Genomic DNA, 60,968 nt, shown 5'->3' with positions numbered 1-60,968 from the left:
CATTTTTTTATGAAAAAATTGGCGAACGAATGTAGATCTATGTAAAAATGCTTTAGAAAAACACATTTGAATGTTAATTTGATTAAAATATGAAATGAATGGACTATCATTAATATGTTCATGTGTTTAATTATAAAACTATCTTTGCGAAGAGAAGTTCTATCATCTTAGAGGTGAATTAGAGTTTTAGAACTAGTTTAAGTAGTCTTATTAAAGTTGGCGGCCCCTATTCCCAACCAGCTGAGAATAGGCAAAAACCCTATTCCCAGTCAACTGTGTATAGGCTGTAACCCTATTACCAGTCAACTGTGTATAGGCTGTAACCCTTATTCCCAGTCAACTGTGTGCAGGTCAAATCAGGTCAAAACCTTATTCCCAGTTTTCATTGTAAAGAATTGTAAAGTCATTACTGTCTTACAAAATGAAATGTTTTAATTTTATAATAATTAATTTAAAGTACGATAACAGAAAATAGCTTTTTAAGGAATAAAATAAAATTGGTTTGTTATTGATAAATCTTTACAATTTATTATCCTACTATGTTTTTCTTTCCTAATGTATTAAAAGGGAACAAACTACTATATTATAGAATTTTTATGTACCATTTTTTGTTACATCATTTTGGCGAATATATGTAATAGCTATAAAATATGTAAATTGGTAACACCTGCATAGCCATAGTCATTTAAATAAATTGATAGGATTCCTTTGTTACCACAATGCTATCATTTCTTTCCTGGTCACTTCATCTCATATTAAATATTTTTTAAACTTGGCTTTGACTTTAAGCACTCAATTCAACTTACATAATTTTTTTTATAGGCCTACATACTGCTGGTTGATATTTTCTGACAAGTGTTTATAATGTTCCCTCTCCCATCTTCACTCTAAATTTTAACGCATTGAGGATGGCTATAAAAAAATAAGGGGAACTATCAAAACTAGGCAGAGAAAGAAATATAGTTGGGGGTTAATGTTTGTTGCAAGGACATAACATGTGTAGATTTGAGGACAAATGTAACCATATGTGTAAAATCAAAGTGAAATGCTATGTATAATGTAAAGCTGGGGTGTTTCTTCATCCTTTATGTTGACTCCATTTAATGTGGGGCGGGGGGGGGATATCAACGTTTACTCCTCTCGTTACGGTGCAGTGAAGTAGGGGGGGGGGCAGTTTATTATTATTATGATAGCTTTTATATAGCGCTACTTTCAGGCTTATAGCCTGCTCAGAGCGCTTTTGGTCCAATCTCATTTGTGGACGGGGGAGGGAGGAGGTATCTAGAAGTGGGTTTTCCGTGCGCTGAGTAAACACAACTCTGCCCGAGTCGGGTGTCGAACCTCGAGGTAGCCAAGCCAAGCCAAATTCAAGCGTACTCAGCCTCTCGACCACGCTTCACACGTAGGTTATACCCTTATAATCTAAGGCCAAGTTGTGGTGGGATTGAGAGATTGTACAGCAATAGGAATCAATTGATCGTGTTCTGTAACTATGATCATTATCATTACTTTTGTTCATTTCCATTTCGCTATGTCATGAATGTTTTTTTTTATATCAATAAAATGTAATGCTTAAAAAATATTCTTACAGTCTCTCCATCCACCATTTTGTTTCTTTACTGTAAGTACATGCAAAATGAGACATGTATGTCATGTTATGCTATAGTAACCGTCCTCCAAGCATAAAGGGTCAATATCATTTCACTTTTCTCATTAAAACAATGCTTAACTTTTTAAATTTTTTATGTTATAATAATATTTCAGAAAAATTACAAAGATGATTAAAAACCAAAAATAAAAGTTTAAAATATTAAATTAAAAAATCAGTGGTTAAGCCTAATAATAGTATTCTTCTGTAATAATATAGCGAATTTCAGACACAGAAAGCGCACACCTTTAAATCTCCTACATGAATAGCACAACACAATCAACAGAGACTTTTTTTTTTTTTTGTCTTATGTATGACATTCATTTATTAAAGCAAATAATAGATGAAATGTTATGCCAATTACCGGTACAACATTACATTTAACTGTTATTGCTAGAAATATATTACATATGACAGTAACAAAAATGAAGTAAGTATTAAATCCGTAGACTAACAATACCTCAGGAGTGTAAAGAATATGGCTTAACTATTAGCACGAAGAAAACAAATGTTAGAGGACCACTTGCTACAGCACCACCCTCCATCCTCATAGACGATAACAAGCTGGACGCCGTAAATGAATTCTGCTAACTGGGATCCACAATTCAAGATGACCTGTCTCTAGAAGAGGAGATAAATGCATAGGGAAGGCTGCCTCGATCTTTGCTAGACTCAGGTCAAGAGTTCGGGAAAACCAGAAGCTCACTACAGTGACCAAAAATGGAAGTGTACACGGCATGCGTTATGAGTACGCTGCTGTATGGTAGTGAATCATGGGCACCACCTACGCAAAGCAAGGGAGAAAACTAAACTCATTTCATTTGAGATATCTCCAAAGGATCTTGAAAATCACATGGAAAGAAAGAGTGTGCAATACTGAGATCCTTGCGCGATCAGGTGTTCCCAGCATCTTTACAGCCCTCAGACAACGCCGCCTGCGCTGGCTTGGACATGTTCGCCGGATGGAGGACAATAGCATCCCGAAAGTCATCCTCTACGGACAACTCGCGACTGGCTCAAGAAAAACTGGTCGCCCTCACCTCGTTACATGGATGTGATAAAACGGGACCCCAATTCAGCATCGATACTGACCATTAGTAAGACATACCTCAATACCGCACTCGATGGAGAGAAAGCTATGGACAGCAAAGAAACATGGGTATCAGCTCTGGAAGAAAAACGTACCATGCGAAAAATGGCCAGCTACTCTACCATCTAAGCGAAAGCCACCTTAACCTAGGATATTTGTGGACGGGAGTGTCATCTCATCTGTATACACTAGTATAGTCTGTAAATAATACATTAAAAAATAAAATAATTGAATTGACACACACGTTTTTAATGAACCAATAGATATATTAGAAATCAAAATGGGCATAGTGGCTGAGGGATAAAGACGTTGACTCCCAAACCAAAGAGTTTTGAGTTTGAATCTCGGTGATGACTATCATTTTAAGCTTCAGCTCTTTTGAGACCGCCAGTAGAAACATATAAGCTTTACATCATCTGCCTCTCAGACGATATATGTTTGAGCGCCAACAATGTCTTCATGTCACAATGAGATTGCCTTGACCAGACAGTACACTTTAGATGTTATAATTTCGTATACAACTCTTCATTTTTACGATGTCTGAATGGACCTCATTCACCAATCGTAAACAAACAACATTTAGTCACGTGATCTTATTGATAAAACAACGGAAAAAAAACTGTCACGTGACAACCATCGTGAATTAAACATGAGATCGTAAATTATATAGAAGAGATAGAGCACCACGTGGCTAAATGTTGTTTGTTTGCGATTGGTGAATGAGGTCCATTCTCAAAATTTATTGTGATGCAGGAGATACTACTCAGATATAAACTCAAAACTGAATTTTAAAAAAAATATATAAACAAAGCTTTAATTGTGGAACTAGGAATCAATTTAGTAATATACACACTATACACACACACACTACCCCACGTTCTTTAATACTAACTTATGCATTTTTCAAGAAGCGTCCAAACTATTTTTAGAGCGTACAAAAAAAACCGACAGCTTTAAAAAAAAAACAAATAGAATATGTCATTAACATATAACAATGACCTTGCGCTAAAGAAATACAATCTAAAAATAAACTTAACACTAGTCTCACGTTACGGGACAGCCTCATCGGGGCATCTATTAGAAATGTCTGAAATCAATATAGACATATTAAAATTGAAGATAGATAATTGTAAGGAGTCAACTTTTTTTTTTTTTAATCTATGACCGAATGATCTGTTGGAGGATTCTCGTGGTGTAGTATTGCCTTTATGATAACTTATTGGTAGCCAGCATAGTCAGAATGCTTTATCACACTGCTTGAATCTTTGCAAGGCATTTTTCAATGACCTATAAAAAAAAAGTTAATATTTTTTATAGTATAAAATAAATGTTCAAACAATGTTGTGATCAGGGGTGGACTGGGTGTCAAATTCGGCCAGGGCATTTCTATTCAATCTGGCCCATAAATTGCATATCATTAGTGATGGGCAAAAGTTAACTAAAAAGTTGCTAACTTTTAGTTTAACTAAAAAAATTTAGTTAAGGCCAAAGTTTAATTAAAAAAAAAAGTTTAGTTAAAATCCTAGTTTAATTATTTTTTTTAAGTTACAAACTAAAAAGTTTAATTACAAATTTTACAAACTTTTTTAACATACATACCAATAAATATTTAGATCTATGTAATTTAGAGAATATATATAATGTGCAATAGAGAGGAGAATAAACTAGAGGGTGCACATGTCACTAGAAAGACATTTTCACCTTTACTCTATAATGGTCACTATTCCCGCCATTTCAAGGTATTTGAAAGGCGAGAAAAATAAACGTGTTCATTATAGATCTATTTCTAGCAAGTTTCGCTGCTTGATAAATCCTGATAATTCCTTGCTTCTATAGATCTACATTTTGCTGCTTTTTATTAAACACCAGTGTGTTCCTGTATAGCTGCAGGCAAAGAATTTTGCTTTACAATAGATCTAAAAGAAATGTCGACTCTTTTTATTTTAAAACTTTTTACTAGATAGATCTAGAGTTAGATTAGAGTCTAGTGACGTCTAGTCTATTAGTATTAGTCTATTACTACTATTAGATCTATAGTCATAATAGTCTATATTTAATTATTTTAATCACTTAGTCTTAAGTAGAGTCTAACTCTTAGTAGTAAGTAGTCTTAGATCTAAATGTAAATTTAAAATTATAAGTCAATAATGTAGATCTATTAATTGAAATCTATATTACTTTACTTTATTAGACTAGATCTATTAGTTTAGAGATTCTACTATTCTAGAATTAGAGTCTAGATTAGATCTAGATATATCTAGATTACTTATTAGGCCTATTCTATACTAAGACCTATAATAAGATGCATAGATGATAGATCTATAATGACTATAATACTAACTAATAATAGTCGTCACCATACTAGATCTAATACTAAATTAACTAAATCTAGGCTAGATCTACATCTACTTCTATTATAATTATACTTATATCTACTATTGTAGTATTATCTACTAGAGTATATAGATCTAAATACCCATATCTAGTTATAATCATAATTATAATAATCTAAAATCTCTAGATCTAGAGTTACTAAGATATCTACTAACAATCTACTAGACTCTATCTAGATTTTAGATCTAGTAGTAGTATTAGTAACTAGTATTTCTTAGATTAGATTTAAAATAGATTAAAATATTAATTATTTGATCTAGGTCCAGTAGCTAGATCTAATTCTAGATCCAGATTATATTTCTGATCATTTCGTTTGTAGAAGATATTAGATCCAGAATATTCTAGAATCTAGACTCTAGAGTGCTTGAGTTAGAGAGTCAACATGCAGTTTCATCATTACTTCTAAAGGTAACTTATATTAGAACTTTGACAATTACTTCTAATTTCTTTCTATAATAGTATTATTCTAGTGATTCTATTAAGATCTACATCTATCCCATAAAGATATTTAAATCTTTTTTCATGTGCACAAATAAATGTTTATTACATTTTGCTAAAGAGATTGGTTGTGCTTTATACATTATATAAATATTTTTCATGTTTGGCTGTTTCGTCCTCAAAAAAAAGGTCAAAATAGTTAGTAAAAGTTTAACTAAAGTTTCTTAGTTTAGTTTAACTATTTTTTTCAATTTGTGATTAACTAAAAGTTTAATTACTTTTTTTTAGTTCAAACTTAGTTTTAGTTTAACTAAAAAAATTTATACATATCATATGATGGACATCAAACTAAGTGTGTAGGCCATAAAAGGATGAAGCCTACTAGTAGCGCTGTCTACGGATGTAGACTATTGCATTATTTCGGAAAATTTGTGAGATTAAATTAGCATTACACTGTAGAGAGATCTCTTTTAAGCGCGATGTTCAGAAGGCCGCTTTTACAAGTGCATATTATAAAACCTTTGACAATTTAATACATAGTGGGATCCAATCGGCCCTTTAGGTGGCCCTACCGGCCCGAGTAGGTACCAGCCCACCGGGCATTTGCCCGAATGCCCATATAGACAATCCGCCCCTGGTTGTGATTGTTGTGAACTCCTAGCCTATGACCTTTGACATGGATACATTACGTATGCAATACTTCAAGAACACCAGGGATGCGTTAGAAATAAGAAATATGTAATAAAGAAATAAGAATAAATTATAAACTGTAGACAACGCCAACAAAAGCTGAGTTCCTAAATATACATTAACTATCAGAACTGCCTTATAATGGCTGCTACTATGCTATCACAAAACTCCGGTCCCCTGTCAACAATAACACAACTTCAAGCGCTGTCACTCTGTCCCAACCAATGAACCAATGAAATAATAGTAAAATTAATAAATAAACATAGAATTCTTTACGTCTTACAACCAAGGTTCTATGGCGTACCGTTTACAATATTTTATACAAAACATAATCACCACACCACTCCACTTTGTCATTATATTGCTTTGAGAGGGAGGATGTTCCAAGTAAATCTTCAGCTGTTTCGTTCTGAAGCCACCTGCAGTCAGATGCCCTCTTCTATGTCAGTTACAAGTTACTGCCTAAGCTGGTCTTTAAAGCATTTCTGTGGGACATCTCTGTTACGCCTACAACCTTTCAGCTAAAAAAAAGACTGTCTTTTGCAAACGCTCGTCACCCTATACGGGATAGTGCTTTGTCCAGCGTAACTGTCGAATCATAAGAAGTCTCTCTATACTGTTCATACAAACAGCGATGTCCTTGCGAACGCCTGCGGTATGGACAGTATAGAGGGACTTATGGTCCGTCAGTTACGCTGGGCAGGGGACGCATCCCGTATGGGAGACGAACGTATGCCAAAGGCAGTCTTTTTTTTGGTGAGCTAAAAGGTGGGCGCCCCCACGGAAACGCTTCAAAGACCAGCTTAGGCGTCAACATAGAAGAAAGCACCTGGTTGCATGCGGCCTCAGAACGAGACAGCTGGAGGTCACTCACGAAGGCCGCGGGATACACATTTGAGACCAAAAGAAAATCCGCTGCCGAGGACAAACGCAGACGGCGAAAAGAAAATCTAAATCGACCACCTGCGGACAATTTTATGCTTGCCCTGGATGTGGCAAAATATGTAGGTCACATCTGGGGCTGCGCAGCCACGGGAAATACTGCATTCCTCACTAATCTTCGAACTCGAAGACAAGCCTTATTATACTATTCATAACGGCGTGTTTTGTATAGGGACTTAAGAGCCTTTCTTTTCTAATCGCCTTGAACATTGACATTTACAACTAAAAAAGCACGAAAGCAACTTTTCGAATTGGGAGTCTTTACCCGATCCAAAGAATTGGGCTAAATATATTTCTTCAACAAATTATTCAAACGAGCGAGGCTCGGTCACGTGGTACTGTTGTATAAAGTAGCTTGCAACATGATATGCGCGTTATTTTTGTTTTAAACACATGACCTGACAGTAGTGACGTAACTAAGGAGGGGGGAGCCTAAAGGTGTGAATGACTGTCACGCTTGATGTGCAGCTGCAACGCTGTAGAAATCCCCGACCTTGTGTCTTCACTGTTCCGTCACGTGATACGGCCATATTGGCTCGTGACTATGACGAGCAGTATGGTATCACCGTGGTCACTTATCAGTTACTTATATCATTCAAACTAATTCGAAGTAAATTGTTACTCTCCTGAGTGGAAGTTAGAAACCCCCCAGACTCCACATTGCGAGTCAGTCTGTATTCTATTCGGCCCGCAAGATCTTTCTTATATACTACAGACGTTACTTCAAAAAAAGAAGATGATTATGTCCTACGCGTCGTGAGATCTTTAATACTGTAGTAACTCCAGTGGCGGACCGAAAGGGTTAATGTTATGTGCGGCCTACTGATACACACGACTCAGGCCTATCACACAGGTCAACGGGTCAACGGCTGTAGAACTAGGGACAGTACTGCTAGTTCACGCAAATATGACCCATGTTGTGGTCATGTGACCGAAAGCCTTCCAGGAAGAGGCACAGTGTGTAACAATGGGCAGTTGAGTCCAGGACAGCAAGGCGTAAGATCTGTGACATGGTACCTTGTTAGTCCTTGTTGATGTCCAAGGGCTGAGCCGAAGGTTCTTCGAGCCCTAAGTTTGAAAAAAAAACCTGTTTGGACGCCAAACAGTAAAAAAAAAAAAAACCTGTGAGAACACAGTTCTGTTTGAGAGAGACCCGAGTCAATGCCTATGTAAAGCATTGCTGTTTCTAATGCCTTTGGCCCCCGACGCATGCTTGGCTGCACATGGCCGAAGGCCGAGGGCACCGGGAGCCTCCGCCATTTTCCTTCATTATACCAAGCTAACTATGCGGGACCCGCCATTTATGTAACGGTCCCTTTGAGGAACAGCGCATGGATGTGTGACAGGTTTGTGGGGACTTTTTTACAACCCCACCCGTGCAAGAGGTGGACTCTCGTCTACCCGTGGGAATCCCCACGGGAGTTATGTTTCGCCATTCATTTAGCCTAGCTACCCCCTCAAGTAGCCGTTTCTACCCAGGTGCCACGATGAGGCAGAACAGCGTACCCGGGTATACTTGTTAGTCCTTGAAAATGTAGCTGTACGAGTCTAGAAGTAGACAGAAAAAGACTTGTAGTGTTTAGTAGGCAGTTCTATTGTACAAGAAAGCATTTGAATTTGATGTAGTCAATTGTATTGTTGTCAAGTTGATGTTTTAGATGTGCTGTGTTGTTGGGCAGCGTTTGCAGAAGGCCTGGTAGAGAAGATCGTAACAATTCAATCAAATGAAATTGTTGAGCTTATTTTTAAAATTTATGTTCAGAAATATGTGAAGTATATAATATATATTTAAAAAAAGAAAAAAAATACAAGGGGCATAACTGAAGAATTTGTTTTGACTAGTTCAAAGCAAATTGATCTCCCTTGTTGTATTCTGTAAATTGTTTTAAATTGTGTTGTTGGGCAGTGTTTGCAGAAGGCCTGGTAGAGAAGATCGTAACAATACAATCAAATGAAATTGTTGAGCTAATTTTTTTAATTTATGTTCAGAAATATGTGAAGCATATAATATATATTTAAAAAAGAAAAAAAAAATACAAGGGGCATAACTGAAGAATTTGTTTTGACTAGTTCAAAGCAATATGATCTCCCTTGTTGTATGCTGTTTTTTTGGTGTCACCAGTTGGAGAAAGATATTACTAGTCGATGTGCACCATTTCCTCGTGTGTTCAACATTCTATTCGGAATGTACTCGTTTAGGCACGCAAATAGCGGGTACACGCAATGTTTAGCGTCATGTTTGATTAATAATGTATCGCATGTACAACTTTTTCTCATCGGTTGAGATCATTTTTTCCTTTGTGCAGGGATTCCCAAACTGTGTCCTTAACGGAACACTTCGCACTTTCTGAGTATTTACTGGAACACTTTGCTTTATTTTTTTTTATTGAGAAAAAGTTTTATTTACGGGTGGCCTACTAGTTAGTTATTCCAGTAGTTTGTGGAAAAACCTATTCAGGCCTTGAGGAATACTGGGGTTCCGCGAAACAAAGTTTGGGAAACATTGCTTTAGAGACATTATTGTGAGGAATATTTCATGGTTACATTTTTTTTTTTATTTTTTATTTCTACCATTTTAACAATTGAACTGATTTTACAGTAGACATGGTGTACTTAAGATTCATCTTTATAGTCTTGTCCAAAATCACATAAGAGAGTTCTCTCCCTCTACGATCGTGACTGACTTATTTTTATTGTCTGAAGTTTAAATGGGACTTAACCCAATATAATCAGAATCTTTTTGTAATATTTCGATTGTTGCCCTTTAAAGACCCCTTGACTAATAGGATACGTTTTCCTTATGGAACTTGGTTGTGCTTTGCATGATTTCAGGAGGTCATTACAGTCCCGCAATATTTTTCTTATGGGTACAAATACATTCCAGTTGATTACGAATATTTTTTTTAAAGCATAAAATGGTCCTGGTTTATTGTGTGTATGTGTGTGTGTAATGGGGGAGGGCGGGAGGTTGTTGTGAAGTCGGTGTAGGTTTCCATGGTGACGGTGGGAAGAATTTAGAGATTGTAAATGATGCAAGATAAACGGAATTGTCGTCAGCTGGACAGACGACTCCAGATTGCCTGACTGACAGACGTGTAATTGCGGTGTGATAGATCTTGTTCCAAATGTCATTTTATAATCTATATTGTTATTTCATTTCATCTCGAGTCACTAGAGAATCCAGAACTTTTGAGTGGGGGGAGGGGCGATTTTTTTCCAAACCCTACTCCTAACGCCCAGGAAACGTTAACCCTATGTTTAAACGCATATACACAGCATACATATTATGTAAATAAAAAGAGCAGTGTTTCTCAACCTTCGGGGGGAAAAAAAACCCAGTCATGTCGGTGGCCTTTCTGTTGACATCTACGGGGTCTTGGGGAGCGCTGTAAGCTCCCCCAGTGGGGTTCGGGCGCCAAGCGTTTCTTGCATTCTTGACTACAGAAACGCATTCTCCTGACATCTACAGCTCATTATTTATCCTATTTAAAAAAGGCAGATGAAATAAAGTAACATGGGGGCGAGGGCCGATGCTGAAGTGTGACTGACAATCGAGGCACTAGAAGCGTAAGTATTTCTTTATGAAGCGTATTTATCGTTATATTGTCTTCATGTTAAGCGAGACCCCTTGTATGTAGGAAAACGCGTTTTATGTTTTGTTTTTCGCCTAATATTGAGAATCACTGCTCTTTTTGGGTACATACTATGTATGCTGTGTGCCGGGGATATAAACAATAGGGTATAACTCTTTCATACTAAAATATCAACAAAGAAATAACACATTCACTCTCACCATACCTGCCCCTGACAGTATACAATTATAAAAGGGAACTAAATCATACATATTTAGCTATATCTGTGAATAATTAATAATTTCCCTTATCAAACAAAATAATTAATTGACTAACTTTAAAAAAAAAATGAAGTATTGTCTTCGCCGATGACTAATCCTGCAGTTTCAACTTGATCGAGATTAAGTGTCAGAAAAATAACGTGTCCAAATTTTTCACCAGACATACAGACAGAGTAGATCAAAGCTTTGTAAAATATCAATAGATCAATTCTCCAATCACATACACCGTAAAACTTTGTGCAAGTATTGAAACATCTTTGTATTAACTATACATAGAAGTAACAGGAAACACAAGCATTATCATTGGACGTCATACGTTGGAAGGTGACGTCATGGGCAAGGGGGAGACAATGCTAAACAAAATGTTGCAGATTGGAATTGAATATACCAGCAGTCTAATTAACTTTGACATCACCTGCTGGTATGGTAATACTTCACTGGTGCAAAGACTTAAGACTAAATAGACATTAAAAAAGCATCGTATATCACTCGAACACAGCTACCATCTCTTGAAGAAGTTTTTCATGAAAAATGCCTTTCCAAAACACGATTCTTAAAGACAACCTTCACCCATTAAACCACTGTTACATAAGATTTGAACTAAGAGGTCGTCTTCATTCCACTAGGACCAAAGCCGAAAGATTTAAAAACTCCTTTATCCCACTGTCGATCAGAGTGTTACAAGATCATCTGTCGTCATCGAGAAGTACACAGAAGTCAAATTCATAAAGCGCTGGTTGTGAATATGTATGTGTTTCGTGGGTGAATGTTGTCCGAAGTTTTCATCTAAATTGTTATTGTTACAGTAGTTATGCTGAGGTGGTCAATTGTAGTCAAACTGAATTTCCATTTGATTGGACCAATAACAATTATCTTTTCTTATATATGTGTATATATATATATATGTATATATATATATATTTCTCAGTTTTGGGAATATGAACTCTAGATAGAAATGTCTGTGTGTTAGTGAGAGTTGTACTCAGGGGCGGACTGGGTATCAAAATCGGCCCGGGCATTACCTGTACCATATAAATTGGCCCACAAATTAATGACATGTCATATCATGAGCGTAGCCAGGATTTTTTAGGTGGGGGTGGGGGGGGGGAGGGATTTTTGTTTACCACCCTCTAAATCTATATGTATATTTAATCAAACTTCATTACATTCTGACCTTTCATTCTTTAGGGCGTTTTTTTTTTTTTTTTTTTAAATTGTCTGCATTGAAAAAAAAAAATGTCTTTGGTCGCGACCAGACCGGCCCATTTGGTACCGGCCCACCGGACATTTGCCCATATAGCCAGTCCGCCCCTGGTTGTACTTAATTAAGTTTTTATTACTACAAATCTCCCTCGATTATTTCTTTAGGCCGACTGTGTCATAAGTATGCAAATATAACGTCATCATTTTTTGTGTCCCTTCGCACAATTTAAAATTAGTTTGAATTAAGGAAGGGGAGACAAATGTATTTTCATACACCAGCCACCTTGAAGATATAACATCAAACAAAACATAAGTATTGAGAGTTTAAACTTCCAATGCTTACAGAACAGGAACTAGTAAAGGATACAATGCTGTAAGCAAGCCTTAGGTTCAAAACCCACTGTACTAGAATTGTCAATTTTAAACTCTTGATTTTCACAGACAGAAAGTCCCTGCAACCCTCCTTGTAAAACACTTATTGAATCATATGTATTTCTGTCATTGCTCTAGACATGGCGATCTCTTCCCAAAATCTCTTTTCATAAGCCCCAACATATCGTCCCAATGATATCAGATTTCTTTGTTTTGATTACTGTCACACCTCATTGCAAAGACTCATCATTACCTTTGAACACAATAAGAAATGTTTTGATTACTGTGACACCTCATTGCAAGACCCATCATTCCCTTTGAACACAATAAGAAATGTTTTGATTACTGTCACAACTTAATGGATCTTCTGATGATCTAAATAATTTTTTTTTAAAATTGTTTTACATGTCAAATGCTCCTTCATAAATGAAGAGTATTACATTGAAGCACAAAGGTCCCGCAAGTCCCCTTCAAAAAAGTTCAATAGGGAATCAGCGCCGAGGCGCCATTATCCTGTTGATTGTTAGAAAGGCTTTTATCCAACAACCAGGCCTGGACATGGGGCTCTTCACTCCTGTCCTGTCTGAGGGCTCCCAGCGGTAGTCGGCTATAATGACTGGGCATAGAAATCGGATCGTACCACGTACACGGCGTACTAAGCCCGGTTTTGAGTCCACTCGCTATAAGTGGTCGAGAGGAGCACTTACCATGGGGAGATAGCCTCATATTTCTATACTGTTACCGCCAGCTTAATGGCTAACTGATGGCGGCCCCCTGCGTGGAACGGTAAAGCGGATTTGTTGGGCTGGGTCCCAGCCATTGTTTCCACCCCAACCTGGAGTGAAGAGAAATAAAAACTCAAGCTCACCCAGGAAAGCCCGGCAGGGCCTGGTTCCCTACTCGAACTTGGCCTATCTAGTTCCACTACTAGACGTTTCCACGGAGGCGCCACGCTGAGCCAACGAGTAGCTAGAATCACTAGGGAATGGCAGTAGGCTGGGTTCCACCTTGGAACCATCATGTCAACAGCAGAAAGGATATACCACACAACCAGGTAGCCAACCAGACTAATCAACTAATAAAACTGAATTCTTATGAGCATATCTATATTTACATAAAAACATCCCTTGAATCACCATGAACCCAAGGCAATAAAACTTAAGATCACATACATTCATTATAATACAAATTTATAATAATAACAATAACAAAAATGCATAGAATGAACTATGTACATGTATGGATGCAGGGGAAATAATTACAATGATAGTTGATATCTAACCAAAAAAACAAATGTATAGGTCAGTGATATTGAGTTAACAGGGACTTGTTTTTAAAGGCAGAATCAAACTTTCAAATTATTTATCCATTAGAAATGTGGCCTGCTAACAATATCATGACACTATTTTTCACAAGAAAACAAATCTTAGAACATGGTCTTAATGGTAATTCTTCTCATAAGGAAACATTTGTAGCTACAAGTAAAAGAAAAACTTTTAAAATACTTACAAAAAAACATATCTTCTATTAAGTGTAATTTCATCAATTAATTTGGATCAGTCATGTAATTAAATTTGTAATAGATCTAGACTAACAACAATAAATCTGTGAAATTAGAAATATTTTTACAAATTGTTCTTGTTTAGCTCAATTTCATGCTTTTAGCTTTCTCAGGGTACTATGATCCCATCACATATCTGGGTGAATGCTACCATTAATGCTTTTAAAAAAAAAATACTGAGGGGTCAAGGGGACTAATTCAATTATATCACCACATTAGTAAAGCACAAGCTCTTTCCCTTGTAAGGACACTACAAGGATAGTCTATGTAAAAGATATTTTCTAGATTAGTTAAAATGATTAAAAATATATGTTTTTCAACATTTTATTTTTTTTTAGTCATTTTTTTTCCCAGAGAGTCTTAAACCAAATGCCTGGTGTCCTAACCTTTAATAAACAACCAGAAACAGAGAGACATGAATCTAAAGTTGGTTGACCTATAAGTGTTTGAGAAGCATGGAGACCAAAACTACTAACAGACTAACTACAAAACTTGGCCGAAGAAATCCTGCACTGTCTGGATTAACACATGTGTACTGGTGGAGGTTCTCAACCTGAGCAAGAAAGGTCTCGCCCAGCCAGTCCTTGTAGTTTTGACGATCGGGTGAGATTTTCATCAAGCGTACAGCAGCGTCATTAAAAATGAGATTACTGTACCAGAAGCCCGAGTCAAACATATGGAAGTCTCCATCACTTGAAAATAAAAAAGAAACAAGAAAAACTTAAAAATACTTATTCAAAAAGACAAAAACCCCTTATACCTCTTATAGAACTAACATTTTGCTCTTAATAGCTCATGAAGTAACGTCTGTATTATATAAGACAGGATAAGATAAGAATGTTAGATTTAATAAACTCTTTAACACTTTCTCTCCTAATTAACGATTTGACCCCATTAAATTCAATTAAATTTTTTTATTTTATAAACTTTAATTTTGTGTTTTTTAAAAAGAGCATGCATTCTCCTCTAATTCTAGACCAAAAGTCACGTTTACTTATCAAACAAAGATGCTATTGAAGTTTGATCATAACATACAAATGTGAAAAAAAGAAAATTCTGTCAGAACAAGGAAAATAATTACGGAGGTAAAGAGTTAATAAATAGAGAGAACAATCAGAAATAGCCGAAGATTATAGTCTGTTCAAGATAAATATTCTCTAGCCCTCAAGACAAATGTAAATTTTATTTTTTTTATACTTTGAAAAATTATAACAGTGCTTCTGTTCCCAATATACATCAAATGTCAAATTTATAGGAAAATTGTTAGAGCTGTTTTTCAGAAACCGTGTCCAACGAGGTTTTAGGTGTAGCCCAGAAGTTTCGCCAACCCATATTGTAAAAAGAGATTTAAAAAAAAAAAAAACTAGCATGAGATGGAACTTTAACTCTTTCTCTCCGTAATTATTTAGCACATTCTGGTGGAATCAACGCTGGTATGGTCAGTTAGGAGAGAAAGAGTTAAGTTGAGTTGTACACATTTACCATGCACTTGTAGAACAAGACTCCACGCAATGCATTAAACCATTGTTTACACGTCTGTCCTACTGAATGAGAGTGAATAGGATATAAAGAAAGTAGTTAAATCTACTAGGAGATTCCATTACCTGTCCCATACACTGCCAAGTCAAAGTTTTTACATTATCTGCCTCTTAGACTACTTGGTACTTGGTTACACTTACATGTCTGATGAAAAAAACTGTTGTCCATAATTTAGAACATTCCAGATGATCTCTATTTGCTCTGAGGTCTTTGTAGCTGTAAAATAAATTGCATAAGATTGGAGCCAGAGCCAGATTTACCATAGGGCTACACTGTGCAATACACAGGGCCTCACCCTCCACATTACACAGATATAACATAAAAAAAATATACATATTAAATATAAGAAATTAAATTTACAAGCTTTCTATTTCTTAGGGGGCTCAGTAGCTGAATGGTTAAGCGCTTGGCTTCCAAACCTGGGGTCCTGAGTTTGAATATCAGTGAAAACTGGAGTTTCGAACTTCCAAGGTTTTTAGCCTGCTCTGAGTCCACTCAACTTATAATGGGTACCTGACTTTAGTAGGGGAACAAAAAAAGGTGATTGGTCATTGTGCTGGCCACATGACACCCTGCTTGTTAACCGTTGGCCAAAGAAACAGATGACCTTAACATCACCTGCCCTATAGACTACAATGTCTGAAAGCAGGACTTTATTTCTTCTCTCAATATAAATTGCTTTTAGATTCATTAACATTATTAAGTGTCATTTATATTTAAGCTTGAAGTGGGTAGGAACCTTTAAAAAATCTTTCCAGGACCTCCAGTTACTAACATCCAGCATGGTTAGATTAAATTAGAGTTGATTGGTCCTTGCACTGGATAAGAGCTAACCTGAAGTAACTATTGCATCAGCTGGAACTTCCCCCAAGTGACATTCATTAAATCTGTCCACATTAAGGCGACGCCCATCCTTGCACAACAGTTCATAGTCATCAGACCTCCGATTCCTAGCCCATGTGGCATGATTGCGCCCATCTGTGTTGTCTCGGACAGTCAAGTGGCGAACAAAGGCAATGTCACCACCGTCTGACGAGAAACATGTCATGATATAGTGAAGTAATTTATAGACTTAAACTATAATCTAATACAACCACAATATACAAACAAAACAGAGTTTAAATCTGACTATTATTTGAATGACTATGTCAGAGGCAGACAACGAAAAGAAAATCTAAATCAACCACCTGCGGACAATGGTTATGCTTGCCCTGGATGTGAAAAATATGTAGGTCACAGCTGGGGCTGCGCAGCCATGGGAAATATTGCATTCCTCACTAATCTTGAGACTCGAAGACAAGCCTTATTATGTTCTAACCAAGTCTAACTATTGAATAATAATACAATTGTTTGAGAATCTAAATCAATACTCTAGTACAGAATTCTATGACTACAGTTGAATATGATTCAGTCATTTTTTTAACATTTATATTACTATTTTACTTTAATGGACATTAATTACTACAGAAAATTATGTTTATTATATTGGTAAATTACTATTCCAAATAGCTGCTAATATGGGAAACAATCTTCTAAGTCAAATTAACTTTATTTAGCCAGTTACTTTGCATTTAATTACTTTATAGAGAATAATGTTACACTAGTCAACCATAATTATTAGTAGAATGATCAAACTATTCTTTCAGCTGTTTGATAAGTTTGAGTCCTAATTATCAGTTGAATGTCAAAGTAAAGTCAAGTCATTGGGAAAAAACAAACCTCTTTTTGGCAGCGGAGACAAACATCCATAAAAAAGCTAAAAAGATTCTAAAAATCACCCTTTAGGTCAGGATTTTGTGATTTTACCATCACAAAAGAGATACAAGACACTGATAGCAAAGACAGACGCAAAAACTCATTTGTTCCCCTGGCAATCAAATCATTAAATAAGAACAATCTGGTATAAACTTTGTCACATGTAAATTATGAGTGAGTCTGGTGTGAATGTACATTTTGTTTTTTTATAGTTATAATGTTTTGTTTGGTGTAATGCACAAATTGTAATTCCTTACAGACAGTAAAGATTATTATTATTATTATTAAAATGCTAATCAACACTATTAATACTGTAGTACACTGGTTATACTGTTATGATAGTCAGCACAATATGGGGCCTATAAAAGTCTCAATAAGTGTCAGGTAAGAGACTCACATCTCTATCATTTAGAATTCTGCTTTGTATCAATAAAGTAAAAATTTAAAGAACTTTAAAAAAATTTTATTTCAACCATTTTGGAAAGATTGTAATTTTGGAGAGATGTGTATCTTAGCTTATTCATATCAAGGTTATCTAGAAGGATCCCATGCACGCACGAGGTGACCTAATAATATGGACAGTTTACATACTACTGCTCAGCTGTTATTGTGTGCTGTCAAGCATCTTAGCTTATTCATATGTAGGTTATCTAGAAGGATCCCATGCACACACGAGATGACCTAATAATATGGACAGTTTACATACTACTGGTCAGCTGTTATTGTGTGCTGTCAAGCATGACATACACACATGCACGTGACACACATTAAAACATCTAACTTAAAAAAAATAGTATGCAGTCATGATAAGTTAAACTGTGACTTCTGATCAATCCTAGTATTTCATAAGAAAAGGGAACTTACTCTCCACCAAACATCTGAATGCACCGCTGGTGCCATAATAAAGCTCATCATTGTTACGCTGACATTTTCCATAACCATTTGATTTACACCCTTCACACAGGTTGATGGGCCGGCCACCAGGATTGTACTCCGTGTCCAGAGATCCAGGTATACAACTCCGAGAAAAGAGCTCACCTAAATACAAAAGTTTAATCAGTTCATTCTTAAAGTTTTTTATCTCAATTAAAAAGAAGCTATAAAAATGTAAAGTAGCCAACCTCCAACTTACCAATGTTTCTAAAAATAGTACAATCTTTAGGCAGAAACTGTTCAGTCTCGATGAAGATGTTGAGTGGAATCACCCAGCCATCACCTCGACCAATCCCAGGATGGCACGATCTTCTACCTGCATAACATTGATTTCATTAGAAAAAAAATATTGAAGTTATTTATACATGAAGGCTGATCCATAAATAGCAGCATTGTAGGTGTATCTGGTGTAGAGAATATGGAGTTATTGATAAGCAAAGTATTTTAATAATAATAAAATAATAATAATATAATATATAAAATAGAATTATTATAAAATAAATTGTGTGCACTTTTTTTTTAAACTGTGTAGGTGTAGTGGCTGAGTGATAAAGTGCTTTGTTTCCGAACCAGGTAGAGGGTTCAAATCCTTGTGAAGACTGGGATTTTTTATTTCGGGATCTTCTGGCAACTCTTGAGTCCACCCAGCTCTAATGGGTACGTGACATTAGTTGGGGAAAAGTAAAGGCGGTTGATTGTTGCATGACACCTTTGTTAACCGTAGGCCACATAAACAGATGACCTTTCCATCATCTGCCCTTAGACCAGAACTGTAGAATCAACTTTCAAAAGCTCTTTCATTTGTAGTACAAAGTAATTTTTATAATTCTTTTCATTTCCCTAAGTCTTTTTTTGTTTCCATCATATCTCCACTATTAGTAAAAATTACAAATGGGATCTTAAAAACAAATAGCAGATAACTGTGATTAACTTTTTTTTGAAGATCCCTGACTATGTCATAGAATACCAAAAAAAAAAAGAAATTTCATAACAATTCTAAATCCTACCAACTGTGAAACTTTTGTTTTACCTTTCATGTTGAATAAAGTTGTTTGTTGGTCTGTTTTCTTGATGGCAGCAACAGCCTTGAACTTCATTGACATATCACCATAATCTTCTGATGCAATGGGGATCAGGCCATAGCGACTGTGAGATACAAACTATCAGATAGTTATTTGTAAAGATGCAAAGATCACAAACTATTAGATGGGAGTAAGGACTAAGCAGAGTAGAGGCACTATATACCATTCAGCAGTATGACAGCATAGGGCTGAGATTAGAACAGGATAACACAACAAAAGCACTTTAAAAATCAACTCAGGTGCCATTTTGCCTACACTGGCATAGAGGAACTGCTTAAGCAGCTAGTAGCAGATGGTCTGAAAGTGACAGATGGAGACGTCTCATAAAATTCAAAAGACACAAATATAAGATTTAAAGAAAAGCTCTTGTTGAAGGCAGAAGCAAATGACAAAAAAAACCAACTTAAATAGACCTTCAGTGGACAATGATTTGGTCTGCATCAATAGTAGCAAAATTTGCAGGTCTTTGCTGATCATGTGAAATACTATACCTATACTTAATCATTGGAATTAAATACAAAGACATTTCTCTACAAAGCTCAAGGTCTGAATAGAACATATTAACATTTACTTAAGTGTAACAGATTTAAACTAACCGTCCAGCTATGTACACATCTCCAGCATCCAAACTTATTAGGTCAGCATCCCCTCTCCAAATCATTTCCAAACACGCGGTTGTATTCCCTCCATACAGACAGTCCATCTCAGGTTGGAGCTCTTTAGCCTTGAAAGCCATAATCATGTCCTCACACTTCAGCTTCTCGGCCATGGAGATCAAACACCAACGGATGACATCAGAGGGGCAGCTGTTCATCTCAGTCAGCATGTCATTGAAATCATCAGCTTCAGAGAAACACATGTCACAGTCATAACCTTGCAATAGAAGTGAATTAACTTGTAAAAAAAAAGATACAATAGTGATGATGTACCTGAATAGAAACTGATCAAATCTCTATTTTTGGACAAGTGGAAGAGGTATCTAGGAGAAAATCTCTATGCTGTCTTTAGGCACTCAGCCAAGTCATATTAGGAATCAGGTTTCCTTGTTAGATAGATAAACAGCCTATCCCACTCCCATAAGACAAGATAAATAAATAAATATGCAAATGAGGTAATAATGTATTCTATCTTATCTTATCTTATATAATACAGATGTTACTTTAAAAAAGAAGATGATTACGTCCTACGCGTCATGCATTTAGTCATGCATATTAACCAATGACTTAAATTCTGCCAAGTCACTGGTTTTCCTGGCTAGCTCAGGCAACCCATTCCATTCTCTAATAGCACTAGGGAAGAAGGAGTATTTGTACAAATTTGTCCTAGCATATGGGACGAGGAATGTGCCTTTATCTTTGTGTCTTTCAGAGTCTTTCTAGGCCACCTTTAGGCATAGGCAAACTAGGCAGCCACCTAGGGCCTAGATTTTGTGGGGGCCTTACACAGGAAAATTTTTTTTGAGAAATAAAAATTGTGAAACCTGGATGAAATCTCAAACGTAGCAGAGATCTATGTCTACTAGCCTAGCTTTAAGTCTGTATTATAACTCTAGGTTTATTTGTGAATATTTATTACACTACCAATGTTAGAACCCTGTTGCTTTCTATAGTATTGGTAATTATGTCAAAACATTATTTCAAGTCTGGACCATGAAATGTAAATGAAAAGCAGAGAATGCAAAGAGGTGTTCTATTAAATTCTGTTGCTCATCAGCATTGATTGTTTCAACCAAACCCTTGAAATTACTTTAAATTAGGTTATTTTATTTGTATGGTGTTTATTTTTATTTTCTATTTTATTTAAAGCTACCATATATTCTGTTTGCCTAGGATTACATAAGGCCAGCCTTGATCTAATGTTGTTTGTAAAATTGTTTGACATGTTTCGGATGTTCCTTTAGAGTTGAAGATAATCTACTTCCTAGTCCTGATCTTCCGCAGGATAATAAGGGAGTGCTGCGGGCAGGGTACAAACAACAGTCCAGTGTACCTACTACACAACCAAGCAGCCATCCTATTTGTAGAAATGTCTTGTCATTTAAAAGATAAGTATAACCTGTAAACACTTACCAACCCATGAATAATAAGTCTCAGTTTCAACAATATCAATCAAGCTCTGTGTTGTGTCCGAAAACATCAAGTTCTTCCTAGTAAACACTCGCTTGAACACATCCACAGGGTAGGAACTCTCAGAATTGAAGATTTGAAAAGAGCTGCTTAACCTGCCTCCTCTACCAAAGAGCTGCTGAACAGTGAACAGAAAGTCTTTATAACTTTTGACAATGTCAGGCTCTCTGACGGCTGATGTCAGGATGACATTTGATGTCACCTGTCCCCAGTTACAACTTGCGTAATCAGTCACAGCTGCAGTTTTACCATCTGGACACAGGAGTTGGTAACTCTGGGAATTAAGAGAAACCTTATATTAGCGGTGGCTAAATGGTAAGGCTCTTGGCTTCAGAGCCGTAAAGTTTTTTTAAAAATAGGGAGCAGAAAAATATGAATGTTGCAGATGGTCGTTGACTTACAACCCCAATCTACAGGTACACAACTAAACCGCTGTAGGCATATTATAGTTATGCTCAAAACTTGTATTAACTTGACTCATTTCTATGTGAATATAATAAATATAAATTTTAATATAATATAGACAAAGTCAACTTGAAAGGAAAAATAAACTGATATTTAAACAAATCTAACAAATTTCTTTTTTCATTATCACCTTGGAAACAAAAACACACACACTCCATAACAATAAAAAGCCATAAGAGACAAGACAAGAGAAATCTGAATGAGATTTTAGAAGCAAACAGCCAACCACACTTCCTGGCAGATGTCTAAAAATGGTAGCTCAGACTAAAAATCAAAATTGAGTATTTGTGGTATCGGTACTTTATTTCATTAGTTAGCTACCAACCCAACCCTACCCTACTGAAAGCTCTGCCTACATTGGGTTCCAAAATAAAAATCTTCATGTATTTGTTACAAGACTCTACAAAATAATAGCGATGAAGTGGTTATCGATTATCGACACAATAAAACAATCTCTTTAGAAATAGGCTAATTATAAACTTACCCTAATGGAGAACAAGTTATTTTCAGCACAAAGCATCATGGTAACAATGCAAAAAGTAAAATGTGACATTAGCCATCTCCAACAAAGAAAACAAAGTAAAATGTGACATTTGCCATCTCCAACAAAGAAAACAAAGTAAAATGTGACATTTGCCATCTCCAACAAAGAAAACAAAGTAAAATGTGACATTTGCACATCAACAAAGAAAACAAAGTAAAATGTGACATTAGCACGTCAACAAAGAAAACAAAGTAAAATGTGACATTTGCCATCTCCAACAAAGAAAACAAAGTAAAATGTGACATTAGCACGTCAACAAAGAAAACAAAGTAAAATGTGACATTTGCCATCTCCAACAAAGAAAACAAAGTAAAATGTGACATTTGCCATCTCCAACAAAGAAAACAAAGTAAAATGGGACATTAGCCATCTCCAACAAAGAAAGCAAAGTAAAATGTGACATTAGCACATCTCCAACAAAGAAAACAAAGTAAAAAGTGACATTTGCCATCTCCAACAAAGAAAACAAAGTAAAATGTGACATTTGCCAACTCCAACAAAGAAAACAAAGTAAAATGTGACATTAGCCATCTCCAACAAAGAAAACAAAGTAAAATGTGACATTTGCCATCTCCAACAAAGAAAACAAAGTAAAATGTGACATTTGCCATCTCCAACAAAGAAAACAAAGTAAAATGGGACATTTGCCATCTCCAACAAAGAAAACAAAGTAAAATGGACATTAGCACATCTCTGACAACAACTTATCACAACAAAAATGTTTACACCTAGAGAAAGAATACAAGTTAGAGAACAATTCCTTTTGTTGTTTTAACATTGAGTATTGTGCTAGAATTCACACACAAGCTTCCAACTATTTAATAAATATTTATATATATATATATATATATATATATCTTCTGTCTTACTAGTAATAGTTAAATCATCAACAAAATTGCTTACTTATATTAATCTCTGGACTCGAAGACAAGCCTTATAATTAAATATATATAGATATAATTAAACTGGTATGTGTGTGTGTAGCCAGATAGTAGCATCCTGATCTACTATTTGCCATTGGATATAAATGGCCTTTTTTTAACGTGTAATTTAAAGTGGATATGAATCTAGAGCTTTACAGTTTTAAAACTGAATCTACATCAGAGGAACACTGGCTTTGTAGCCATTTGGGTGAATGCTCGTTGGGCTAGCAGCGAATATGCACTGCTGAATGAGCCTTTTGCCACTATTGGAATGGCATATAAAGGCATGTATTGCACTGTAAAAGATTTTTATAATATTCTCTATAAAAGAGTCTCACAGAGCATCATGATTAGTGTTAGAAAGTAGTTAGATATAATATATGGAGATCCAATTTTATAATTTTATCTTATAAATTACAAACTTTCCTTCTAATAAGAAAATAATTCCATCCATATGTATCAATCTAGTTATGTATGTTAATTAGAGACTTAACCTGCTAAGTTATTTATTAAGTTACTGATTTAGGCAACCCATTCAATGATCCAATAGTGGTTAGACATGCAGTCAGCCCATAATCTACCTCATAAGCACATCCCCAGTGTCGCCAGTGAAAATTATACTATAAATAGATCTAATAATAGTTTGACATCAAGTCAGCTCGTGATCTACTTCATAAGCACACACTTACCGCAGGATCCACACTGATACCAGATATTTCAGAATTGTTGACCAGGCTCTGGATAATATCAAAGATGTCATGTCTGACAAATGCCAGCTGCCCTTTGCCCTCTGCCACACATCTGAAGGCACCATCATAGCCAGCAAAAGTGTCACTGGTGCTGCAGAACTCTTCATTCTGTCCAGTACACAACTCACAAACTGATGTCGGGTTGTTTCCTGTAAAGTATTTACAGTTCAGTGCTTCAGTTGAATTATGAAATTTATAAATGTGTTAATAATTTTCTAATTTAAAAAATAATTAATTAAAAACATATGCACATTTGAGAGGTTAGTCAGAAATGCAATCAGCCAATCAAGTTTAAAGTAAATTTTTTTACCAGAATTTCTGTATTGTTTCATTTTAATTTATCAGAATTGCTCTTGTAATGGGAGGGGTGGTGGTTGAGTAGTATGGGGCTTGGTTCTTGAACTGGGGATCCCAGGTTTGAATCCTGGTGAAGACTGGGATTTTTTATTTTGGTATCTTTTGAGTCCACCCCGCTCTAATGGGCACCTGACATTAGATGGGAAAAGTAAAGTTGGTTGGTTGCTGAGTTGGCCACATACGACATCCATGCGCCACAGAAACAGATGTCCTTTATCTGCCCTGTAAGTGTTTAAGTCACACATTTTCAAATCTTAATCTGCTTCATAAGGATCCTCAGGAACCTGTGTGTTGAAATTCAATAGGGAGACTACATAACATAATATTTCCAACTGTTTTGGGATACTCACCATACTGATTATAGAGTGACGTCAAAGAGCCTGGTAGACACATGTGACCAAATGCAGAGGCTACCGCCTTGACCAAGGCATTACACTCAGTGAACTCTATATAGTTATTTTTAAGCAGTGTTCCAATCGGGTAAACCCAGCCAGCAGCCATTCCAATGCCTAATAATATATATATATATATAGATTTAGACATAATATGTTTTAATATTAACATTTATTAAGACAAGTCTTGTTTTTCTTGAAATTCAAAATGATTGCTTCATAAATAATGACAAATGCACTCAATCGACTCGACAGTTTAGTAATTATATACTACCATGGCATTAAGTTGATTAAGGTAAGCGTAATATTTACTTAATTTACTAGAATATTCTTATTTCTTTACTTTAGTACTGCTAGTGCACTGCAGTGCTAACACTACTCACAGCTGAGCTGGTGCTGCGTATCCACGGGAAATATGCATTCCTCATTAATCTTCGGACTCGGAGACAGGCCTTATTATTAATATTAGCCTATTAGGTAATATTATGCTAGAAACGAACGAGTATTCATTCTCTTCTTATCTTATCTTATATAATACAGACGTTACTTCTCTGGCATTATTACTATTATTATTAGAATTATTATTATTATTATTAATTAAAATGATCCCAGTTTTATAGCGTGAAGTTGCAAAACAAACTTAATGTGTAATGTGTTGTTAAAAACAAGAAATATCTAGATCTATCTAGAATCTAGATTATAATATAGGTTATATCAAAATGTAACATTAAAAAAAAAATTAGTACGCCAAATACATGATTTCCTATTTCCTATTATAGGCCTATCTATAGTTCTATAGTAGTCTTGACTTTGTTTACTTTTATAAGATAAGAAACTATTTAAAATTCAGTATCATTTATCTATCACAAAGAAAAATAGAATTTACCTGAAAAACATACTGAGTTTTGAGTTAATGTGTCCAGATTTATTTTGGTGCCAGCAGCCATCACGGCAACCGAATACAAAGAAGGTTTATCGGTTGTTGTAGCTTCTACAAAATTAAAAGATAATCTCCAAATACAAAAACAAAATTTAATAAAATACTCTGAAAGACACAAAGATAAAGGCACATTCCTCGTCCCATATGCTAGGACAAATTTGTACAAATACTCCTTCTTCCCTAGTGCTATTAGAGCATGGAATGGGTTGCCTGAGCTAGCCAGGAAAACCAGTGACTTGGCAGAATTTAAGTCATTGGTTAATATGCATGACTAAATGCATGACGCGTAGGACGTAATCATCTTCTTTTTTGAAGTAACGTCTGTATTATATAAGATAAGATAAGATAATATATAGATCATTGCAATGTTTTTTTTTTTCTTTTAGTCTGAAATAGTCAACAAAATTGTATATAATAAAAAAATTATCATGTAATAATTCAACCAGTGTTGATAAGTATATGGCTGAGTGGTCGTGCGGTAGTCTCAATGGTCGCGGTTCATACCTTGCCCGCTGCCATCTCCCCACCCCCGACGTCCTGCGGGAGGTTTGGACTAGGAAGTAAATTATCTTCAACTCATAAGGAACCTTATAAAACATTTTACAAACATCTCCAATGCCCCTCAATTATTTCTCCCATTTTATTTATTTTACTTAACGTAGTCTAAATGGCAGACGACAAGAATCACCTATCGCGTAAATGATCGAAGGGACACAACCCACCACATTGAACACATTGAAAATAACTGTAAAGATAATTTATTATTATTAAATGTAAAAAAAAAACGAAAGAAATGATAATCGATTTTCGTAGGGACAAGAAGGAAAATGATATTGTTTCTGTAGCTGGAGAGACTATTGAAATTGTGCAAACCTTTAAATACCTTGGTAGGCCTACTATCCTAGACAATAAACTAAATTTTACTGCAAATACTGATTATATCAGCAAAAAAGGGCAGCAAAGATTATAATTACTAAGAAAACTGTCCTCGTTTAATGTTAGCGAAAAGGCCTTGGCTATGTTTTATCACGCTCACATCTGCAATATTTTAAGTTTAAATATTACTGCCTGGTATGGCAATCTGAGCATTAAAAATAAAAATAAACTTTATAGAATCCTAAATGAAAATCATTGGCAAAAAAACAAACCCCATTTGGGCAGTTGTTTGAGACAAACATCTATAAAAAAGCTAACAAGATCCTCGAAATAAAGAATCACCCTTTGTGTCAGGATTTTGTGATTTTACCATCACAAAAGAGATACAAGACACCGATAGCAAAGACAAACACTCTTTTGTTCCCCTGGCAATCGAATCATTAAATAAAAACAATCTGGTATAAACTTTGTCACATGTAAATTATGAGTGAGTCTGGTGTGAATGCACACTTTGGTTTCTTATAGTTATAATGTTTTTTGTTTGGTGTAATGCACAATTTGTAAGACAAATGTCCTTACGCATAATAAAGATTATTATTATTATTATTCTTTCACTCTTGAATATTTTACAGAAGTAAGTGCACTACAGCACAAGTCTTTTTTGAAGCATTAATTCACTGCTCTATTACTCTTATCTTCTTCTTAGGTTTATTTGATACAGACGTTACTTCAAAAAAAGAAAATGATTTCGTCCTACGCGTCATGCATGCACTTGCAAAGCTCAAAACATTCTGGAAATACAATTACAAAGGCACCAAAATCATACTGTTGCACCCCCATGATCGGGTTTCCACTCCTGTAGGCTTTGCTATCTTAGAAGCTGTTCGCAGAACTCCAGAGGAGTATCCTTGCAATGGAACTGAGACGCTAGTAGAAAGATACAAGATTATCACTTACAAAAACCGCATCACAAACAAGGAGATTAGAAACAGGATCACAATGGCGATTGACCCCCCCCCCCGGGATGATCATCTGACAACTGCCAAAAAATCGTAAACTAAAACGTTATGGCCATTTTACAAAACCTTCAAAGCTTGCAAAGACCTTCCTTCAGGGAACAGTCACAGGAAAAAGAAGAACAGGCAGACAGGGAAAGCGATGGTAGTAAAGTAAGTAAAGTTCCCCTATCAGACCTTGTGGTCTATAGGGCAGATGATGTAAAGGTCATCTGTTTCTGTGGCCTACGGTTTACGAGGGTGTCGTGTGGCCAGCACAACGTCCAACCGCCTTTACTTTTCCCCACCTAACGTTAGGTACCCATTAGAGCTGGGTGGACTCAGAGGCGCCCGAAGATCCTGAAGTTAAAAATCCCAGTCTTCACCAGGATTCGAACCCCGGACCACGGTTCGGTAGCCAAGCGCTTTACCGCTCAGCCACCGCGCCTCGAAAGCGATGGTAAGACAACATAAAAGAATGGACTGGCCTGTCACTGAAAGAGATTCTATCCAAGGCAAAAGACAGAGAGAAATGGAGAAAGATGGTTGACAGTTCATGTGTGGTGCCCCAACGGTTCAACAGACTAATCACAAGGGATAGTCCATAGGGGAAGGTGTAGGCAAACATTACTAAGGTTGAACAGCATAGTCACGTTTTTTATCTCATAGCCCGAGTTTGTTATCTCAAAATCTGGACACAACATATTTTCCATACTTCACTGAATCAATGTCACAGTCCCTACACCGAGTATCACTGTTACCTTATAAATAGAATATCAAGTGTTACCAACGCTTCCAGCAAAACATCGCTCAAATCTGCTTTGGAATGTCTAGAGATGAAATTATCTTATAAAATTGGAAAATGTACTTTGAAAAAAAAAATACTACTTTGTTTGAGAAAGTTGTGTACCTATATAGAGATGTATCTATTTATTTAAAACTTTGGCTACTTGGCCAGTATCTATCGTAGATTCTTTTATATGGACTACATAAAGAACAGTTCTTTGCTTTACGGACATTTCAAAACTAGAACCAAACATATTTCCGGAAACAGACTAAATGGGCTAGACAGCGGTTCTCAACCTTTTATGCTCGGCGACCCCTTTTTACAATCAGCAATAGAAGAGTAGACAATATGCAATCCATATTTTTGATGGTCTTAGGCGACCCCTGGCAAATCGTCAATCGACCACCCAAGGGGTCGCGATCCACAGGTTGAGAACCTCTGGCTAGATTTACAGATTACGTGCATTTGCAGTCCAAACATATAAAAAAAAAGAGTGCCCGTTTGAGACTTTGCGATCTACGGGGAGGTTCTGTAGCCCACGGTTAACGAGGGTAGCATGTGGCCAGCATAACGATCAACCGCCTTTACTTTTCCCCATCTTATGTTAGGTATAACATAAAAGTTGGGAGAAATAAATAGGCGCCCTTAAGATCCCGAAATTATAATTGTCCGCCGTCACCAGGATTCGAACTCGGGAGCCATCGGGTCGAAAGTTAAGCGCTTACCACTCGGCCACCGCGCCTCCAATTACAAATATATATATATATATTTGCAAAAGAAAACCGGAAAAAAAAAAGTATGTTTCCTTCATTTGTCATTACAAATTGTAAAACACTCTTCGAAAAAAAAATGGATACGCCAATGGATAAATGTTTCAAAAATGTTAAATTAACAACGATATAGGCCTAATTACATAATTTAAAAAATACAACAGGTAGATGATATTTCTTTAATTTACCTGTGTCATACTTCTCTGCCATGATGGGCATCATGTTGTGCTGCCGACCAGCAAAGTAGCCCAGGCCTGAGTCCAAGTTGACCAGGTCAGCCTGATCTGATTCAATCAGTTCCATGCAAGAAAAGCTAAAGAGAGAATAAAAGAAAACTTTAAGTCAACTAACCAACACAGAAGTCTCATTTTAAAAACAATACTTCAAGTGAAAACAAAGCTTATATTGAATGAAATTACATTAATTGTTTTGAATGTATCATGTAGTTAATTTAACACGTCTAGACTAACAATTAAAAATTTGTGCTGTTATTGATTAAGTCGCTCGGAGTCTTAGATCCCTAGTGCTATTAGAGCATGGAATGGGTTGCCTGAGCTAGCCAGGAAAACCAGTGACTTGGCAGAATTTAAATCATTGGTTAATATGCATGACTAAATGCATGACACGTAGGACGTAATCATCTTCTTTTTTGAAGTAACGTCTGTATTATATAAGATAAGATAAGATAAGATAAGATACGGTCTATGGGGCAGATGATGCTAGGGTCATTAGTTTCTTTGGCCAACGGTTTACAAGCATGGTGTCATATGTCCAGCACAACGACCAACCGCCTCTACTTTCCCCCAACTAAAGTCAGGTACCCATTAGAGTTGAGTGGACTTAGGGGCTCCCTAAAAATCCCAAAATTCAAAATCCCAGTCATCACCGAGATTCGAAACCAGGGCCCCAGGTTCGGAAGACAAGCGCTTAACCAGTCAGCCACTGTGCCCAATCCTTAACCCTTAACCAATGAATACTTGTGCAAAGCTTAAACTTGACCCGAGGTGTGTGAGAAATAATGTGTTCAAACCTTTTACCAGACAGAGTGAGCTGATACAAGCTTGGTAATAAAAATCTATGTTGCTATACATGGGCGTAGCCAGGATATTTTTTCGGGGGGGGGGGGGTTTGGGAGGGGGGGTGAATTCCCCCCCCCCCCCGACCCCCCCATCCCCCGCGAAAATTTTTTTTTATGTATTTATGTGTGTGTGTGTGTATATATACTCTTTATTACATTCTGACCCTTCATTCTTTCGGAAGACGTTTATTGTGCCCTAGAATAGGTTCTTCCATGAGTTAGTGAAAAAATTGTAGATTCCCCGACATTACCAGCAAAGGGGTCTGGGGGAGCGCTAGGAGCTCCCCCAGCGCCGGGCGAAGCCCCTCCGCCAAGCACTATTTCTGATATTGAAAACCAACAAAATGCATATTCTGAGGTATCTACAGTGCATTTTCCTGCTATTAAAAAGTTCTATTTCAAAAACATAATGTGCTATTCTTACTGACTTAGACCCTCCCTCGTCGTTCGGCGCATTTGCCATCAAGCTGTTTCCATAAAATTGTGGACTCCCCGCCATTAATAGCAAGGGGGTCTGGGGGAGCGCCAGGAGCTCCCCAGCGCGGGGCGAAGCCCCGCCGCCAAGCACTATTTCTGGTATTGAAAGCCAACAAAATGCATATTCTGAGGTATCTACAGTCCATTTTAATGCTATTAAAAAGTTTTATTTCAAAAACCTAATGTGCTATTCTTACTGACTTAGACCCTCCCACGCCGTTCGGAGCATTTGCCATCAAGCAGTTTCCATAAAAATCTGTTACTGGTAATGTCTGAAGCCTCTTCCCACCTACCATGAGGACCTCCATGAATGAGTGGCGTCAAGTTGTACTAGGATATCATTGCAACTCTTCTTATGCGTAATTCATTTTGTTGGAGAACATGTCCCGCAAACCTCATGCGTCGTTCTCTCACAATCTTACTAAGGGGTCGACTCCCAGTTCGGCATAGGATTTCCTTGATTTAGATCCGATCTCTATGACTGACTCCTAAAATCTGTCTTAGCCATCTTTGTTGAGCTACATTTAGTGTTTTTCGATTTCGGTAGATGACTATTCACTGCAGTTTATTAATGGAGCCCTGCCACTGGTAAAAATGTGTAACCTCTCTTGAATACGCTCTTGGAATTAAGTGACTGTAGTTTGCTTTAGATTTTATATCGAAAAGAGAAGTTTTATCGTCAAAATCTTCTGTTGGGGGTTTTCCACCTCAAAATGCTCTGTAGGGGGATCTTAGACTCAAAACCATCTAGAGGGGTTTTAAACTTTAAAAAAAAAAGCCATCTGTAGAAGAAACTCAAAACCCCCGATTGGCTTGGCTACGCTCAAATAATTTTAGTGTGTAATTTGCTTTTTTTTTTATATTGAAGATGTATTTTTAGCACCAAACCCCTCTGAATGGGGGTTTAAACTCAAAACCCCTTTCGGCAACGCTCATAGCATTTTGAGTGCGTAATTTGCTTTTTTTTCTTACACTGAAGATGGCGGGGGGTTTAAACTCAAAACCCCTTTGACTACGCTCATAGATTTTAGAGTGAGTAATTTTCTTTTATTTATATTGAAGATGTACTTTTTAGCTTCAAACTCCACTGGAGGGGAGTTTAAACTCAAAACCCCATAGACTACACTCATAACATTTTTAGTGTATAATTTGCTTTTTTTTTATTATTAAAGAGGTATTTTTTACCTTCAAACCCCACTGAAGTGGGGTTTAAGCTCAAAACTGAGTCAAAACCCATTTAGCTACGCTCATAACATTTTGAGTGCGTAATTAGCTTTTTTTTTTATATTGAAGAGGGGGTTTATCGTAAATTTTGGACGGGGTTTTAAAATCAAAGTCTTCCTTAACTGTGCTCTTGGAATTAGGGGATTTTCGTTTGCATTTTTTTTTTGTTTTGTTTTATAGAAGAGGGGGAGTTAACTGCAAAAACCCCAGGTAGGGGGTTTAAAACTCAAAACCCCTGGTAGGGGGTTTTAAACTCAAAACCACTAGTAGGGGTTTTTAAACTCGAACCGCTCTGGTAGGGGTTTTAAACTCGAACCCCCTGGCAGGGGGTTTTAAACTCGAACCCCCCTGGTAGGGGGTTTTAAACTCGAACCCCCCTGGTAGGGGGTTTTAAACTCGAACCCCCCCCCCCCCTGGTAGGGGGTTTTAAACTCAAAACCCCTTTGGTTGTACTAGGGCAAGTGATGGTTTAGTATTAAAATCTCACCTAAAATAAACAAAATCAAAGCAAAAAATCAGTCACTAAATTCCGACTTCCCCCCCCCCTTGGGGGGGGGATTTCATTTCGGGGGGGTTTGAACCCAAGAACCCCCCCCTGGCTACGCCCATGTTGCTATATAAGAGGAAACTGGGTGGAGGAAACGAACTGACCGGAGATATACCAAATTGTACGAACACGTCAATACGGAAATAAAAAAGGTCAAACTTCGCTGGACAGTTCACCCTGTGAGAATCTCAGAGAACACAGGAGCACAAATTGTAGACCGGTAAAAACCAGAAGGCAGACCACGAATACAATGGATTGATGATGCAGAGACAGGTCTACAATAACTTCAAAGTTCGGACATGCAGACGAAAAGCTCAGGAGAGATCTGAATGGAAGGATTTGAAGCAGGCCCGGGGCCCTCCATGGGCTGTAGCGCCACTAAGATGGGTGGATGTGTTGAAGCAGGCCCGGGGCCCTCCATGGGCTGTAGCGCCACTAAGATGGGTGGATGTGTTGAAGCAGGCCCGGGGCCCTCCATGGGCTGTAGCGCCACTAAGATGGGTGGATGTGTTGAAGCAGGCCCGGGGCCCTCCAAGGGCTGTAGCACTACTGGGATGGATGGATGTGTTGAAGTAGGCCCGGGGCCCTCCATGGGCTGTAGCACTACTGGGAAGGATGGATGTGTTGAAGTAGGCCCGGGGCCCTCCATGGGCTGTAGCGCCACTAAGATGGATGGATGTGTTGAAGCAGGCCCGGGGCCCTCCAAGGGCTGTAGCACTACTGGGATGGATGGATGTGCTGAAGCAGGCCCGGGGCCCTCCATGGGCTGTAGCGCCACTGGGAAGGATGGATGTTTTTACATAGCGCAACTTTCGTGCTTATAGAATGCTCAATGTGCTATGGTCCAGTCACTTTTGTGAATTGAGGAGGGGGGGGGGAGGGAGAGGAAATTAGGGTGAAGATTTCCGTGCAAGAGAAAAAAAAAAGTTGTACAAGTCTGATTTTGATTTCGAGACTCCAAAATTAAAGATTGACCTGTTTGTCACTGAAATGTTCTACTACTTAATATAAATAGGTTTTATGTTCTATTTTTAGTTTAAAATTGTTTAGCGAACGACCTGATTCTCTACACGAGGCGTGTCTTCCATTTGCTAAGTTCATTTCTCATATAAAACACAAATTATTAATTACGACTAATAGATTTAACTAACTGGTTAATTATTTGTTGGAATTCATGTGTTGTCATCGACAATGAATAATTGTAAGAGGTTTGAACCTGATCCGAGAATGGGGGGGGGGGGGGGGAGTAACGTGCAACACCCGGACTGAGTTGACATAAGGTTTGTTGTAAATATGAATTGAAAGTGCTATGATGCAGGGGCGGACTGGCTAATTGGGCGTTCGGGCAAATGCCCGGTGGGCCGGTACCCAATTGGCCTGTAGGGCCACCGAAAGGGCCGCATAGATGCCATTATGGCACTTGGTTAAAGGTTTTATAATATTCTCTTATAAAAGTGACCCATTTGAGCGCCGTGTTTTAACACTACTTTAAATTAGATTAAATAAGTATTGCACTGCAATCTAACGCATTTTCTGAAATAATGTAATAACCTACATCGGTAGACAGTGCTACTAGTAGGATCTACATACTTAGCGATTAAAAAGCAACATAAGGCCTATATATCAAAGGAATATTCACATTTGACTAGAGTAACACCATTAGTAAAATCACTAAATTTAGAAAGCCTTCAGGACAGAAGACTCAAAAGTAAAGTAGCAATGATACATAAACCACTGAACCATAATCTTCAAATACAAAAACAAAATTTAATAAAATACTCAGAAAGACACAAAAATAAAGATATATAACTCGTCCCATATGCTAGGACAAATTTGTACAAACACTCCTTCTTCCCTAGCGCTATTAGAGCATGGAATGGGTTGCCTGAGCTAGCCAGGAAAACCAGTGACTTGGCAGAATTTAAGTCATTGGTTAACATGCATGACTAAATGCATGACGCGTAGGACGTAATCATCTTCTTTTTTGAAGTAACGTCTGTATTTTATAAGATAAGATAAGATATCTTATAAGGATATAGTGTTCACTTTGTAGATTTGTACAGTTATCCATAGTTTAAAAACAATGATTTTGAGGACCATATGATATGCAGGGTTATATGATATACATATGATATATGATATACAGAGACAGGGTTACTGTAGCGATCGGACCCCATGATGACCTGCTAGCTATTGTAAAGAAACGCAAGCTTAAAATATATGGCCATATAACAAGATCCACGGGGCTCGCCAAGACCTTCCTTCAGCGAACAGTACCAGGAAAAAGAAGAAGAGGCAGACAGAGAAAGTGATGGGAGGACAACATAAAAGAATAGACGGGCCTGCCATTGATAGAGGTTTTAAACAAGGCAAAAGACAGAGAGGAATGGAGAAAGACGGTTGACAGATCTTGCTTGGTGCCCCAGCGGTCTAACAGACTAAGTGTAGGTAAAGGTAACATGATGATATACATTTTATTTGGCAGGATTGTATAGAAATGCCCGGGCCGATTTTGACACCCAGTCCGCCGCTGCTATAATGTTACTCTTTTTCTTTCAGACCCAACAAACTGTTAGGAAGAGATTTAGTGGAGACATAATAATCATGGTACTTTAGGTAGAATGAATCAGCCAGAAAAGATAAGAAAAATAACTTGGTAGATTTTAAGTCTGCCTGGTCGTGCGGTTTGCGCGCTGGACTGTCGTTCAGATTTATCGATGGTCCCTGGTTCAAACCCTGCCCGCTCCCATCCCCCGTCGTCCTGCGGGAGGTTTGGACTAGGAAGTAATTATCTTCAACTCTGAAGGAACATCCGAAACATGTAAAACATTTTACAAAACATTTTATAAGTCATTCCTAAACAATGCATGACTAGACCGACTCTAGAATACGCGTAGGACGTCATTTTCTTCTCTTTTCAAGTAGGGTTAGAGAGTCGGCGTGCGTGCGTGTCCCGCATGGTTGGGCGACGAAGAGAATTATAGGCTTATATAAAAGATCATCGCCAAATGTAGGAACATATGCGAATAGTTAGAGCGAGATCAGTTTCTAATGTTTATCATAAAGAACTAGGATCTCAGATTTCTGAAAACATGGTAAATCCGAAACTGTTTCGTAGTTCCTGTTCATTGTTCTACTTGAAATTACTTGGTTATTATCAAAGCCTAAAATAGAGCAGTGAGATTCATAACAAACGAATATTCACATTTGACTAGAGTAACACCATTAGTAAAATCAGTAAATTTAGAAAGCCTTCAGGACAGAAGACTCAAAAGTAAAGTAGCAATCATACATAAAACACTGAACCATAATCTTCAAATACAAAAAACAAAATTTAATAAAATACTCTGAAAGACACAAAGATAAAGGCACATTCCTCGTCCCATATGCTAGGACAAATTTGTACAAATACTCTTTCTTCCCTAGTGCTATAATAGCATGAAATGGGTTGCCTGAGCTAGCCAGGAAAACCAGTGACTTGGCAGAATTTAAGTCATTGGTTAATATGCATGACTAAATGCATGACGCGTAGGACGCAATCATCTTCTTTTTTGAAGTAACGTCTGTATTATATAAGATAAGATAAGATAAAGTTCGGCGACACACTCAAAAGAGTTCTGCAAGATGAAATTATTTTCAACTTCATGTAATGTCTGCCAGTTGACCTTTTCTTCTAGTAAATCTCAGACATTAGCTGGAAATTGTTCCTTGAAATGTCACCTTGTTCTTGTCTGGCTATGTGATTGAGGATTGTGTTCAAATCTTCCAAGCGGAGGTGCGTTGAGGTATATAATAATTTTTTTTTAAAATTAAAAAAAAATAATTTTTAAATGTATTTTTTTTGTTGTTAATTTTTGTGTGTGTTAATTTTTTGTTTCTTATGTGGTTTATTCAGATTATGCTTTCACACAAGATAAACAGGTTAACGCATCCAGACCATATAAAACTGTTGAGCAGTCAAGGTTATTGAGAAGTTGTATATAGTTCATGATCAAATACATTGTAATATACCCGCTGGAGTTCATCAATTATAGAATCATGGTAGTCCCAGATATAGGAGCATAAGCGAGTGGTCAATACAAGGTCAGTTTTTCATGTTTATTACAGAGAGCGGAGATCCAAAATTGTTCCTAGTTAATCTTCAGCTTTAATTCTACTGTTCTGTTTATATGTCCAATTCCATATACACTTTTTTTTTTAAAGGAAACCTCAGAATTTGCGCTATTCAGTTTTAGCTTTATCATCATAGGAATCCTTGTGCCTTAGGCCTCTTTTTTTTGGGCTTTATGTGCCTCTTTTATGGGCCATCTTGCCTCTTTTGTGGGCTTTTTTATTTTTATTTATTATATGTTTTTATTTGTAAGTTATCATAATTCACAAGTATTAAATCATAAACAATTGAAAAGTGATTAACCTAAAAATATAATAATAGTAATAGAAATATTATTTAATATCAAAGACATGCTACACTTTTTTTTTTTTTTTTTTTTTTTTTTTTTTTTAAAAAGGAAACCTCAGAATTTGCGCTATTCAGTTTTAGCTTTATCATCATAGGAATCCTTGGGCTTTATGCCTCTTTCCTTTGCCTCTTTTTTGGGGCTTTATATGCCTCTTTTATGGGCCATCTTGCCTCTTTTGTGGGCTTTTTTTTTTTTTTTTTTTAATATGTTTTTATTTGTAAGTTATCATAATTCACAAGTATTAAATCATAAAGCAGAGGTTATTAATATTGGATGTACTGTGACAAAAATTCATGCGCATGTTCATTTGTTTTATTTACAATTTTCGTTGTTTAAAAATGGTTTCCAAAGGAAAAAAAACATAAAAAAGAATAATTTCTAAAAATCTGCATAAATATTTTTAATTAACATTTTAACGAGTTTTAATAACATTTTTATAAATAGAACAATCGTTTGGCATTCATTCTATTTACAACGAGTTGTCAAATCACGTTCTATATCGACGTGCTTGTCACAAAGTATCTATTTTAACAACTTTTGTAAGAGTATTCTTGTAATTATATTTTGTTTTATTAAGAAAAGATAATCCATAACTACAAAGTTCTATCGCAAAACACTGATGACGCTACAGGAAGTGAAGAGATCATTGTTAAGAAAACAAGTTTTGATTTTCGGCGCTAGAGAACAACACAACGCGGCATTCTTCCTTCAAGAGCGAATACCTTTTTTATAGATCTTCTAGTTGGGGCGAGCTGGATAAGAAAATCTGCCCTGGCATTAGCCTACAAATGGGATTCCATATCATGGTCATGAGCCCTGGTGCGTCGGGTCATTTTGCGCCCTGGTTGCTACGCCGCTGACTGTACAATTTGTAAAAGGCGAGGGCCAGCTATGACGCTCCATGAAGACCTTTTTAAGAGAATATAATCCAATCTTGTACAAGCCTTACTATATAATTAAAATCAGCCTAGATGTTGCATATATAATGCCGGTATTAGCCCGAATGCCAATCCGTCCATGTCTAAAAGTAGCAGTATTTTACAGTTACCAGCAATGGTTGCAATCAGCGTGCAGTGAAAGCCTTTAAAATTGATTTATACAATGATACGTTTTTCTGGCTTTAAATGTTGACGAGCAGTTTTGAAACCTACATTTTAGGAAAGGCGAGGGGTTACACTTTGGGGAGCTAGACTAGACACCACCCCTCCCGCACTAACTGTGTTACAGAAGGTAGCGTAGTGGTTACAGTGTTACGGGAAGTGACGGAGTGGTTACAGTGTTATAGAAAGTGGCGGAGTGGTTACAGTGTTACATGAAGTGGCGGAGTGGTTACAGTGTTACAGAAGCTGGCAGAGTGGTTACAGTGTTACAGAAGGTAGCGGAGTGGTTACAGTTTTACAGAAGATAGTGGAGTGGTTACAGTGTTACAGAAGATAGTGGAGTGGTTACAGTTTTACAGAAGATAGTGGAGTGGTAACAGTGTTACAGAAGATAGTGGAGTGGTTACAGTGTTACAGAAGATAGTGGAGTGGTTACTGTGTTACAGAAGGTGGCAGAGTGGTTACAGTGTTACAGAAGGTAGCGGAGTGGTTACAGTTGTACAGAAGATGGTGGAGTGGTAACAGTGTTACAGAAGGTAGCGGAGTGGTTACTGTGTTACAGAAGGTGGCAGTGTGGTTACAGTGTTACAGAAGGTGGCAGAGTGGTTACAGTGTTACAGAAGGTAGCGGAGTGGTTACAGTTTTACAGAAGATAGTGGAGTGGTTACAGTGTTACAGAAGATAGTGGAGTGGTTACAGTGTTACAGAAGATAGCGGAGTGGTTACAGTGTTACAGAAGGTGGCGGAGTGGTTACAGTTTTACAGAAGATAGTGGACTGGTTACAGTGTTACAGAAGATGGTGGAGTGGTTACAGTGTTACAGAAGATAGCGGAGTGGTTACAGTGTTACAGAAGGTAGCGGAGTGGTTACAGTGTTACAGAAGATAGTGGAGTGGTTACAGTGTTACAGAAGGTAGCGGAGTGGTTACAGTGTTACAGAAGATAGTGGAATGGTTACAGTGTTACAGAAGATAGCGGAGTGGTTACAGTGTTACAGAAGGTGGCGGAGTGGTTACAGTTTTACAGAAGATAGTGGAGTGGTTACAGTGTTACAGAAGATAGTGGAGTGGTTACAGTGTTACAGAACATAGTGGAGTGGTTACAGTGTTACAGAACATAGTGGAGTGGTTACTGTGTTACAGAAGGTGGCAGAGTGGTTACAGTGTTACAGAAGGTAGCGGAGTGGTTACAGTTGTACAGAAGATGGTGGAGTGGTAACAGTGTTACAGAAGGTAGCGGAGTGGTTACTGTGTTTCAGAAGGTGGCAGAGTGGTTACTGTGTTACAGAAGGTGGCAGAGTGGTTACAGTGTTACAGAAGATAGTGGAGTGGTTACAGTGTTACAGAAGGTAGCGGAGTGGTTACAGTGTTACAGAAGATAGTGGAGTGGTTACAGTGTTACAGAAGATAGCGGAGTGGTTAAAGTGTTACAGAAGGTGGCAGAGTGGTTACAGTTTTACACAAGATAGTGGAGTGGTTACAGTGTTACAGAAGATAGTGGAGTGGTTACAGTGTTACAGAAGATAGTGGAGTGGTTACTGTGTTTCAGAAGGTGGCAGAGTGGTTACTGTGTTACAGAAGGTGGCAGAGTGGTTACAGTGTTACAGAAGGTAGCGGAGTGGTTACAGTGTTACAGAAGATAGTGGAGTGGTTACAGTGTTACAGAAGATAGTGGAGTGGTTACAGTTTTACAGAAGATAGTGGAGTGGTTACAGTGTTACAGAAGATAGTGGAGTGGTTACAGTTTTACAGAAGATAGTGGAGTGGTAACAGTGTTACAGAAGATAGTGGAGTGGTTACAGTGTTACAGAAGATAGTGGAGTGGTTACTGTGTTACAGAAGGTGGCAGAGTGGTTACAGTGTTACAGAAGGTAGCGGAGTGGTTACAGTTGTACAGAAGATGGTGGAGTGGTAACAGTGTTACAGAAGGTAGCGGAGTGGTTACTGTGTTACAGAAGGTGGCAGTGTGGTTACAGTGTTACAGAAGGTGGCAGAGTGGTTACAGTGTTACAGAAGGTAGCGGAGTGGTTACAGTTTTACAGAAGATAGTGGAGTGGTTACAGTGTTACAGAAGATAGTGGAGTGGTTACAGTGTTACAGAAGATAGCGGAGTGGTTACAGTGTTACAGAAGGTGGCGGAGTGGTTACAGTTTTACAGAAGATAGTGGACTGGTTACAGTGTTACAGAAGATGGTGGAGTGGTTACAGTGTTACAGAAGATAGCGGAGTGGTTACAGTGTTACAGAAGGTAGCGGAGTGGTTACAGTGTTACAGAAGATAGTGGAGTGGTTACAGTGTTACAGAAGGTAGCGGAGTGGTTACAGTGTTACAGAAGATAGTGGAATGGTTACAGTGTTACAGAAGATAGCGGAGTGGTTACAGTGTTACAGAAGGTGGCGGAGTGGTTACAGTTTTACAGAAGATAGTGGAGTGGTTACAGTGTTACAGAAGATAGTGGAGTGGTTACAGTGTTACAGAACATAGTGGAGTGGTTACAGTGTTACAGAACATAGTGGAGTGGTTACTGTGTTACAGAAGGTGGCAGAGTGGTTACAGTGTTACAGAAGGTAGCGGAGTGGTTACAGTTGTACAGAAGATGGTGGAGTGGTAACAGTGTTACAGAAGGTAGCGGAGTGGTTACTGTGTTTCAGAAGGTGGCAGAGTGGTTACTGTGTTACAGAAGGTGGCAGAGTGGTTACAGTGTTACAGAAGATAGTGGAGTGGTTACAGTGTTACAGAAGGTAGCGGAGTGGTTACAGTGTTACAGAAGATAGTGGAGTGGTTACAGTGTTACAGAAGATAGCGGAGTGGTTAAAGTGTTACAGAAGGTGGCAGAGTGGTTACAGTTTTACACAAGATAGTGGAGTGGTTACAGTGTTACAGAAGATAGTGGAGTGGTTACAGTGTTACAGAAGATAGTGGAGTGGTTACTGTGTTTCAGAAGGTGGCAGAGTGGTTACTGTGTTACAGAAGGTGGCAGAGTGGTTACAGTGTTACAGAAGGTAGCGGAGTGGTTACAGTGTTACAGAAGATAGTGGAGTGGTTACAGTGTTACAGAAGATAGCGGAGTGGTTAAAGTGTTACAGAAGGTGGCAGAGTGGTTACAGTTTTACACAAGATAGTGGAGTGGTTACAGTGTTACAGAAGATAGTGGAGTGGTTACAGTGTTACAGAAGATAGTGGAGTGGTTACAGTGTTACAGAAGGTAGCGGAGTGGTTACAGTTGGAGAAAAAGGCTGGAAGACCAAAGCAAACATGGATCAGAAGATCAGTAGACCAAGAGGCAAAGACGTCAGGATGGACTTTAACTGGGGAGGGATGGCTTAGAACAGAGTCTGATGGCAAAGTACTGTTGCGGCCCTACTCTCCACCGAGAGTCAAAGGATTTAGTCAACTTTAGTCCAGTAGGTACATCAGAATTGAAAACCAATAAAGGGGGAAAGTTAAGAGAGTAAGCGCCTCATGTGGCGAGAGAGAAACTGGAGAAAGATGTGAGTCAGAAAAAACATCGGCATTTTTCTTACAAAAGCTGACACTAAATATATGTTAACTACTTAACATACACATCGTCTGCATCAATGCACTGGAAATCTGCTGGTAGGACTGTTGCTAATGTTGTGTTGGCTTCTACAGCCTTCTGGAGCTCTGCTTTCAATTGGTTGCATTTCATCTCTTCGGCATTGTTGCTGACACACCACCTGGTGGCTAGATACAGACAAGGGGCATTAACTCTAAGCTATTTATAATAAGAAATACAATGGAATTAAAATATGTCTACCTCATAGACTTAAATATATTAAATCGAGACTGGAAACCGGAAATACATTCTTATCCGCGATTGATCGATTCACAGACCTATATATATAGATTTCTATGTACGGAACTCTTTTTCAATCAATCTTTTTCTGTCTTAGAAAAGTAATGATCTTTAGTTTTCAAAGTTTAGAAATAATGCAAAATCATTTCTCTGATTTTCTTTAGAATGGGCTATTAATCACAGAACTATATATTCACACAAATCTATGAAATAAAGCCATTTCCTGTTAGTTTCCATTGAGATAATGTTTCAAAAATCCTAGATCAAAATAATTCATGTCTGTTGATTTTAAATTTTATATGTACATTAAAATATCTAGATCTTTCTAGATTATGTATCCAAAAATTGCAAAATAATAATTATGAGACGAAAGTTCTCTTATTTTCGTTGTTTAATTACTAGATCTAGATCTAAAAATTAAACTATATGTTACATAGGTTAGGGTGGAAAAAACAAAAGAAAAGTTTCTTTTAACTACTTTACAAAACAACGCCTTGTTTCAACTTTAAAAAAAATTTTCACGACATTTTTTGTAGTGTTAAAAAATCTCCATGTCCAGTCTAGATATAGTATATATATAAATCTATGGCCTACGTTGTATAAACCGAACTTCTAAGCGATCGAGTGGAGTATGTTACATCCTGTCTAGGAGCTGATTGGTAGGCCCATGAGTCTGCTTAATGAGGCACAAGGACTGGCCGATTGACACGAGACCAATGGTTATAGAAGGCCTGAACACTGACCTGTGTTGTGGGCTAATCTAATCTGACTTCATGTTGTGAAATTATTACTTTAACATTAGCCACAGAACATTACAAAATAGATAGACTTGATAACAACATTCAGTTCTATAAAATGATGCTTTATTAACCACTGGGAAATCCGTCCAGTCTTTCTTAAACGTCGCTATAACTAACTACTATTCAATTACTATTCAAAACAGTTCTAACATAACGCCATGTTGGTCTCTTGTTCGCCTAAGTCTACTACGTCATTAGTCTGTCTTACTACGTCATTACTTTTACCGTCGCTAAAACTATACACAATATATTTATCTAACAAAACTAACCTACTCTCTAAACTAGTACATTACACCTGCAACGTCACAACCTATGGGCAGTTTGGTGCTACAAGTCAACGACCGGTAACAACAATCTACTTCACTACTCAAGAAACGTGCAAGAAGTAATGATCTTCTCTTTTGAAGTAACGTCTGTCATTTATAAGATCTCTCTGTCTGTCTGTCTGTCTGTCTGTCTGTCTCTATCTCTCTGTCTGTCTGGCTCTCTCTGTCTCTCTCTCTGTCTCTCTTTCTGTTTGTTTCTCTCTTTGTCTCTCTATATCTGTCTCTCTCTCTCTTTCTATCTGTCTCTCTCTTTGTCTCTCTCTCTCTCTCTCTTTGTCTCTCTCTTTGTCTCTCTTTGTCTCTCTCTCTGTCTGTCTCTCTCTTTGTCTCTCTCTCTGTCTCTCTATCTCTATTGTTTTTAACACGGGCAACTGCGAAGCATGTCTGCAAGTTATTAATGAAGTCTAATTTTACATGCAGTGGCGTAGCTAGGAATTCGCCATCATCCTTTGAGGGCCCGGTGGGCTGGACCTCTTTTTGGGGCCCCTGCATTTTGTGTAATATTTAATGTAAAAAAAACATTCTTTGGGGACCCCCTCATGTGGGGGCCTGGGGGGGGGGGGATTTTCAAATTCCCCCCCACCCTAGCTACGCCTCTGTTTACAAGTAAATGTTGAGATCTTCTAGCCTAAATCTAATAAGTGTGTTAGTGTGGAGAATGAAGACACGACTAGATTCATTAATGGATGCGCGTAGTAATTATCTTTTTTTTTAGAATGAACGTCTTTAATATATAAGATAAGATAAGAAGACACTTACGTCGATCAGCCAAAGAAACATAAGATAAGAAAGCAATGCCAACAACCACTTTTAAGATCGTCATTCTTCTGGATGTTTAATCTCAAGAGTGTTGTTTTTTTTTTTTTAGTAATGTCCCATTGCTAACATCGGTCACGCACGAATGCGCACCAGGTCAATGGACGGAGTTTCCAATGTCGGGGAAAAAAAAAATATGTCGCTCGTGTCGAACCTTGACCTTGAGTATGTAAAATAAATACAATAGCGACCAGTCGTTGTAGCAGACTTGGCAGCAGACCTGTGACATGGCAAACTTAGTGGTCCGTCGATACCAATAGCCAATCTCAACAGAGATCTGTCTGCATACAGGCCTGCTGAATACTATAACTATCGGTCTCAATACAACTGACAAGCAAAACACAGCTATCTACAAAACGTTCAAATGTCACAGTAACTTTTAGAAACGTTTTTTTTTTTTTATAAAGAAACATTAGGACGAGAAGAGCCTGTTTCTTACGGCAGTAAGGCAGGCACTGTAAGTGCAGTTCAGTCCAGCGGTTCTCAAACTGTGGAACGAGTACTCCTAAGGATCGCGACATATTTTTTTTACCCCAACACCTTCCCAAGGGGCGTAGCTAGAAATTTCCCATCATTTGTGGACCCGGGGGGTTGACCTCTATGAGGGCCCCTGCATATTGGGTAATATTTAATATTTAATCTAAAAAAAAAAAACACTCATTTCGGGGACCCCCTCAAGCGGGGGCCCGTGGGGGATCTTCCATTTCTCCCCCACCCCAGCTCTCCCCTAGAAAAATCCTGGTTAAGCAAATGTATAGATCTGGTACAACTTTTAAATGATATGCATTGGTAAAGCCGGCCCTGTGACTACGCAGTCGTAATATAGAAAAACGTTGAAAAAGAAACTGTTTAAATGGTGTAGAAAGTAACATGTAACACGTTAGGGTCGAATTCGCGTTATTTTTTTATTATTTTATTTTTACACACGGCTTGACAGTAGTGACGTAACTAGCGGAACTTCAAGGTGTGAATGACTGTCACGCTGGATGGGCAGCTGTAATGGTGTAGAGATTGTCTTGTGACGTCACTGTTCTGTCACGTGATATGGCCCTATTGGCCCGTGACTAAAACGAGCTCCATAGCGCGGTACGGTACCGCACCATCGGCTTAGGTCACGAAAGTCACTTAAGGTATAACTGTTTACCCGTACCGTGGTCTCTTGCCGCATTTAAAGTAAATTGTGACTCTCCTGAGTGGAAGTTGGAAACCGCAGACTCTACACTGTGTGTCAGTCAGTAGTCTAATAAGAAGATGTGTTGCATTCGACAATACAACTAATTGAAATTGTAGAGCAAATTTTTTTATATTTTTTGTCAGAAATATTTGAGTGATATAGTATCCATTTTCCTATAGCTTTAAAAAAAAATTAAGAAAAGGGACATAACTGAAGAAATATTTTTGACTGGTTGAAAGCAAAATGATCTCCCTTGTTATGTACTGTTTTGAAATCATCAGTTAAAGGGAGATTTGCCCCGTCTTGGTGTGCATGCAATTCTAGTCAAAAATTGATTTGTAAGCAGCAGGTAAACACAATGTTTAGCGTCCTGTTTGATTATTGATGTTTGGCATGTGCAACTTTTTCTCATCGGTTGAGATCATTCTTCCCTTAAAGCAGGGATTCCCAAACCTTTTCCTTACCGGAAAATCTATGACAATTCTGAGTAGTTATTGAAACGTTTTGCTTATTTTTTTTAAAGAGTTTACTATATGGGTGGCCATCTGGTTCATTATTCCAGAAGTGTTTGGAACACCTATTGGCGCCTCTAAGCACACGAGTTGTGGAAACACTACTTAAGAGACATTCTTTGTGAGGAATGTTTTATGGTTATATTTTTATTATGAATTTTGACCATTTTAACTATTCAACTGATTTAACAGTACACATGGGCTCATCTTTATAGATATGCCCAGAAGCCCATAAGAGAGTTATCTCCTTCTGTAATCCTAACTGACTTGACTAGTGTGTATGTGTTATTGAGAGATTTTTGAAAAGGGACGTAACCCAATAGTATCAGTATCTTTTGGTAATTTCTTGGTTGTTGCCCTTTGAAGACCCCTTCTTTAAATAGGATACATCTGCCCATGTGACCTAACGGGATAAACTTCCCTTGGTAGTGCTCTGCATACCTTCAGGAGGTCATTGCAGTCCCGCAATATTTCTCTTTTGGTACAAATAAGTTCCACTTGGTTAACAATATTGTGATGTTATGTAATGTTATGTTATGTCATGTCATGTTATGTTATGTTATGTTATGTCATGTCATTTTATGTTATGTCATGTTATGTTATGTCATGTTATGTTATGTCATGTCATGTTATGTCATGTTATGTTATGTCATGTTATGTTATGTCATGTCATGTTATGTCGTGTTATGTCATGTTATGTGATGTTATGTTATGTCGTGTTATGTTATGTCATGTTATGTTATGTCATGTTTTGTCATGTTATGTCATGTCATGTCATGTTATGTTATGTTATGTCATGTTATGTCATATTATGTCATGTTATGTCATGTTATGTCATTGTGAAGAAACAAATCCTTTTACGTTTAAAGTGCCTTTTAATTGTGAAGCATTTCAACATAACATATATACACGGCAGACATTATATACAGACCTCCAACTTCACTCGCTGACTTACTCTCTTCTTGTTTACACACTCGTCACTTCCCCCAAGTCCCCTAACTCTCCGATACTCAACACTTGACCGTGTGTAACGGTTGACCACACAGTAACCGTGTCACCACAGTCCTCCCAGGGCAGAGAAAAATTTTGATCGTATCAAAATTTCATGAACCAAATAGTTTGGGTGTACATTAATAATGTTTTACATCGACAAGAAAAAACAATGACATGTAATACGATGGCATCTTCTAAAATGAGAGAAGTGATAATGCTATGACGACAAATAAATCTTCAATAATATGTTATTGCAAGGGACATTTCCAATGGACCTCATTCACCAATCGTAAACAAACAATATTTAGTCATGTGATCATATTGATAAAACAACGGAAAAAAAACTGTCACGTGACAGCCACTGTGTATTAAAATTAGATTGTAATTTGTATAGAAGAGATAGAGAACCACGTGGAAAAATGTTGTTTGTTTACGATTGGTGAATGAGGTCCATTGAACTATCGCAGAAAGCTTTCCTGTTATATTATACAACTTATATTTTAAAAATCCCGCATTTAGTTTTTTTCCAATGTAACGATAGTCTTTTGAATGCCAACATTGTAAGGTGAAAAATACATAATTAGTTAATACTTTATCTTACATCAAAACATCTCCAAATTAAGGGAATTGTTTACTTTGTGTTTCTTTCATACCAGTTCCTAAATGGACATCTATGACTACAATCAATGCAACAAACATAAAAAACTAAAATTGTAGTACAAATTTCACATCTCTGAATGAAATTTAAAACAAAAATTCTGTTTCTGTATTTTCATTTTCATTGTTATAAGGAACTTGTATGTTATCGTTTGTATTTAGCACTTCTTCTGCTTTCTTCTGAGCTCTTGTAGTAACCATGGAACATTTCTGTGTGTATTTTTCTTTCCACTTGTTCAATTCTTCTACTGTGCAAGGTTTAGAGCCTTTGATACAGCCAATGATAAGGCCAATGTTGTCAGGCTTATTGTCTAGTACTAAAGCCTCATGCCAACCACTGATGAAGGGTGTGTGTATGTTGATACGTGCTACCAGATGTGTACTTACTTGACCAGTGTAACCAACACAGTCTTGTCTTCTTCCGGTGTACTCTTGTGGGTTGACGTATTCTTTTGCGACTAAAATTGCGGTTGCGCCTGTATCGTACAGTACGTTGGTCATCTGTTCTCCCACAAAGCCTGGGTATACCTACAGCTTATTAGCGTGTTTGGCAGCAAACGCTCGATCTCTGGGTCTGTTGTTCCAAACTCTATTGCGTCGGTTGTAGAAGCAAGTGTCTGTAGTGTGGTTTGTTCTACCACAAATTTGACATTGGAAACGAAATCTTTGCTGATTCTCGTTTCTTGTAGGTATATGTTGGGCTGTTTTCTTCATCCTTCCCTCTTCTATATGTATATGTTGGGCTCTTAGCTGTCTCTTTCTTATATGTATAGGTTGGGCTCTTATCTGCGTTCTCTCTTCGATAGCTATATAATCAGTGGATTGCGAGTTCGTATCTCGTCGGGCTCGCCAGTTGTGAAGAAACAAGTCCTTTTACGTTTAAAGTGTCTTTTAATTGTGAAGCATTTCAACATAACATATATACACGGCAGACATTATATACAGACCTCCAACTTCACTCGCTGACTTACTCTCTTCTTGTTTACACACTCGTCACTTCCCCCCCCCCCCCCAAGTCCCCTAACTCTCGATACCCAACACTTGACCGTGTGTCACACAGTAACCGTGTCACAACAGACATGTTATGTTATGTTATGGAGTGTGTGTATGTTTCCAGGGTGACGGTAGGAAGAATTAAGAGATTGGTTGTAAATGATGCAAGATAAACGGAATTTTCGTCAGCGGTCTTGGGACAAACGACTCCAGAACGCCAGACTGAAAAGAAGTGTTATTGTAGTGAGTTAGATTTTGTCAAAATAACATTTTATATTATTACTAAACTCTACCACATTTATTTCATTTCATCTCAAGTTAAATTTGTCTGTTTTGTAATAACACTGTCATATTACACTATATACACAAAAGAAGTTATTTCAAACAAAACAAGTTAAAATATAATACGCCTACGTTTAGTTTTTCTCAGCCAAACAACCCACATAAATAAACTTCAATTATGTAAGTCAGAATTTCCACGTCTTGGATCCTCTGCTCACATCGCTTTCAGGTGGAAACAGAATAGTTGCTAGACCTAGTCTCTGTAAAGTGACAGTTTCCCACTCAGTGTAAAACTACAACCGTGGTTCTCTTTGCATCCACATAAGGCAGCGGTTCTCAACCTTTTAAACTCGGCGACCCCTTTTTTACTATCCCCCACTCTGCAGCGACCCCTACACACACACAGCAATAGAAGAATAGACAATATCAATCCATATTTTTGATGGTTTTAGTCGACCCCTGGCAATTCGTCAATCGACCCCCAAGGGGGTCGCGATCCACAGGTTGAGAACCACTGACGTAAGGAGTCACACCACACCGGAAACAGGATGTAACCCAACATACTTTTTTCATGAAAGACGCCTTTCCAAAACACACACACACAATTCTTAAAGACAATTTGCAACCTTTTAAATAACAGTTAGGGTACATGAGATCTGGACGAGGTGGTCGTGTCCTCTCCATTCAGGCTAGAATAGAAAGAGTTAAAGACTCCTTTACTCCACTTTCCGTCAGGATGTTGCTATGTCGTCCGCAGTTACTGAAAGGTACACAGAAGCCTAATTCATAAAGCGCTGGCTGTGTATGTAGTTTCTGTTATTATCACTCTGCCTATCATGTCTGTATCTATATTGTCATTTTATTAGTACTAATTCTGAGGTGGGAAATTGTAGTCAAACTGAATTTCCATTTGCAATGCAGTTCATACTACATAATCTTTGTAAAGTCCTGTCTTTAGTTTTAACGAAGCTTTTTTTTTAAGGTAACGGACATCTAAATATTTTCAAGTTGTGTAAGTATTAAAAAGCGAAATAGGAACGACAATCAATGAAGTAATGTCATGATCATTGTCCTCTAATACTCTCCCTTTGTTCTCATCTCGGAGTAGGACACGATTTTTACAAAGCTTATACCAATTCAATCTGTCTGTCTGTCCGTCTGGTAAAATGTTTGTACACGTTATTTCTCCCACACTAAATCTCGGATCACACTGAAATTTCGCACAATTATTTCTTTTAGCAGACAACACAAGAATACATTTTTAAAAATTATTCAATTAGTTCATTAAATATTTTTAATTAATTATTTTGTTTGGTGTCTCGAACAAGGGAAAGACATTGTACTTGACTGATAAGGTTGTATAAGTTAAATTAGTCCCCTTTATCCTTTGTAAAGAGAAAAGTTTAAAGCTAGCAATAGATAAGTATAAAACCTTCTATTTTCATAAGCACTTCCCTGGCATAGTGGCTAGTGGCTTGAGGACGCTGAGGAAGCTTTAGCCATTGAGCTTGAATTAAGGTCGTTCACTTTAAAAAAATAAAATAAATGCATTTAAAAAGCGATCACCGAGATACCTCCTTCTTTCTCCCCCAGCCCCTTTCCAACTGATTAAGATAAGTGATAAGAATAAAGCTAAAAACTTTGACATTGCGCTAATGAAAAACAATTGGTAAATATTTCTAATCGGATGTATGATTGAGAGCCAAGATCTATTACTAATTTAATTACATGACTGATCCAAACTAATTAGTATAACTACTCCTGATATATGTTTCATTATTTTGTATTTTTAAAGTATTTTTTTTAATGTTTTTTCCTGACGATTTCCTGTTACATTGCTATGGCTATTGGAAATTATCATACATAACGGAAGAACTACAGGTAGCTGGCTTTTTGGGTCTATCTGGTGTAGAAAATAACAGAATCAAATTTTCTGAGCTCTTCCGTTTGTGGCACCAAATAATGTCAAGATGGAGGAAGCATCTTGGGGGAGCTACCACCTTCTACCAAGCGCGTCCCCAGGTGGCGGATAGGGGAAAGACCCTTAGATATAAGGGTTAGCTGTGAATAGCAAATAAACAGCCGCGGACCAACTGGTTTGCAGTCATGGAGGATGAGGTGAAGTATTCCAGTGGTTAGAATATTTACTAAAAACATCTCAGAAATCCAGGGAAATGATTGCAAAAAGCGAGTATAGGGCGCTCTAACTCTAAACCCGGGTAGATGAAACCCGTTAGCTAGGGATAGCAGTTCATCTAGGAGAGAAAACTCCGAAAATAAACACCTGCTGCCTTGCAGATGATCTTGGATGATCAAAGGCTATGGGAGCACATCCAGAAAGAAAAGCAGGCTGAAGTCGGAGTCAATGGGCCTCCTGGCGCATAACACATTGACACGCAACCTCATCCTCTCCTCATCCTCATCAAGAAGGAGGAAGCATTAGACTTTCACTTTTAGACTTCAAACGTACTTAAATACAAAACGGGTACCAAATGCCTAGCAGTAATAGATACAAGGAGAGCGGATACGAAGCTCAACTGCCACACCCTGAAATATTTTGAAATTAGAGCTCAATTCTTTTTCGTGTAGTTGGCAAAAGTGACCCTCAATTCTGCGTCCTTGACATTGTTCAGTTTATCGCGAAAAATTTCCAAATAGACATAGTCATCTAAGGCGGGAAAACTATAAATAGCATCGCTTTTTAGTGTATCGAGTATACTGAAGTGTTGACATGCTAGCTTATTTTATTACGTCTTATAAGATTATAATAAGATAATAATTATTTTTTTTCTCACTTTTTTAGCACTGCAGAATCAAATTTTCTTCCATTTTGTTGTTCAACTTTTTTTTTTGTTCATTTAGTTGGCAACATTAAAAGTTCAAGTTAGTGTCCTTGACATTGTTTAGTTTATAAAGAAAATCTCTTATTATCTTATCTTATAAAATACTTCTGTGGCATTTTACGTCTCGAGAGACGATCTTTTCCCTTTGCAACTTCTTGTGTGACTAAAGAGGTCAATCCTTGATGCACAGATGTGATCGCAGGTTGGGCATATAGCCATATATAATCACCAGGCACCGTTGCATTTTCACCCTTCTTTCTGCTTCTGTTGTGTATGACATCTGCAATCTGTGACCCTTTCCTTTATGCTCTCTCTCCATGTGGATCTGTCCAGTGCCACCTCTTCCCAGTTGCCAGTGTCGATTTTGAAGAGCTTCATGTCGCGTTTGCAAACATCCGTATAACGTAAAAGTGAGCGACCAGCGGCTCTCTTGCCTTTTATTAGAAATACATACGTTACTTCAAAAAAAAGAAGATGATTACGTCCTACGCGACATGCATTCAGTCATACATAATAACCAAATGACCCAAATTCTGTCAAGTCACTGGTTTTCCTGGCTAGCTCAGACAACCCCATTCCATGCTCTAATAGTGTTAGGGAAAAAAGCGCATTTGTGCAAATTTGTCCTAGCATATGGGACGAGGAATGTGCCTTTATCTTTGTGTCTTTCAGAGTATTTTATTAAATTTTGTTTTTGTATTTGAAGATTATGGTTCAACAGTGTTTTATGTATCATTGCTACTTTACTTTTGAGTCTTCTCCCCTGAAGGCTTTCTAAATTTAGATACGCCAATGTATATCTATCCTTTCACGAGTGTATTGTAGGCCTAACTTTTATGTTTTCTTTGCTACTCTTGATAAGCCAAGTATCATCGATATAATTTCTTAACTGCTTTTTTTTTTTCATCCTTAAAAAACAACAAAATTAAATTGTGCTAATTAACCAAGGGCAGGTCACTCGCCCATGTAGCCTGTAAGGGGACATTACTATTCAGAGCACAAGACGTCCGGGGAAAGTAACGCACGGACGGACAGACGGAATTCTGATTTGCTGTTCCGAAGAAAAACGTTAGAACTAAACGAGGACAGGGTGTGGGGCGTTTTGAGGGGTAGGGGGGAGAGATAGGGCGCTATAAAAGGGTGAACAGCAAACGTAACGCAAATGGGATGCGATTACAAATGTCTGGCACGGCCAGTTCCGTTCCTAGCACAGCGCCTCGGAAAGCCCCCGAATTGGGCCATGAGTTAACGGCCCCTGAGGCCCGGTTACTGCGAGGGACAGTCGCGATTGTCTCCTCCTGGCGCGCCGATAACGAGGTCTCCGGGACAACTTCCATGTTCACTGATGCATATGATTTCCTTATTTCCAAAATGGCCGGGGACTCTCGTAAAGTGAGCGAGAGAGGGGTGGGGGGTGGGGTGAGCGCTGAGACTTTTGCTGGGAGGCAGAAGTGGAGATGAAAAGGGAAGGGGCGGGGGGGGGCGCGCAGATTTAGCCTGACAGTCCCCATCCTTCGATTTCATTAAATTCGGGAATCAGTGCCACTGGCTTGAACCCAATTCATAATTCATATTAACATTATAAGCATGTTGCGTACTTAAAATGTGTATCTATCAATCTATATGAATAAATGTATGTATGTATCTATCTATCTAATATAGTATCCTTCTATCTATCTGTCTATCTATCTATCTATCTATCTATCTATCTATCTATCTATCTATCTATCTATCTATCTATCTTTATATCTATCTTTATGTCTATCTATCTATCTATCTATCTATCTATCTATCTATCTATCTATCTATCTATCTATCTATCTATCTATCTATCTATCTATCTATCTATCTATCTATCTATCTAATCTAGTATCCATCTATCTCTCTATCTCTCTATCTATCTAATATAGTATCCTTCTATCTATCTGTCTTTCTAGTATATCTATCTATCTATCTATCTATCTATCTATCTATCTATCTATCTATCTATCTATCTATCTATCTATCTATCTATCTATCTATCTATCTATCTATCTAATCTAGTATCCATCTATCTCTCTATCTCTCTATCTATCTATCTATCTAGAATCTATCTTTATATCTAGCTATCTATCTATCTAATCTAGTTTCCTTCTATCTATTTCTCTCTCTCTCTATCTATCTATCTGTCTATTTATCTATCTGTCTATCTAGAAAGAAAGAAAGAAAGAGAGAATGAGAGAGAGAGAAAGAGAGAGAAAGAAAAGCAAAAGAAAGAAAGACTGATCTGATATTTGTGTATATCCAGAGTCAAAGTAGTCAGGTATCATTTATGGAGGTTCCTTTGAAAAAACAAACCAACAATCCAATAGTTTATAAACCATCTGCCTTTAAAAAAAATGATTTAAAGTTACTCAAGAAGAGAAACATCTGCTTGAAGAATATGTTCCCATATGTCTTTATTTCAATCATATGTCAATCATATGTCAATCATGCAACAGTCATGCTTAAATAATGTCACAAGCAAATCTCAATCATATGTCAATTATGCCTCCGTCGGGTTTAAATATGTCACAATCATGTCACAATCATATCTCAATCATGTCAATCACGCCACAATCATGCTTAAATTATGGCACAATCATATCTCAATCATAGGTCAATCATGCCACAGTCATGTTTAAATAATGTCACAATCATATCTCAATCATATGTCAATCACGCCGCAGTCATGCTTAAATTATGGCACAATCATATCTCAATCATATGTCAATCATGCCACAGTCATGTTTAATTAATGTCACAATCATATCTCAATCATATGTCAATCATGCCACAGTCATGTTTAAATAATGGCACAATCATATCTCAATCATGTCAATCATGCCACAGTCATGTTTAAATAATGGCACAATCATATATCAATCATATGTCAATCATGCAACTGTCATGTTTAAAAAATGGCACAATCATATCTCAATCATATGTCAATCATGCAACAGTCAAGCTTAAAAAATGGCACAATCATATCTCAATCATATGTCAATCATGCAACAGTCAAACTTAAATAATGTCACAATCATATCTCAATCATATGTCAATCATGCCACAGTCATGTTTAAATAATGTCACAATCATATCTCAATCATATGTCAATCATGCCACAGTCATGTTTAAATAATGTCACAATCATATCTCAATCATATGTCAATCATGCCACAGTCATGTTTAAATAATGTCACAATCATATCTCAATCATATGTCAATCACGCCACAGTCATGTTTAAATAATGTCACAATCATATCTCAATCATATGTCAATCACGCCACAGTCATGTTTAAATAATGTCACAATCATATCTCAATCATATGTCAATCACGCCGCAGTCATGTTTAAATAATGTCACAATCATATCTCAATCATATGTCAATCACGCCGCAGTCATGTTTAAATAATGTCACAATCATATCTCAATCATATGTCAATCACGCCGCAGTCATGTTTAAATAATGGCACAATCATATCTCAATCATAAAGAAGTCTTAATTATTTTTTTGAACTATGGTATCACATCATTTGCATTTATCAGCACAATTCCAACTCGTCATCCAAGAGTTCTCAAACTGGGAAATTTGTTGAATCAAAAAAGACATAAGGATTTTCTTGTGACAATTATTCTATTCAAAGAACATTCTTTTAACTGATAATATAAGAAAGAAAAAAAATGAATGAGAGTGAAAAAAGAAGAAGAAAGAAGAGAAAAAAAGAGATGGAAGAGGCAAAAGAAAAGAGAGAGAGAGATAGAATCGAACTCGCGACCCTTCAGTTCGAAAGCGAAGCGCTGCAACTCTCGACCACCAAGCCCTTAGCGTCTAAACTAGAACAAAAATGAGGCCATTGAGAGCAATGATCTCTAAGAGAAATATGGACTAATCAGTTTACTAAGATACGATGACATTTCATCATCATAGATGATACACTGATGACAAAGTGTGACCATATATATTTAATAATTTTAGAATCACTGAAATAGAATAAATCATAAGGTAAATGCAACAAAGAAGTAAAAAAATGGCGCCATATTAATTAAGAAACAAACGGAAGTGGATAATGACTTTCTCTCGTGTCGTTTGGCTATTCGAGGTCCCGGAAAGAAAAATGATGGGGGAAAAAATGGTCGCTCAATCGTCTGCTCTGGCGGTTGATCACTTCTGCTACTTGTTACGGCGAATGAACTAGAAAATTGGTGTTTAAAAAAAATGGCGGGTAAGGGGGGGGGGAAGGCTAGTGAGAGGGAGGACGGATCTTCTGCTGCAGATGATATAACGCGACTATTCATTTCCGGTGTGGTCAGAGAAGGTCACGGAGCAGGATTGACCTTCGGAAGCGTGCGCACCAGGAGTGAAATTGATCCCAGTGCTTAAAGTTATGGGAAGAAAATAAAAGGGGAGATCATTCCTCGACTGAGGGGGGGGGGGATCGGGGCCCGGAGAGAGCCCCACTCTTTCCACGTTACAGCTCGTCTACAGTTGGGGCGTTCAATTACAATATATCCTAGCTTATAGCGCTGAATTTGACAGCCCCATGAACAGACGATGGCCACCGGATTCTGGCACTCTTCCATCATGCCGTGACAGCTTCCGGTGACATCCAATATGGCTGCTGTCCGGTGCAGGGTGAGACGATCATACCATGCCGGTGTGAGTATGACACCAATGCTACAACTGGAAAGGTGTATCCAGTTCCGCTTCTGTAACCCTCTCTAACACCCAGGCTACCATTTACCGCTTTTAATCTCGCTCTTAAACCAGGACCAATCACGGAGATTAACAAAACAATGAATACTAGTTATGCGCCCGGCTTTACCTTGAGTATGAAGCAATATAATTCATTCAACGCAAGGGGAGTCTGCGGGGAAATATTAATTAATTTTACGCTCTAGGACGCGGCCAGTTACTGTTTCGCATTGTGTCATAGTGAATGAAGCGCTGTCGTCTGTATCTGTGAAGTGGTAATAAGCCTGGCTCACCTGTGAAACTAATAAAAGAGCAAGAGTTTCAAATTAGTGAAACGGAATTTTGGCGGGAAAACGATAAATAAACGAAATAAAAGACAGGAATTGATTTTCGCGAATTTTCCCTTGATGAAATAAGCTTTCACCCGATATTACGTAATTATTAGTTCGCTATTTAATGCGCGGTAACGACCATTGATGATTTAATTGGTGTTAAAAGGGAGGGGCGGGGTGTAATTGGCAGTTGTAACCCATTCTTGTGTTTATTGATTGATCTTATTATGTCATGTATCTGTTAGTAATGTTATGTAATAAACAATTATTTGATCGGTGTGACATTATATGCATTTATGTCTGAGCGTATGTGTGTGTGATAGAGAGAGAGAGAAAGAAAGAAAGAGAGAGAGAGAGTGTGTGAAAGAAGGGGAGATGCCCATGTGGAAAGGCTTTTAATCTGACCGCTGTGTCAGTGGTCACTCGTGGTCAGCCAATTAAAAGTCCCTACGAATCCGACAACCTCTTCCCCCTCTCTCTCTTGCCTCGGAATCATCCTAGAGGTGTCAGTGATGCGGACGTGGTCAGTATGAAGTACCCGGATGTTCATCTGTGAGCGCCACCCCCCCTCCCCCACCCCCTCAACTCGCCAAGTATGTGCTTAGAAAAATCTGGAACTTTCTTTAAGGGAGGAAGAGGAAGCGTTGCAGCTCGCGTAGATGAACTAACAGAGAGAGAGAGAAAAGGGGGGGGGTTGGTTTCAAATGAATAGGGCATCGGTGGAGGGAAAATTGAGTTAAAAGCAAATTGAAAATCAGATCATTCCGGCGTTGACAACAAAAGTTGTCGAGAGAGCTTAAGGAGCTAAGCTTGGCCAGACATGTTCTAATCAAGGGCCCAAGGGCCCCTCCAAAAAAAAAAAAAAAAAAGCCCGTTCGCCTTTCCTCACAAAAGTCACTTATCACATGGTTGCGGTGGGTGGGGGGCGTTAAGGATTGGGGTTTGATTTGATCAGTGACAATGCGATTTACCGGCAACAGTCTGGGGATCTTAACCGCTCCTATGCTATCCCCACCCGCCTTTCTTTTTTTAAAATCCGGCATCATCAACCCTTGCGATAATCAGTTTGCTCACGAGTCTGTTTCTTCTGGAGCTCACCCACGGTATAAATAAGGGAGAGGGGGAGAAGCAATGGCGGTGGGCGCCCAGAGAAGGTTGAAGAAGATTAAAGGCCGACAGTTAACCCAGCGCTCTACGTGATTATGCGACTTAACCAAGGAGTTGCTTAGGAGACCTGAATGGGCTGGGGATGGACAGAAAGAAACAGAGAAGGGATGAATAAATGTGAGGATAGATTAAAGAATTTAAAAAAAAAACCAAAAAAAAAACGAGTCAACGAAGTAAAAGAGGAAAACGGGCCCTCTAGGCTGGATGTTAGTTAACGACATGGAGTTTGAGAGAAGGCGAGGACAAACCAGGAGATTGAGGGTGATTTGAGAACGAAAGGAGGAGGAATGAGGGGGGGGAGTCAGGAGGCGGGATTGTAAGGATGAAGACTCAGAAGACGTCTCCCAGCCCTCAATCTTGCCTTTGAGGTCTGATCGAATTAAGGCAAGGAAGATCTCGGCCCATGAGATGGGAACGCGGGAAGAGGGAGGAGGAAGCCAAGGACAATTCAATAAATTTGCCATTTGAGAGTGATCCGTTCTAATTTCGGTCATAATTCGATCTCGGGCGCCCTCTGAGGGCCATGGGGGAGCGGGTGGCGATGACAGACTGAGAGTTGTTGACACCGGAAGTGCCAGCAAAAGAGACACGGGAGATAACAACATCATTTGCTTGTTTTCAAGCCGTCTGCCTGATCTTGAATGTCACGGGAAAATTCCTAAAGTTATTATTTCCCTTTTCTGGAAATTTTATTTCCTTTTTTTTTATGTTTGTTTCTTCCTTTCTCTCGTTCCCTCCATCTTGTGTTCCGCTGTTCGACAATTTCTTTCATTAGTTTGTATTTTACTTGAACTTCTAGGATCAGGATTTGTTTTTACCGAGGATGTCGTGTCATTGGTTTTTGATTGGTTTCCATCATAGCTGATTGCAATTATCACCTCATCGATTTCGATTTTTTTTTTGATAGATTAAGATGAGTATTGGTGTCTTTGCATAGATTTCAAAATAGTGATAATTTATTTTAGCGGATTCTATTTGCTCCCATAAACAACTAACTTTGAAATCTATTTAGCACTTAGGAAAAAATCCAAAAGTGTTCCTTCCTCCCTAGTGCCATTTAATAATGGAACGGGTTGCGTGAATCAGCCACTAATGACTTAGCATAGTTTAAGTCACTAATTAACATGCAAGACTAGATCTTAGGGGCGCGGAGCCCTGGGCGAGTGTCATATCAGGGCTACCAATATTTTGTACGAAGGACTGGCGCTGACAACGATCCTCTTTATCGCTGAGATCCGCTAAAGCAGGGGTTCTCAACCTGTGGGTTGCGACCCCTTTGGGGGTCGATTGACGATTTGCCAGGGGTCGCCTAAGACCATCGAAAATAAGGATTGATTTTGTCTATTCTTCTATTGATGGGGGGGGGGGGTCGCGGAGAGTGGGGGATGGTAAAAAGGGGTCGCCGAGCCTAAAAAGTTGAGAACCGCTGCGCTAAAGCGTGGACCTGTCCCACTAGCCATCCACATCCGCCTTGACTTCATGGACACATGGATACTAGTAGGACGTAATTATCTTCTATTTGAAAGTACGTCTAAAAAATTATAAGATAAGTTGAAATATGAAAACTTGAAATAAACCCTACAAGTTTAAATCAAAATATTTAAATCATTAAAAATAGATTCAGTGAGCCAGACTGGTGGTGTGAATTCAATGAACCAAATGAACAAGTGAACCTCGACACACTGCTCGCTTTCCTTTTTAAAAAGCTCATATTAACTCCCTCTGTCTGTCTGTCTGTCCGTCTGTCTTGTGCAATTTTCATACACATAATTTCTCCCACTTCCCATTTTTGGATCACTTTGTAATGCTACACAACTATTCACTTTACCTAAAAAAAAATAGATCAATCAAATAATTAACTAATCAATTAATTACTTAGTGTTAATTAGTTTTTTTCTTTGATATTGAAAAATGGAAATAAATCTTTCAATATTGAGAGATATGATTTTAAATGTGAAGTTCTTCTCCTTATATAACATTTTGTTTCTCAAAAAAAAAAAAGTATAATTTTGTATTTTGCATATTTATATTATCGTAACGGAAGCAGGTAAATCCTAGATCAGTGTTTCCCAAACTGTGTTCCGCGGAACCCTTATGTTCCGCTAGGCCTGAACTGGTAGGGATAATTAACTAGTAGGCCCCCACGTGAATTCATTTCTCTAAAAAAAAAACAACAAAGTGTTCCGCTAAATACTCAGAATGTGCGAAGTGTTCTGTTAAGAAAAAGGTTTGGGAAACACTGGACCAGATGTCTCAAATTACGGATGTGATGCAACAAGGCCTACTTTTGTTTTAACCTTTTCGTACCAATGTTCTAGTTATGCTAAATAAAGTGTTGTTTTTTTTTTTCTCATAGTAAACTAGTTTCAAGGCTAGGTCACCGCACAGTGTTGTGTATACCGGTATGTGTATGTTTGTGTATATGTGTGTTTGTAAGCAGTGGCGTAGCTAGTAAATTTGCTATCATTTGGGGGCTTGACCTCTTTGGAGGCCCCTGCATTTTGCGTAATGTTTAATATTTAATGTAAAAAACAACAATTTCGAACACTTATTTGGGGTGATTTTCAAGTTCTCTCCCCCCCCCCTTCTCCCTACGGTGTCCCTACCCTAGCTACGCCAATGTAAGTAAGAGAGCGAGAGAATATCTCTTAGAAAATACTGATATTACTTTTTAAAAAAAAGAAGATTGATTCGACTATTTTTTATGTAGAGAACTCATGTTAAGTTTTGTATTTTTAAAATGTATTTTTTGCGATGGTGGGAAGCGTGGTCGAGAGGCCAAGTGCGCTTGAACTTGGCTTTGGCTTGGCTACCTAGAAGGGGGCCCGAGGTTCGACACCCGACTCGGGCAGAGTTGTGTTTACTGAGCGCCTAAAGGCAGCACGGAAAACCAACTCCTAGATACCCCCTCCCCCCCCCCCCCCACCGGTCCACAAATGAGATTGGACCAAAGCTCTCTGAGCATGCTATTATAAGCATGAAAGTAGCGCTATATAAAAGCTATAATAATAATTAATTTGCGTATAATTAAATAAAAAAAAAGGATGGCTGAGCGGTAAAGCGCTTGACATCCGAACCGGAGTCCCGGGTTCGAATCCTGGTGAGAACTCGGATTTAATTTCGGGATCTTTGGGCGCCTCTGAGTCCACCCAGCTCGAAGTGTTCACTTCATCTTCAAATCTTAAGTTTTTGTGTAATGCGGTCTAAAGGGCAAATAATGTAAAGGTCACC

The 60,968-nt window shown here is 37.8% G+C and overlaps 1 protein-coding gene across 1 annotated transcript; it reads right to left on the bottom strand.

Moving 5' to 3' along the window:
• Positions 1-13,719: 13,719 nt before the first annotated feature.
• On the bottom strand, positions 13,720-44,104 carry LOC106078157 (melanotransferrin-like). The gene is made up of 14 exons (XM_056007418.1): positions 44,012-44,104; positions 41,873-42,014; positions 29,613-29,737; positions 25,943-26,047; positions 25,015-25,173; positions 24,248-24,456; positions 21,570-21,900; positions 20,097-20,343; positions 19,449-19,564; positions 18,618-18,734; positions 18,350-18,523; positions 16,565-16,759; positions 15,871-15,946; positions 13,720-14,883 (listed from the first exon to the last, which is right to left on the bottom strand). Exons 1-14 carry the CDS (start codon positions 44,073-44,075, stop codon positions 14,628-14,630), a joined length of 2,316 nt encoding a protein of 771 aa, XP_055863393.1. The 5' UTR covers positions 44,076-44,104; the 3' UTR covers positions 13,720-14,627.
• Between the last annotated feature and the right edge of the window lie 16,864 nt (positions 44,105-60,968).

This window comes from Biomphalaria glabrata, chromosome 1 (genome assembly GCF_947242115.1).
Source record: "Biomphalaria glabrata chromosome 1, xgBioGlab47.1, whole genome shotgun sequence".
Lineage (NCBI taxonomy): Eukaryota > Metazoa > Mollusca > Gastropoda > Planorbidae > Biomphalaria > Biomphalaria glabrata.
This window is presented reverse-complemented; position numbering and strand designations above follow the sequence as displayed.

Excerpts from the sequence above, each read along its gene's own strand:
- LOC106078157 (XM_056007418.1), bottom strand. The coding sequence starts at position 44,075 with ATGACGATCTTAAAAGTGGTTGTTGGCATTGCTTTCTTATCTTATGTT. Across the intron at positions 25,174-25,942 it reads AAACTCAGTATGTTTTTCAG|GCATTGGAATGGCTGCTGGC; the intron begins GTAAATTCTATT and ends ATATATTATTAG. Across the intron at positions 24,457-25,014 it reads GTCACTCTATAATCAGTATG|GAAACAACCCGACATCAGTT; the intron begins GTGAGTATCCCA and ends AATACTTTACAG.